This window comes from Cryptomeria japonica, chromosome 2 (genome assembly GCF_030272615.1).
Source record: "Cryptomeria japonica chromosome 2, Sugi_1.0, whole genome shotgun sequence".
Lineage (NCBI taxonomy): Eukaryota > Viridiplantae > Streptophyta > Pinopsida > Cupressales > Cupressaceae > Cryptomeria > Cryptomeria japonica.
The window spans coordinates 504,378,101-504,450,189 of NC_081406.1; the positions used below are offsets into that span (position 1 = coordinate 504,378,101).

General features: G+C 36.7%; 1 protein-coding gene across 3 annotated transcripts; it reads right to left on the reverse strand.

The window, feature by feature from the left end:
* Window positions 1-6,857: 6,857 nt before the first annotated feature.
* On the reverse strand, window positions 6,858-37,720 carry LOC131078925 (uncharacterized). 3 transcript variants are annotated; one of them, XM_058016769.2, is made up of 4 exons: window positions 37,197-37,720; window positions 35,962-37,008; window positions 7,878-8,432; window positions 6,858-7,541 (listed from the first exon to the last, which is right to left on the reverse strand). In XM_058016769.2, the coding sequence occupies exons 2-4, from the start codon at window positions 36,883-36,885 to the stop codon at window positions 7,440-7,442; spliced, it is 1,581 nt and encodes a 526-aa protein (XP_057872752.1). In that variant the 5' UTR covers window positions 36,886-37,008; window positions 37,197-37,720; the 3' UTR covers window positions 6,858-7,439. The 3 variants fall into 3 exon arrangements, with proteins under 3 accessions (XP_057872752.1, XP_057872753.1, XP_057872751.1); XM_058016770.2 differs by having other exon boundaries at window positions 37,162-37,720; XM_058016768.2 differs by having other exon boundaries at window positions 35,962-37,720.
* Between the last annotated feature and the right edge of the window lie 34,369 nt (window positions 37,721-72,089).

Consider the following 72,089-nt stretch of genomic DNA (forward strand, 5'->3'; position numbering starts at 1 on the left):
GGTACTAATGTCAACCGGAAAATATCTCTCATATCCTGGGATAAGATATGCAGACCCAAGGAAGAAGGTGGAGTTGGCATTAAAAATCTCTGAGATCAGGGTAGAGCCTTGGGTGCCAAGTTGATCTGGAGATTGTTCAGATCCCCCCACCTCAAATGGGCTCGTCTGTTGCACCTCAAATACCTCAATGGTGGGGATCCTATCCAAATCTTCAGAGAAAGCAACCCCCCTAGAGGGTCCTGCCTATGGAATTTCATGCTAGACTGTAGGAGGATTATCTCTGACAGACTTACTTGGAACCTGGGATCTGGGGATAAAGCCCTTTTCTGGTCTGATTCATGGGGTGGGTATAAGGCCATTGATAAAATCCATGACTTTGGTGCTACTCGTTTCCTTCTGGAATTTCACAAAGGCCCCCTATTAAACAACTATATTTCCCCTTCAGAGGATGGGGTTGGTTGGCAGTGGATCGAGAAGGTTGAAGAGGTTATCCCGGAAAGAGACAAACATATTCTTATGACCATTCTCAAATCAAGGAACATAGTCTTTAGTCATGAAGAGGATAAGCTCATATGGGACGGTTCCCTAAAGGGGGAATACAACTCCAGGGATGGGTACCCTCACATCTCCAAAGCATTTTTAAGACCTACGACTGAGCTTCCCTTGAAATTGTGTTGGGATAAATATTGTCTGCCAAAGGCAGGCATCTTCTCTTGGCTTGCGATTCAGAATAAGCTCCTAACTGCGAACAAATTCAGGAGGATGGGGTATGAGGGCCCTAGTAGATGTCCTCTCTGCGAGGCAGAGGAGGAAGACACCAATCATATCCTCCTTAACTGCCCCTTTTCTCACAAATGTTGGATCTGGTTCACCAACAAACTTGAATGGTCTGCGGCCTTCCCCCACATCATCTTTGGAATGCTCAAGGCATGGCCTTTCCTCAGGTGTGGCTGTCTCTTTGAAGGTTTATGGACAGCTCTTCCTTCTTCCATTATGTGGGAATTATGGAAGGAGAGAAATAGACGTCTCTTTAAGAATGAAAAACTAGAGGTTCCCATAATCATTAACAGGATAGAGTCAACTATCACTGAGCTCATGAACAACCGACTATCATCAGGCACATTGAAGAATGCCTCTATCACTCATTGGGATGAAAAGATGAAAAAACGCTGAGAAGGCTTATCCTTTCCTCCCTTTGTAGGAGAGGGTCCTTTTGCAAGTCTACGATCAAGGGAAGCATGCAGATGGCAGCCCCCGGGCGAAGGGTGGTTGAAGCTAAACTTTGATGGGGCATCCTGTGGCAACCCAGGGCAAGCAGGGATCGGATGTGTTGTGCATAATTGGGAAGGCAAGGAACTAGCAACCCTTGCCTCTCTGGTTGGCATCAACACCAACAATTGGGCGGAACTTATGGCCCTGGTGGAGGGTCTGCATTTATGCAGGAAACTAGGAGCTAAGAGCTTGGAAATTGAAGGAGATTCAGCTATAATTGTCAATGCTCTGAGGAAAGGTAGTATGTCTAATTGGAGACTAAATACTTTGTTGTCAAAAGCTCTTGACTTGTGCAGAGATTTTGATAGGTTCACAGTCAATCATATCTATAGGGAGGGCAATAAGAGAGCGGATGAGTTGGCCAACTTGGGAGTTGATGGCATCAATCTCCTGTTTGTGCCACCTTAAGGCAACCCTCTCCTTTGTTTTCGTGTCCTAAGTGGTTGTTAGCATGTTACTCCTTTCATCCCCTTATGTTTCTCCTACCCAGACTCTGTTTTAACCCCCTTATTTATTCCTCTTCCTGGCCCCTGTATTTTTGTATAGATACTCAGGCAAGCATTCAGTTTAAATAGTGGCTTTTCAACACATAACCGTTCACTATCACTAGTGTTTCGAATATCACTTCGATCAAGTATTTCCTTCATTCATCAAAATACTGTATTCGGTCGCTAGGGTTGCCTCCTCACCATTACCTATCTGATATCCATTGGGTTTTATGTTGAAGAAACCTTGGGCTTCGGTGACCTCCTTTAGTTTTCCACCGAAATACTTCTTCCATCGATACTACTATGCCCCGTCGATGAATGGATCTATTGTCTCACCGAAGCCTTTCTTTATCCTCTCTTGTCGTCTTCCACCAATAAAGTTGTATCAGCGAAACAACGCATATCAGAGACATGCCCTTTAGCCTCCTCGAATCCTATTTCCTCATCGATATCTTTTGTTGATGTAACTTCTTTTTGTCTGATCGACCTTTTCCTTTCAATGAGAACATTTCTTTCGGTGAAGTCCCTATGCACCGTTGGTATTATCTCCTCGAAGACCTTTTCTCGTCGATGAAAACCTCTCTACTTTCCTCGATATCTTTTGTCGATGGATTTACTATCTTCGATGAGTCCCCTCTGAAGTTCATCAGTGTTTCCTTTCTTCGATGGCCCTTCTATATCGATAAGACATCGTTGGGTCTCATTGATACTATTTGAATCCAGATATCTTTATGTCGAAGAAACCTTGGGCTTCGATGACCTCCTTTACTTTTCCATCGAAATACCTCTTCCATCGATATCACTATGCCGGTCGATGAATGGATCTATTGTCTCACTGAAGCCTTTCCATCCTCTCCTATCGTCTTCCACCAATAAAGTGGTATCGGCGAAACAACGCAAATCGAAGATAGGCCTTTTAGCCTCCTCGAAACCTATCTCCTCATCGATATCTTTGGTCAATGTAACTTCTTTTTTGTCTGATCGAACTTTTTCTTTCAATGAGAACGTTTCTTTCGGTGAGTCCCTTAGTACCGATGGTATTATCTCCTCGATACACCTTTTCCCAACAATGAAAACCATCTCTGCTTTCCTCGATATCTTTTGTCGATGGAATTACCGTCTTCGATAGTCCTGTCTGAAGTTCATCGGCATTTCCTTTCTTCAATGACCCTTCTATATCGATGAGACATCGTTGGGTCTCATCGATACTATTTGAATCCAGATATCTTTATGTCGTAGAAACCTTGGGCTTCAGTGACTTCCTTTATCCTTCCATCGAAACACCTTCTCTATCGACATCACTACACCCCTTCGATGAATGGGTCTATTGTTTCATCGAGGCCATCTTTCTTTTGATGATTTCATTTTCTCATCGATGAGCTCATTAGTAACCCTCCTCGATAAAGTTGCATCGGTAAAACCACACATCGGTAACTTGCCTTTTAGCCTCCTCGAAACTCATATTCTTATTGATATCTTTAATCGATGTAGCCTCCTCCTATTTGATTGATATCATTCTTTCGATAAGAACACTTCTTTCGGTAAGCTTCCTTCATGTTGCGCCGATGGTATTATTTCCTCGGCAGCCTTTTCTCGTCGACGAATATTGTCTCTGCTTTCTTCGATATCCTCTTTCAGGGGAATCATCGATGCTCCCTTTCCCTAGATACCTTTTTCATATTGATGAAAATCTCTTATGTTTTATCGACCCTTTGCCTTTCAATGAAACTGTCACTGTCGGCCAATATCCTTATATCTCTTCGACACCCTTCTTCTCTCGAATTGTCCTATCGATGAAACCTTCCCCAGTTTCTTCGATCTCATCATTTCAGTAGAACTATCTTCTTTGGTGACTGTTACCATAGTTTCTTTGGTAGCCTTGCTTCATCGACGGAACCTCCTTTGGTTTCCTCAATTTCCCTTCTATCGATGAAAATAACGCTCTCGATTAGTCCCTTTTGAAGTTCATCGAGGCCCAAGTCTATTCGATAAATCATCTTATCGATGAATCATCAACAGGTCTCTCTGATTCAACAGGTGTACCATTTCGGTAAAACTAGATATTTCGGGGAGAGGTTAATGTGTACATCCGATGGCTTTGGTTTGGGCAATAACTTTTAGGTTTCTGATGTCGGTGGAAGTTTCAAGGATTTACCAAAATTCTTTAGGCCATGCTTGATATACTTAAAGCTTTCCCGTTACACTCAATAAGGGCCTTGATGGCTCTCGAACCATTTTCTTAGGATGGTAGCTCCCAACGATCCCTCTGCAGAAACATTTATGGAATCTGCCTCGTAAATATTTATTGAGTTTATGCTCTTAGATGGGTAATCATTATCGCATTATGTATCTGGAGTTTGTTCCTTTTGAGACTAATATTTTGAGTTGTGTATCCTAACAGGGTGACCATCCAGGCAGGTATGATATATTGTATAAGTTTCCTGTTCGGTTTTCCTTGTCCTAACATTCTGGAGAAAGTTTTTCTCAAGATTTTGTGCAGCAAAAGGAGCAAAGCGTGCTTAACCATGTGTTTCAGGAATTGTAAGTATTGCCGCCCACAAATTGCAGCATCACCCCAAGAGATGGGCAACCGACTGCTCAACTTCACACAGAGGATTTCTAAACACTATCTTCATTATTCGGGACAAGTTCCTTTTGTGATCTTGCATCTCCATTTTGTATTGCATTCTTAATTTTTCTGATCCTTGAAAGATCTGGGCTAGACCGAAGGTTTTCTTCCCTCCATTCTTTCCTACCGGTGCCCACACCGAATGGAAGTGTAAATGCAAATCTATCTATTTTTAAATTAATAAAATTCTTTGGCCTCGGCCTTTTATCGATCAAAAATAATAATAATAATAATAATTTAAAAATAAGTTTAAGACTATAATCTAAATTAAAAAGAAACTTTCTATTATTATTATTTACTAAATACCAAAAAAAAAAAAAATTAAATCTATATTTAAAAGAAACACATCTAAATTAAAAACAACTTTTTATTATTATTGTTTATTAAATATAAAACAAAATTATATTTTATAATCTAGATTTTAAAAACCTCTAATTTAAAAAATTATATTTTTAAATCTATATTTAAAAGAAACTTCTAATTTAAAAAATCATGTTTTTAAATATAGATTTAAAAGAAACTTCTTTTTTTTTACATGCAAATCATTTCAGATTCTAAAAATTAAATTCTAATAAATATTAATCATATGAAATTTATTAATCTATGTTAAAGACAGATTTTTTATATTTGATATCTATGGACATTGTCTACATAAATTTTATTTATAAAATATAGATATGCTAGTTCATTAAAGAACTAAATATATATCTCAATGATCCTCACAAAATCCTTTCAACCACTCTTATGGAAAGCAGGAAAGCAACTTATCACTCTAATCACTTGACCTTTCTATAGAACTTTGACATAAACCACTTCTTCATATCAAATAAATATTTCTCTTTATTGTCTATCCCACTAAACAAGATGGAGAACACTTCGAACGCCCTCTATCCACTTATCTGCAATACGAAGCTTGCCTCCTCTCTCCACACCTTATACATGATACTTGAGTTGGAAGGTTGAGAACTCCATAGACACCCTTATCCACTCTCTTCTCAACACCTTGTACCTAGTACTTTCTTTTTGGAAGCATACCCACGCTTGCATGATGTGCTTTTGAGGGGATATATTGACACTTAAAAAATCAAAACCTGCTGCTACAATTTAACTAATTACTTCCCATGTAAACTGAGTACACACCCACAAATAAGTTCACATCAACTAAATATGCACCTACTCTAATACCATTTGTGCAGGTGACCTAGACCTTGCAACGAACACCAAATGAGACAACATAAAGGTTTCGATAATTCAAATATGGAAACACACCCCACAGATTTGACCACTGACAAGGAATCATTCAATCATAGATTTGATTCATTCAAAAATGGATAGATATTGTACATGCACTAGAATCTGCAGAAAATTTTGGCAAAGATTCGTCTATGGAACCAACTCCCAAGCCCCTACAAGACAAAAACCTCCCAATCCCCCAGAAAACAAATCTCCAACCCTCATTTTTTTTGCTTATTCTACTCCCATTAAATGTAATGAAGTTACATTTTATAGAAAGGTCAATAGATAGGAAAGCCAACTCAAACACTAAACATAGAAAGACTTTCTCAAAGCCTATGGTGAGAAAATTAGGAAATAAAGGAAGATTGCTTGAAGAGGAGACTCCTAAGATTTTCTCAGTGTCTAGAAAATATCAATAAATAGGGAAATAGTGCTTCCAAATAAGATACCTAGATTCAATTAGATATGTTCCAAAAACAGCCAGGAGGCAGGTGGCATTTGGAGAGCCTAGCCATCCGAAAAGACAGAAAGGATGTTTATGACATCACTTAACTGCCCTAGTGACAACCAAACATCCTCAGAGAGCTAAATCCCCTATTGTGCAAGCTTGAGCATTGAATTATCCTTTGGGGTGATACTTAAGTATTTTTCTTCGGGTAATTTCTAGATATGAAATGAAAGAACTACTATAGTTATCCATAGTAAAGGAAGATTGCTTGAAGAGGAGACTCCTAAGATTTTCTCTGTGTCTAGAAAATATCAATAAATAGGGAAATAGTGCTTCAAAATAAGATCCCTAGATTCAATTAGATATGTTCCAAAAACAGCCAGGAGGCAGGTGGCATTTGGAGAGCCTAGCCATCCGAAAAGACAGAAAGGATGTACTATTCGGCCATATACAAGACAACCATTACTACCTCTTCCAAACTGTTCAAAACAATAAAGGATAGCTATCCATTTCTTTCAGATGTTTGTGAATACATCAGCACCAACCTAATGTAGTAAGTACTATCTACCCTAGAAAATTTGCAAACAACTAAATTTGTGTGTTGACTCTGAATTCTCAATTCAACCGTAAAGTTACGTAATATGGTCCTATAATGAATATGATGTATGTCTTATGAATAAATTAAATTTCCTATATATTTAAATTTTCCCTTTTTAAATTGCCAACCCAGATATAATCTGTTTATACAAATAAATTACCAAGTAAAAATCCGTTGACAGGCTCAGAACTACAAAATTTCAAAATTTTCTTTATTGCACAACAGGATATCCCTAATGATTATGACAGTAAGACCAAAAATGAAATTCTCTCCATATACCAATTTTGACCACAATTATGTTTTCGATGTGATGGCCATCTAAATGTTGGTAATATCATGAGCACTTCCCAAACAAACAAGGGAAGCAAAGAATATGTTACAAACACAAATTAATGATCTCGAGCTTTTTAAAAAAAGCCTTGCAGGGAGTCCGAACAAACTGCCAGCAGCATAAAGAATACACTCATAAGACACTCTTAGTTGTAAAGATTGGAGATTACGATGCTGAAAAATACCCCACAAACTTGTCATTTTACCAAGAGACTGCTTGCCATCAAGCTCTTCTTCTCCTCCAATGAAAGATTCCTAAGAAATCTTCAGGTAGAACAGAAGAAAAAACTCCAATTTACCAGGCATTTTTACTAATTGAAAGTGCAGATGGAATTTGGCAAATAACTTTGAGGTGCATAAAATGCGTTGCCTTCAAAAGACAAGCTGATTCTATCTGGACCTGTTTAAAATTTGAGCCCATGTCATATTGACTCAAACTTACAAAATATATCGACTTTTTCCTTGCGCACAGGGCCCGACTGTTAGTCCCAGCACTTTGTTCTTTGTCTCTTTCAATTTACAGCACTGCCTTCTTGGCAACTGCCACATCAAACACGTAAGTCAGGAAAGTTACAAATTAATATGCAAAACTCACTGATTTGGCTACTTCCAACATCATAAAATGTCAAAACAACTGAAGCATAGTAAGGATTGTTTATTAAGGAAACAATACGCTTTTAGATGTCTGATCTAAAATAGCACATTTCACTAAAACTTATCCAAGGAAGTTCTCCATTCACTGAGAAATTAGACACCTCTAAATTGGTATGCAGTGCCATATTAAACAAACAGGCAGAGTCAATATTAAAGATAAACCATTACACAAGATCTAAGATGGAATTTATCTAAAAACATTACTGATGATAAAGTGTGTACCAGATGCCATTGACTAGGCATGGGCCTGCTCACAACTTCAATTTCCTGAGTTTCATGAACAGGAAGAGCCGAGGACAGACAAAATGCCCTTCTATTCAGATTATTGGATACATTATCTCGCTTGTAGTAGCTTACAATTTTGCTTCCTCCTACATTGTGTACATCTTTCAGGAAAAACAGGAATGGCTTACTGCAAATTGATTTGTACGGAGCTCTTGTATCAATGTCGAAATCATCAGCCCTGTCCCTTCTGTTCCAGGCCTTGAATGTGCGTTCAACACGGTCGAGCTCACGAGGAAGAATTATCTTTGGAAAAACCTGGACAACATAGCCATTTGATACAGAAAAGGATAATCGCCTCTTGTGGTCATAGCAAATTGAACGCTGCAGAAAGCTGGTGGGCTCAGTCTTCATGGCTTTGACAAGAAGTTTAAGTCCATCCAATGAATTATGCTGAGGGAAGACAGGATCAACAGCTTCCAAGTGATGCATAGAAACAAACGGTGCAACAGGGTGACCGGCCAAAAGTCCAAATGCATTGCCTCGAACATCCCACTGCATTGGAAAATTTTAGCAAATCGATGAGATTGAATCTAAAGAATTACCTACCTAATAGCAACATTCTAAAAGGCTCTTTCAGAGAGAAATAGAGTACTCATAGGAACTTGATGTTCAAACCAAATCAATATTGCAGGGAATATGTGTACATTATTAGATTAACTTCGCACATTCCATTAGACTTATATCAAATAGCATATTTATCCTTAGAAAAATATATGTAAAACACATGGAATTATAGTTTTTTTATTATATTTTTATTTATTTATATTGTTCTTTCTTTATTTATTTTATTTTTATTGAAAGAAAGATTTTTATTATTATAATAAAAATACTCTTATATAATTTGATAAATAAAATAGTAAATATTTAAATACTTAAATAAAACTTAAAAATAAAAAAATTTATCACATTATAAATTTTATTCTTTATTGAATAGTTATTTTATTTTTCAAAAATGATAAAAATTATAAAAATGTTACATAAAAAATAAAAATTACTTTAATTTTTACTTCATGAGTTTATTTTCCATATAAATATCATTTTTAGTATTTATTTGTAAAATTTGCATCACAAATTATCAAGTATTGATATTATATTTACATTTTACTTTTATGAGATGTTTATGTTAAGAGTTATTTTATAATTAGTATATTTACTTAAAATTTAGTTTATTTAACTTTATTTATTTGATAACTATTTTATGATTTTAGTTTTAACTTTTATTATTTTTATGTTGGCTTTTTAATATTTTTTGTTAACACTTGTACATCTCCCCCTTGCTGCCACTGTAGTTACGCCTCTCAGCACAATAAAAGCGCAATTCAACAAATGAATTATGAAACAAGTATTGCTCATTTTTTTAAATTTGTAACACTTGTCAAATATTTGACATTTTTAGAGAGATCAATTCACCAAAGCTCACAAAATTCTGTCAACGGGACTGATCGTTGTATTCTAGACAATAGGGTTGCAAGGCGAGTTATGAAATTAGAATTAAAAACACAAACCTGTCCACATGCCAGCAAACATCTTTTAGCGTATGGTTAAAAAGCCTAGTAACAAAGAAACTCCAACTTGAAAAAAAAAGGTTTTTTCCCTAAAGTTGTTGAATTGGGTATAGTTATGTGTGGGTACGAAACATTGTCGAATTGGGTATAGTTATGTGGATACGATACCTCTCCCTTGTCAACATTATGGGGGGGTTTCTACTGTTGGTCCTAATGCTTCCTTGGTTTCGTATTGGATTATGTATTCAGCATTTCTTCCTATGTACTAGGCGGATGCAGCGGCTGGTTACCCATGCATTTCGGTGAGATGGAATACTTACCATATGAACACTCTTGCATCTCTATTTTCTAGAGGCGACCTTCCATTTTTCATTTGATCGGTTCTTCAGACTGTTGGTACTTGTGCCATCTGTATCTTCGGGTTCCAGATGTTTTGCCTGTATCTGCCATCTGATTTGGATTCGAGTAGTGTCATTGAGGGCACTCATGCAGATTCATGTCTTCTTGATCTTGATCATCTTTTGTTTTGGAGGAGGTTCTTATTTCAGCATCATAGCAATCATTCGATGACAGTGTTTGCAGCTTCTTCATGCTTTAGTGATTCTTCATACTCGTCTTTTGTTCCTAATCTTTTGGATCATTCTTGTTTGGAGGCTTCTTAGTCCTTCACTTGAGCTTTCATCTCTTCATGGAGAGGAGTTTTGTTCCCACGGGATTTTCTCCTTTTCTCCACTTTACAGAGATTTCATTGTACTTGGATACCTCATCAGGCTTTATTGTTGAGACCCATTTTGGCTTTCATGCATCTAGTCCTTAGTTGTTTTTTAGCTTCTCCCTAACTTCATCTTAAGGGGGGGTGTTAGAGTAAAGGTATTAGTTTACTTAATTAATTAAATCATATTGATTCGATAATTAAGTCACCTTTTCTCTATTTCACTTAAGCTAAATTTATGAAGCTAAACTTAGGAAATATTATTAATTATTAATTGCTTTTAGGGTTTTCTTTTTAGGTTTGATATCCTTTTTATAAGGATTGGTCCCTTTTGTAATTCATTATCTGATTATATTATTGCATTCTTTTGCTCTAGGTTTTCAAAGCAATCTTTGTGTTTTGTGAATCTTCCATTGTTGTGACGGGTTATTTGCATACAGGTGTTCATTGGGTTCTGTGAGGTTGTATTTCTACAACTTTTACATGCTATCAAAGCTTCAGACCTGAAGCTTTCCTGTTCTTCAAATTGGGAGATTCTACCTATAGCAGGTAATCTATGCAATTTGGGTTGATTTGGACCTCACCATTGAATCCGACACGTGTGAAATAGTCAAGATTGACCTTTTGTTTGTCAATTTTTTATTCACAGGGCCAGATCTGTGAGGGTTTGAAGATTCAACTTTTTTTGTGATCCAGGGGGCACTCGTTTTTCGAAGCAATTTGGGTACAAAAGGACCTCACAGTTGGCTTTAGGAGGCTGATTCCACAAATTTTCATATATAATTCGACCAATTTGGGCATCAAAGACCTCTGAGGCATTTTTTTTGCTTGTACGGGTCAATTTAGTTGAGGGCACACAAATCGAGGCAAAATCTGGGGGTCGCTGAAAAATCTGGGCATTTTGGCACAAAACAAAGGTCACCATCACGCTCAAAAAGCCCAAAAACCCTTAATAACCTGTCAAAATCGTCAAAATCGGAGGTCAAAAAAAAAAATTGGTGATTTTTTATTGGTACACTTTACAAGGCATGAAAATCCGTACAGCCGTACCTGCACCTGCGTCAGAAATATTTTCAAAAAAAAAATCAACTGGCTGGTAAAAAAAAAATTTGATTGCTAGGTTTTTAATTTTTTTTTGTTAAAAAATAAATAAATAAATAAGTTGGTGCATGTTGTTAAAAGATTTTTTTTTATAAAAAAAAAAAAGGTCAACCCTTTGCAACAAAAAAACATTGCATCAGCGCTGACGTCAACGGTATGGATGGCTTGCATGGCCTTCTTTGTGCCCTAAAAGAGGGATTTTTTTTCTTTTGGGCATACGATATCGGTTTTTGGCAAACGAGATATCGTTGGAAAGCTAGTTTTGTCTACTTTCCAGATATGTGGGTTTCACCACCTGGTTTTACTGTTGGTACATTCTACAACCATTTGAAATCAGAGGTGTTGTTTTCAGTCCCGAGCTTGTATCTTATCGCCAGTTTCTCCGTTTTTTGCAATTCCAACGGCGTTGGGACGATGTGACGATGTTTCAGAGCCCTTCACATCCATCCATGCACTTTTTCCAGATTTTACTCTTGGTAAATTTTATTCAATTTTTTGTGTTTTCACACTCTGGTGAATTACTTGGACATATGAGATCGTAGAAACTTCTCGTTTGTGTGGGATGACTTCTTTTTGGCTGTTCTTCATGTATTTCCAGTCTTATGTCTTTTTTTGACATTATGAGCTTTCATTGTAAGCACTTATGCTTTTGTAATCGCACTGAGAAGAAGTGCCTCTGTATTGCACATGTATTATGGGATCTTGCACATCAGTTTTGTGCCTTATTGTACTTGCACTATGATATAAAGTGTCATGGGGGTTTGATGTTTGCCTTTGTTTGCCTTCATACCATTCTCATGCGAATGTGCCTTGGTTTGCACACCCTTTGTATTTGCTTGTACTTTCATGTCTGCACAGTCAGATGTTCTTGGTTCTTCTTCATGCACTACATTATGGCTTTCAGATTTAGTGTACCTATCATACCTCTCCTTTGTCAGCATTATGGGAGGGTTTCTACTGTTGGCACTAATGCTTCCTTGGTTTCGTATTGGAGTGAGCTATGTATTTAGTATTTGTTCCTATGTACTAGGCGGATGCAACGGCTGATTGCCCATGCATTTCGGTGAGATGGAATACTTACCATATGGACACTCTTGCATTCCTATTTTCTGGAGGCGACCTTCCATTTTTCATTTGATCGGTTCTTCAGACTGTTAATACTTGTGCCATCTGTATCTTCGAGTTCCAGATGTTTTGCTTGTATTTGCCATTTGATTCGGATTCGAGTAGTGTCATTGAGGGCACTCATGCAGATTCATGTCTTCTTGATCTTGATCATCTTTTGTTTCGGAGGAGGTTCTTATTTCAGCATCATGGCAGTCATTTGATGACAGTGTTTGCAGCTTCTTCATGCTTCAGTGATTCTTCATACTCGTCTTTTGTTCCTAATCTTTTGGAACATTCTTGTTTGGAGGCTTCTTAGTCCTTCACTTGAGCTTTCATCTCTTCTTGGAGAGGAGTTTTGTTCCCACAGGATTTTCTCCTTTTCTCCACTTTACAGAGATTTCATTGTACTTGGGTACCTCATCAGGCTTATTGTCGGGACCCATTTTGGCTTTCATGCATCTAGTCCTTAGTTGTTTTTTAACTTCTCCCTAACTTCATCTTAAGGGGGGGGTGTTAGAGTAAAGGTATTAGTTTACTTAATTAATTAAATCATATTGATTTAATAATTAAGTCACCTTTTTTCTATTTCACTTAAGCTAAATTTAGGAAGCTAAACTTAGGAAATATTATTAGTTATTAATTGCTTTTAGGGTTTTCCTTTTTAGGTTTGATATCCTTTTTATAAGGATCGATCCCTTTTGTAATTCATTATTTGATTATCATTATTGCATTCATTTGCTCTAGGTTTTCAAAGCAATCTTTGTGTTTTGTGAATCTTCCATTGTTGTGACAGGTTATTTGCATACAAGTGTTCACTGGGTTCTATGAGGTTGTATTTCTACAACTTTTACAATTAGCAATAATAATCTAAAATTGAATTATAAAGCAGTAAGTGTTGCCAGTAGTTGGTATGCCACATATTTGAATCCAATATTTATTATTTTGTGAATTTAGTAAAGAACATATTTATTCATTTAATTAATTTGCCAATCCATCAAGTATCTTATTATTCATTTGATTTTCATAAAGCAATCATATTAGGAATTGGCAAGGAAACATAATAGGGAGATGCATGAGTATGGATTCTCTCAATTAAGTAGACCACCCATTGAGTTGGATTGCTTGTGGGGCAAGGGGTTGGATTGACTTGGTTGGTTGTTCAGCACTCTTGGGCTTAGTTGTGGAGGACAGTCTCCCGATGCCATATTGTGCTTTACCCTCAATTTTCTAATATGGTTGGTTATTGTTGGGAATACAGCATATAAGATGCATAAAATAATAATCTAGTGGGTTTGTTTAGTTTGTTATATAGGTTATTGCATTAGTGGTATGAATGCATTGAATTGTATTCCAAAACACCATGAATATCTCTGGAAAACACACCTGCAAATCAAAGCACTCAATCAACCATGTGAGAGGAACTCGCTTCCCAAAATGGCTCCAATTCATTGAGATTTGTCTGTTAGAGTTGTTCTCTAAGTGCGCAGGGTGTAAGGAGAAATTTACTGTTGTGTAGGAGATGTGCCAACATGCTGACTGTATCTATCTTTGGTTGAAGATATGCAGCTCCTGCTCTGTGTGTAGGTTTTGGATGCCTTCCGAAGAGGGCTCGGTTAAGGCCCAATCTAAGAAGTCCACGTCAAAGGGAAAGAGCAACAATGGAACACCTATTTTTATAAGCAACAAATTGATGATGATATCCAATTGACTAACAGTGTAAATGTGAGTTCTCTCCATGGTCCCCGGCAAAAGTCAAAAAGAGTGATTAATTTCGAATGGTATTCTCATATACATGGTTGGAGGCATGCATTGAACTAGAGGGTCATAATAATTGAATTGAGTCATTAAATTAGTAATTTCAGTAAGATTAGTTTCTAAAGTCTTATGTTTGTAGACTGATTTTCTTTTTGGATTTAAGTTTTAAGAGTTTCATTTGATAAAATCAACTGTCCATACAGAAGTGTATTTGGAGTGTATGATAAGTGGTACCTGACACTCCTTGTAAAAAGTTCACATTATTGGGGGAGATATATTCTTTCCTCGTTATTGACAAAATGATCCTTAAGCCACATTTGTTAAGTATAAAACGTATTGGAGGCAGGAGGCAATGGAAGAAAGAGGACATTCAACCACCTCTCATTAGTCACTAGTGAGGAGACCATGAAACTGCCTTAGTGACAAAACTATTTGTGCCAAAATGAGTAAAGCCAAGATTGGTTTCCAGGTGGCAGTGAAACCATCTCATATCATTTGTGATCTGAGTAGCAATGATCTATAATGCTGGCTGCATACATGACAATGAGGGCTTGGTGATCAAGCTTTTTATGATGTAAGTGAATGGGTGTGTGTGTCCCCATTCACGAGATGATGTAAATGATTGGCTGTGTTTGTCCCCAATCACAAGAGTTGGTGATTATGATTGGAAGTGTGTGTCCTCAATCATAAATGTTGTGAGCAGATGTATGTGTCCTCGTTCATAACTTTGATCTTGGATGGATGTGTTTCTCCCTATCCAAACATGATGTAAGACCTTGGATAGATGTGTTAGTCCCTATCTTTGAATGAAGGTATAGTGAGCATAGTGAGGCTAGTTCCACTATTGCTTGTCAAGAGTAGATGTCTATGTCCCTACTCATATCATACAATGAACTACTGAATGTGGTCATCATGTAATGTTGGTCCACTATCCCCATTTGAAGAATGATGCAATATGGGGGGTGTTAGGAATATTGCATCATAGGATGCATAATAAATAATTTGGTTGGTTTTTTTAGTTTGTTATATAGGTTATTGTATTAGTGGTATGAATGCATTCAGTTGTTACAAGTTACAACAACTCAATATATTTGGGAAAGTTTTTTTGGGAGTTTCCTTTAAAATAGTAGATTAAACTCCTAAATAAGAAGCACAATATTATTTGTGTAATCATTTTGTTTAATGTTAATTGATTATTTTTCCTAAATTCAATTGCTATTATGTAAATTAGTGAAAGAATACTCTTGTAAATAAATTGTATTATTGGATTTGTTATTTTGGGCAAAAATCAGGTACTCCCTCAACAAGGGATATTACAAGTACAGTCTGATCAATTATATCCAGATTGATGGATCATGTGTCCATACTAAAAAATCCCTCTTTCCCTAACCATTTCCTTGTTGATCCAACACAAAATTGTGCTGCTTTTTAGCATATGTGCTAAAACCTTCCCAATTTCTTCAACAAAGTCCCACAAAAGTTTGGGTCAAAATATGGTTGCCAAGCTCCTAAAGACAGGAGTAGAACTGACAGCACAAAATGGCATTGAACCTTCCCTGCCATTGAGATTTTTGCAATGTGCCAGAAAAGTCTAGAAAATGTTGGTTTTCTTACAAACAGAGAGAGAGAGAGAGAGAGAGAGAGAGAGAGAGAGAGACTCACTGTTCCACCAGATTATGCATCCTCTACGTTTCCCTTGTTTTGAATTTGAGAATGTGGAAACAACTCCTGGACAAACCTAAATGAATTGTGATGGGTAGCAAATTTTCAGAGGAAGATTTGTTCCCGCAAATAAATTGAAAAAATGAGGTTTTTCCAAGTAACATACATTGAATTGTGACTAAAGAAAATTATATATACAGTCCCAAACAGACTTGACTTTGACCTGGAATATGTCGATTATCCATCAGCAGCGGGCCTAGGTTTGGTAGGTATAACCAAAGAGTTACATGTCACAGAAGAATACAGCATGAAGTAGACACAAAAATGCGGACCAGCAAAGGAACAGTACGTAATTAGCTGGTAAAACCAATGGCATACACTCTTCATAAGCACAAGTCAAACTGACTGACGATGAGGATTAGTGGTGACTTAATACAGCCAAGCACAAGCAAACTGTGCCAAATTTGGATGGCAAAACTCGTCAGTTACTCTAATTTTATTACATGTAATTAAAGAGGCTCCAGTGAACTGCAATACACCTCAATTAGTCTAGCTGACATGCAAGCAATGTCAGTCTAATTAAATGGGGAATTTTTAGTTACATATATTTACAATGAATACTAAGAGGAAATAGTTACAAGCACAGGAGCAAAAATCTTTTGGGGAAAAATCAGAGAAAAAAATGGATTTTTAAAAAAATGTTATAAAATAGACAAAAACTGCTTGTTTTTCAAATTTAAAGGTAATTCCAAAGCATAGAGATAGAGAGAGCAAATAAATTAGAGAGTTTACACCATGAATTGTAGAAAATAGATTTTTGTTGTTTATATTCATATCACTAGTTACACTGCATTGCACAAAAGCATACTCCATAGTGCATAAATAATAACTAGATGCTGACAGTTGACAAAAATTCAATTACAATAAATTTCAGACTGTTTAAATGAAAAGTTTGTCTAAACAGCACAGTGCAGTGTAGCATGTAAGCTTTGCTAGTAAATGATTCTTTGGTAAGTTTTGAAGTTGACAAAGTTATTGCTAAGTTAACAATAAAAGATTTCACTGAATGATATGCAAGTAAACCTCTAGTCTTGTTGTATGATGTGAGTTGATAAAGTTATTGCTAAATTAACTTTTCAATATTTGAGTTTAGAATTACAAAATTAGAATTAAATTTTTCATCACATGTCAAAATGCATTTAGTTTTCTATGGTAACTTCATAAAGGAAGGGTTAGAAATCACAGTTTCATTTCAATCTACATAAATGCTGAACAAGTTGAACAAGAAATATGTCCTAAAAGAAAAGAAAAGAAAATTAACAGATATTTGAAATAAAAGAAATGTCTCATTGACTGAACCAATAGCCTAATTGAAGAAACTAAATGGAGAACCTGAAATAAATTCTAAGACATGGTGTAATGTCCCCTTTTGGGAAGACAATAAATCTTGCCCACTATACTTGTAGAATTATTGCAGGTTATGTATTTTCAGTCTGTTGTGGTAATTTGAACAGATTCAATTCGACGTTGTTTCCCTCTTTGAAATCTGAACGCTATTCTCTTGGATGAGTGCTATTGCCGAATGGTTCAATCTGTATTTGATTGCTGAAGATTGTTTGCTTTCTTAGAAGAATTGATGTTAATTGTATTGATTTCCTCCATTGATTGGTAAGTCCCCTTCAATGCTTGGAGATAATTCTCCTTTACACTTTATTGGTGGAAGGGTTACCACTTTTCATAAGAATTGAGTCAACCCTTTTCATTGTTGCCCTTGAGAATAACATATTATTCCCCAAATTGATCTCCTTTTTTTATCTCCTCCTCAAATGAAAAATTATCCCCTTTTGTTGAACGTTCCTGCCTCTTGTGGGCCAAGTGATGAGTTGGTTACCCCAAGGGATGGAACTGGTCATAGTTGGACATTCCTGCCTCTTGTGGGCCAAGTGATGAATTGGTTACTCCAAGGGATGGAACTGGTCATGGTTGGATGTTCTTGCCTCTTGTGGGCCAAGTAATGAATTGATTACCCCAAGGGATGGAACTGGTCATAGTTGGACATTCCTGCCTCTTGTGGGCCAAGTGATGAATTGGTTACCCCAAGGGATGGAACTGGTCATAGCTGGACCTTACTACCTCTTGTGGACCAAATGATGAATTGGTTACCCCACGGGATGGAATTGGTCAAAGTTGGATGTTCCTACCTCTTGTGGCCCAAGTGACTACACATTCCTGCCTCTTGTGGACCAAGAGATCAATTGGTTACCCCAAGGGATGGAACTAATCATAGTTGGACATTCCTACCTCTTGTGGGCCAAGTGATGAATTGATTACCCCAAGGGATGGAACTGGTCATAGTTGGTCGTTCTAGCCTCTTGTGTGTCAAGTGATGAATTGGTTACCCCAAGGGATGGTATTGGTCATAGTTGGACGTTCTTGCCTCTTGTGGGCCAAGTGATAAATAGGTAATAGTTGGATGTTCTTGCCTCTTGTGGGGCAAATGATGAATTGATTACCCCAAGGGATGGAACTGGTCATTGTTAAACGCTCCCGCCCCCTGTGGGATGTGAGGCAAATGGCCACGCTTTGGATGTGACACACTCTCGGGCTTAGTTGGGTTGGACAATTTACCGGCGTCCTTTCGAGTTCCTATCGAACTAAGCAATGATTCGTTATAGGCTGATGAGCTAGTCATAATGTTTATTGTAAGGTGCCTCTTCACTATGTCTACATATATTCATGTGTATGCTCTGTATTTTCATGTGTATGCTTTGTTTTTTCATGTGTATGCTCTGTGTTTTTATGTTTATGCTCCATGTTTAGTTCAGGCTTGATGTGTTCCCAACATGTCTATTCCATGAATCTCTATGATTATTGCCTTGGGTTGATCTAGAGTATGAGAATAACAAGAGTAAACCAAAAAGATATAAATTTATTTAGGGCAATATGTGCCATGCTTCTAATCTTCATCATAATATATGTTAAGATTGCCCATGCTTTAAAGCAAAAGATATCCATAGTATGGTGCAAGCGTTGGGTCAACCAAAGAAGAAATACCAATCTCCAAGGGATGATTTATTCAATTCTTAGAAACCTACATTGCTTCAGAACAAGCAATCTTGGGAAGGGTGGAATATAATGTCCCCTTGTTGAAATAGGATTTATTAATAAATAATAATAAAAATTAAAATATAAAAAAATAAAAATAAAATTTCATATAATTAAAATTTAGTTAAGTTTAATGAATGGTCAAAAGGCATAAAATGAAAAGTTGCGACTCCCTCAAACATGTGATATAAAAGGGAGAGAAGAGAACTTCATTTGGGGAGAAAAGGAATGGAGGACGAAAGAAGGGAGCAAAGAAATTAAGGAAGCATTAATGGGAAGCAGATAAGGAAGTGACTATTTCAAAGGAGCAGCAATGATGAAAGGTTGTGACCCTTTCGAAGGGTGGTAATTGTGAAAGGTTGTGACCATTATGAAGAGGTGGGACTCTCCCTCACATTGGAGGATATAAAGGGGAGAAGTTTTCATTTGAGGAAGAGATAAAAAAGGGAGATCAATTTGAAGAATAATATATTATTCTCAAGGGCAACAATAAAAAGGGGTGACTCAATTCTTATGAAAGGTGGTAACCTTTCCACCAATAAAGTATAAAGGAGAATTCATTCCAAGCATTGAAAGGGACTTACCAATCAATGGAGGAAATCAATACAATTAACATCAATTCTCCTAAGAAAGAAAACAATCTTCAGCAATCAAATACAGATCTTACCATTCAGCAATAGCACTCATCCAAGAGAGTAGCGTCCAAATTCTAAAAGCATAGTGGGCAAGATTTAGTATCCTCCCAAAAGGGGACATTACACTGAGTTTGTGCAAAGGGGAAGAGTAAAAGCTGTAATTAATTCTCAGACTCGTCAAAGCTGGTGAGTTCCCACAAAGGGGGTACTTGTCAATATCCACTAGTCGCCAAGAATGGCAAACAGAAATGAAGAAAGCATATAGTCCAAAAACTTTATAACATTAAGAGTGCCTATTACATCTTCAATCACTAAAGACTAGTGCAGGCAGCAGACTTCACCAGCACAAAAATCATATCACCGGCTCCTAGAAGGTTCTGTGTTGACAAACTTTATTGATAGATACCCGTCAAATCACTTTTGATAATACTTGCTCTATGCCAACCAAATATTCCTCCATTTTTTGTGGGAGGTACTGTAGATGTAGACATTAAATATTTATATATTATTAATTAGAGGTAATCAGCAATTTCAAATAAGTATGGCTTCCAATTATACCATTTGATGGTTATATATAGATATGTAAATTGAGTTAAAAATCGTATCTTGTGTCATGGAGACAGACCTGTATTGATCTATTTATGTATTCAAATTCCTATTTCATTAAAGCAAGTGTCTGGTTTCTTCATTTAAGCATTCTTATGGAGTGAACATGTTTGTGATCCCTATTTAGCTTGAAGTTTTCATTGTAAAGAATAAGAATGAATTAGCTTTTGTATTTACTTGCCCTCATCAATCACCAACATGTTGTCCTTTATAATGCAAATACCACTAAATGAGAAGTAGGCACACTCAAACTTTGTAGCGAAAGCAACAGAATATAATTTGAAGGAAATGCCAAGTTATTTCTAAAGTCATCATGCCAAAGCAAACAGGTAGGTGCAAAGACAACTAGATACAGATGTGTTAACTTTTTTATTTTTGTAAACCTTGACATTTGCAACCTATCATTCAAAGTGGAGAATATGAATTGCCTACTTCTGACTCAAATACAATGCCTCACAACTCCTGCAAATTTGTTGAACTGGTCACACCTTCTTTGCATGTCTTGGCAATCTTCCATTTTGCAATTGTGCCATAAAATGTCATACGAATGTGCTCTTTATTCAGAAAATCGTGGATTCAAGGGTCGTGAGTTGATAGGAGAGTGTAGGAGGGTTTCCAACACATTTTATATGCAATTTTTACATGTTTTTTAGGTGATTTGAATGCCAAAAAGTGTTGAAAATTGTACTGAACGAGGTTTTTAAAAATGCTATTTTCTGGGGAAGAAATTGCCCTCAGGAGCAATTCATGATTCTAATCATTCCATCCTTGTTGAAAGAATGTTGTCCCCAACTTCTATGCAAGATGTAGAAACTTCTCCACAAAAATTGACTCAAAGAAAAACTTGTCATGGGTCAGTGTTGACGTGTATTTTGTACACTATCAAACACAGAATAAAATACCTAAAGGTACCTTATCCTCTCTTGAGTAAAGCCTCTGATTGCTGAAGATATCGCGGAAAAGGATCAATCAGGATGACTTCAAGGTTCTTGTATGTAGGGTCTCTACGTGTGGATAAACTCTCTGTGGTATGATGTGATTTGCTGGAATCACAAGGGGACTTACATTCGATGATTGAACGTCTGATCTGCTTTGAATATTGCCGGAACACAGGCTCTTACTAGCTTAGATTTGAAAAAAAGAAAACAAAGATGAGGGCAAGGAAAGGATCTAATTCTAATACTAAGAATGTAGGAGCAATGAATGATCTTTGATGAAAATCTAACTAAGTCTTGTTTTGACATCACAGGACCATCTCCACAAGGTTAGTGCGATCTTCGAAGGAAAGCTTTATGATGTTCAAATCATCACTGCAGGCATAGACACCATCAGGTTGATGCGTATCAATGAAGAAGCGACAATTGAAGTTAAGCTTAAGCTAAATGATTCCAGTAGACTACGCAAGGCAAGTTTGCAATCAACAAACTGCTAGTAGTATGGATATACGAATTTCACCATCAATCAAGCACATTTCTTCCACTCATCTAATAACATGAAATCAAATATGAGAAGTATAAAGACCATGCAAATTGTCGAATCGACCCATAAATTTCACCATTTCTTCAATGAAGTTACAAGTCTTTTACAACAACATCTTGGCAACAATCTTTGCCTTCTCTCTCTACTCTACTCTAATTGCTATTCTATCAACTAGCTAATCACCTTCTAACTACTCTCTATCTGCTAACTGCTTCCAACTATTTCTATTCTAACTCCTTCTAACTACCTTTACAAAATGAAAAGTCGGGGTTTATATAGTGCCCATAATACAATTCGATGGCTGAGATCAATTCGAGATCAATGGCCAAGATTTTACAATGAAAACCCTAATTAGGGTTTGTTACAACCATTACATAACATTTAATGCTCGACCAATGAAATAATTGTATTGCTTGGACACATGTCCTCTCTGAAAAAATCGACCAATGGATAGCCGGGGTAGGTACATCGGAGTTTGTGCCACCTTCCATGAGTTAGGTACATTGAATCTGGAAATGCTGAGGTGGACCACACTGACTGGAGAAGTGATGACTAGGATGCCACCTCGTCTGACACTTGTAACTTGGTAAATATTCAACTTGATGTTGTTGAGAAGCTAGCTTTAATTAATTCATCTGGAACTATCTGCTTCTTCAACGAACCCTTGTTCTAACTTCTTGTGTCCTTGATGTGCAGAATGATTGATGTACCTCGCCTTGGAATACTGGATTGGAGAAGAGGTTGCCCTTGTCGATGCTAGGCTGGATCGAAGAAGGTCGTCCTTGTCCTTGCTTGATCGTCCTTGATCTGGCTTGATTTTCCTTGAGGAGAGTCTTCCGACTTGTAGATCTTTCGAGCTTGGGAGTCGCCATCTTGATACCTACACAACATTTCACAATTAATAATATATCTTGAAATCTAAAAATTAAACTTTAAAAGGAAGATTCAAGATTTTAATTAGGAAACTTCATGATAAATCTTGAGTTATCATTTCCTAATTTAGGATTTTCAAAGCAAAATTTAAATCTTCAAAAATGGTGCCAAGGTGATTACGCCATACCTTCACTTGGGAATTAATTCTAAAAAATGATGCAAAAATAGGAGAATTCGCTAGACAAAATGTAGATCAAGACTCCCTTTAGCAAAATGTGCCCCCTTCAGTCTTCACAAGCATCAACTCCACCACCTTTAGTCTTCAACACTTGAGGAGAATTCGCTCCAAATAAGCCAGCTTTCGCATTTGCCCTCCAAATCGCACTTTGAAATAATGAGTGAATGATTTGGGTAATGAAAAAAACACACCCCAAATATATAGAGCGCTCACCATTTCATTTCCCATAGGCCGACTTGACAAAATAAGCCAAAAAATAAAATATAAAAAACACTAAGAAGAAGGCCGACTTGATAAATAAAGACAAAATAATGCCTTGTGCGCTCAACTTTTAATTTTTTTATTTCACAAAAATTAATTTTAAATGCCTCTATAATAGAAATTCGATTTTTTGAGGCCCAAAATTAATTTATTAAATGCCAATTTAATTAATTTTTTCAAATATTTCGAAGTTTTGATTTTGGCATTTCATGCGATTTGGAGGATATTAACGCCCAAGTAGAAAATAGTGAATGCCAATAACTTCGCTCTGGTCCCTTGGAGAGGGACAGAAGCGCCTTTTCACTTTTGTCCTCAATCCTTCATTTTTTTAATTGCCAATTCACGTTGTGGGGCTAGCAATGATCCCTTTCGTCCCTTCAGTGTATGTTCAACTCGTTTTTTGCAAGGCAAAATTGATGTTCTAGAGATTTTCGCCCTGGTCCTTCAATGAGGGATAGGAGCGCCTTTTGCATTTGGCCTAGGATCATCAAGTTTTTGGAGTCAAACCTTTGTTCATCATGATTTAGAAGACCTTTCCAATCTTGCTCAACTTTGCCTTAGCATAACCTCGGAGGGAAATTGTTGATTTTATAAAAATCGCCCTGGTCCTTTAGTGAGGGACAGGAGCGCCTTTTGCATCCATTGCGCAAATTCTTGATCATATCAACCTTAAGGCATTTTAAACATCATTTCAAATTCGCGCCTTGGCTTAGATTTGTCCAAACTTGGTGAGAAGGACTGGATATTAGGTTTTTCGCCCTGGTCCCTTGGAGAGGGACAGGAGCGATTTTGCAAATCCAAGCTTATCCGTCCTTTGTTAGCCTTCCAAATTATATTCAATGGATAAATCATGTTTTCCTTGGTCTCTTCAAATCATAAAATTGTCTTGATCTTGCAGGAACAATGCAAATTTGAAATTCAAGCTCCGGTCCTTCAGTGAGGGACAGGAGCGAATTTTGTCTTCTAGGCCAAAATGCTTCACTTTTCACCATGAAATGTCTTGGCTAAGGAAGATATCATCTTGTTACACGCCATGAATAAGAGTTCAAGTCTAAGAAAGGTCTAAAAATGTGTATATAAAGAAAATCGCTCTGGTCCCTTGGTGAGGGACAGGAGCGCTTTTACCTTTGTAGACAAAAACTCCATCATTTCATTGTCTTTGATCAAGTCTGGATGCTCTATCATGCTCATTTCGTCCTTCACCATGCCTTTGATGTTTCAATCTGACCAAACAAGGCCAGGAATGGCCCCAATAAGCTTTTTCGCCCTGGACCCTTGGTGAGGGATAGGAGCGAAATTCGCTCTAGATCCTCAGTGAAGGATAGGAGCGAAATTTGACTTCTTGAACTCTCTATCAGGATAACTTTTATGGAATATAACATTTAAGTATAAGTGACTTATACTTTAAGTTATATTCCATATATACTTTCAAGATGTTTGAGAGTGGTTTCAGACCTCCGGGAGTTATATTGCAAAATCTAGTTTTTTGAGGTTTTTCAGTTTCCAGACTTAGTCAAATTTCAGGATCAGGACATTCCAGACTTAGCCAAATTTCAGGATCAGGACTTTCAGACTTAGCCAAATTTCAGGATCAGGAGTTCACTCCAGCAGGACCTGCTATCCTATTGATCTCCCTGACAGCACTCAAAAATGCAAAAGCCAACTGACAAAACCCTAAAAGACCTAAAAAAACAAACCCTAAAAAGCGAAAAGCAGGGGTCCCCATTTGCAATGGGGCGATGTGTGAAAACGTCACAACAGTCAGCAAAGTGCCTTAAAGTCATGGTTTCCTTCTTGATTTTATTAGGAATACAAACATTGTGCAAAGTATCTCCAGCCAATGATTGTTAAAAATTAGTATTATAGCCTTAAGATGTGTGATGGAAAGCATCTCCTCCAAGTCTAAAGGTTCACCTAGCTTGTGATGTTGTGGATGGGAAGCTTTAGCTGCAAGACCTAACAAAGAAAACATATGGCAAAACTACTTGAAGAATAGGGTAGGACCAAACCTAATAAGCCGAAACTTGTGGTGATGATTGTGGAGAAATATTTGCTTTTCCAAGTATCACTAACTTTGAAGAATGAAGCACTCAAAAGTATCCTAATTTTCACCTTTTGGTGCAACACAAAAACAGAATAATGTGAGGATAATATTGAAGTAATTTTTGTAATGTTTCTATAATGGTCATTCAGTTAGGATCTTTCCTTTTCATGGTTAATTCTTATTTAAAATGTTTCTTTTCAGTCTTGCATTTTTGTTTTAGAATCTTTGTTTGCGATCTCTATTCAAGGAGCTTTCGTCTCCTTTGTAAACATCGAATATCAATTATCATTTCATGGTATCAAAGCCAGCTATAATTTTTTGGTTAATTTTTTCTAAATAAAAATTGTGGTTTCATTCCCTGGAATTTATTTCCAAAAGTTTTTTGACATGATTTTTTATGAAAAATCATGATTTTCTCAGACCGAGGGTTTCAAATCTAGCTTTTTCTATAAAATCATGGTGGACTTTTCCTTTTTTTTTCCTAAGAAATCATGGTGGGTTATTCTGATTTTTTCCAAAAAAAATCATGGTGGGCTTTCTGATTTTTTTCCAAAAAAATCATGCCAAGGGCGACTTTTTAAATCATGGGTTTTTACTGTTTTTCCACAAAATGAAGATTTTTTACAGTTTTTCCCACAAAAGAAAAGTTTTTGCCGTGTGTGATTTCAACATCGCATTGAAGATTTGACAATTTTTCCACAAAATCATGGTGCTGCCTTACAGCAACTTTTTTTTGCCAGTTTTTTATCAACAAAAATCGAAGTTTTTTGAGAAGATAATCTTGGTTTCCATGTCTCTAGACATAGAGAGGGATGGATTTGTGACCTAACATCATGTTGGACAACACTCAGAAGTAAACAGATTGTGGTAAACTTGGTCACATGAAGAAGTTCTGCAAAAAGTGGTTCGCTGATCAGAAGTCCACCAACCAGGAGGGTCTCAACAACAAGCTCATGTTGCAGAGAGCGTTTAGAGAAGAAGGGGACAGCTTCCATGCATTCATGGCCAAATGACTTACAGATTATGTCAAGCCTTCTATAGGGTAGTTAGTAGAATGACCATTAAGAGAGAGTATTAAAGTAATTTTGTAATGTTTCTATAGTGGTCATTCAGTTAGGATTTTTCCTTTTCATAGTTAGTTCTTATTTAGAATGTTTCTTTTTGGTCTTGAGTTTCTATTTTAGAATCTTTGTTTGTAATCTCTATTTACGGAACTTTCGTCTCCTTTGTAAACATCAAATATCAATTATCATTTCAAATAAACCTCTCTTCAAATTGGAAGGTGAATCTCCATATAACAAAACATATAGCAAAAACCTTAAATCCTAAGTTTACGATCACTAGCTTTTTACAGAAGTACAATTTAACTCCCAAGGTTTTGAACACACATTTGAAGAGAAATTAAGTAATTGCTTGTATTTAAATTCTCATAACTACCTATATTTTAGTTCTTGAGCAGGGGTTGCGAGGCTTATTAACACTTATGCTCAAGATGGGCAATTTTTTTGTCTTTTCACTTCAAGAAAACAACTTATAGATGTTCACTCTTTCCAACTAATGAAAATAACCAAGTGTGAGTACAGCACAAAGATTAAATTGGTTTGAACTAAGGACATACAATTCAATAAAATTATAAAAGGAATCAAGGAATTACATACAAAGCCACAATCACTGGCTTTACAGACATCTGAAACAAACCCTGCAAATTCAACAACGCAATTTTGTATACCAAAACACACACACACACACAAGATTTCTCACAAGACTTTTGAACAACTTCAGCAGCAAAATAGGCATATCAGATCCCACTAAAAAATCTGAAGTGCAAAGGGAGCTTATTTATAAATATTTGCAATTTTTTGCATATAAATAATTTTAAAAACTAGCTGATACTTCTAAACTATAAATAGTTTGCTTGTGTATAAAACAAGCTTGCTATTTTTGTCCACAAATTCCAAACCTTAAATCAAAAAATCTTCAAATGGATTTCTGATTAGGATAACCATCGACCAAAAATAGGGCTTCTAAAAGGACATCTAGAAATAGTAGATGTATTTCCCAGAAAGCAATTATCTCCTCAAAAACAATGATGGCTACAAAAAGCATGGGCTATGGATAGCTCAGGCGAAAAATAGTTAATATAACACTTGGCACTTGACGATGATTCTGATAAAGCTCTTTTCTTCTGTCCATAACAACTCTGCTAAATAAGTCTTAAAATCTTGAAGATCAATCTTGGTGCTGTGAATCAAAAACGCTTCCTTCTGTTGAGTTTTACAGCAAACAACAGCTGAAATCTGCAACCTTGGATACTAATTTACCCTAGAGCATACAAAAAATGCTGTTTTGTGTATGAAAATGATCGGAAAACTACAGGAATCTGAAATTATGAATACTGTTGCTTTCGCTCTTTGATGGAACTATCTGCACAAACCCTCACTTTATGTCTAAAATATAAATGGTGTTATGTTACATAAGCTCAATATCAAAAAAAAAGTTGTGCAATCTTGAGTGAGCGTTGATTAATTTTGGCAAAAATATCAGCCACATTTGCCACAAATGTGGCATTTTTCCTGTTTTTTTTGTTTTGCTTTCATTCTAGCTGCTAAGGCTTGTCTTTTTCAGTGCTCCCTGGGACATGTCCATTGCTCTGGTACCCCCGTTTCCTACCAAGAACCTTTTGGGGACTCAAAGACACCTAGGAAACGTCCCCTCCCCATCCCCTTTCGGTGACTTTTTTTCAGAAACTTCAAGTGATGTCAGGCCATCCCCTACAGCCCAGCAAAATTTGACATGCTTTTAATAAACAAAAATTTTATTAATTTATTAATATTAGATTATCCAGCAATAGAAGAAAAGATGGTTATTATTATTAAGGGATTCTTGGAATAGTTATTATTTGTACAGTTTCACACACGTCTACATTGCAGTAAAATCTAACCCTAAATGATAAAGGGTTTCAAATTATTTTGTGAATCCTTGTACTATATTCCAGCATTTGTTTTGGGAGTAGTTTGAGAGGAGTTTGAGAGGACACCCACTTATTTGAAAATCTCAAAAGCTCTCCCAACAAACCCATGTTGTGAAAATAACTAAGTTGTTGAATCAGGTACAGGAATGGGAACGAGTATGTGAGTATGAAATGCCAGTACAACAGAAATTGTTTTGGTAGTTGGGTACATTTTGGGTACATTTATTGTACGTAAGTCATTGCACTAGAGTGAACCCAAAATTGAAAAGGTTTATGGTCAGATTGGTAGCTACTATCTCTATGGTGAATTGGTTAGTCCCATTTTACTGTCTTTCAAATACTCTTTCAGTGATCTCAATCATCTTTAGGATGTTAATTTTAGTACTTTCAGATTGAATAAAACTCAGAAAATTAGAATTAGGTTAATTAATTTATTGTTTTCCAGACTTAAGCATAATAAAGGAAATTAAATGCAAAAGACAAAACACAGTTACCCTGGGAAAACCTCCTAGGAGGAAAAACCCAGCCAAAAGATCCTCAGATCTGATTATGATTTTGAATTCAACTGAACATTACACACTTATCTGGAGTATGGAGGTTGCAGTCACAAGGTAGAAGAGATAGAAGACTTCTTAATTAGTTTGCTAAAGAAGATTGCAATTTGTAGTCCTCCTCATCGGATTTTTTGTGTGCAGCAAGGGTAGCAGTACCTTTCAAGTAGGTCACAGTCCTTTAATGGAGTTCGCTGTATTTTGGATATGGTCTGCTGCCTCTTATGAAGTTCGCTACCTTCAATTAGGGATCTGCTGATATCTGATGGAGTTCGCTGTCTCCTATTGAAGATCTGCTGCTACCTAATGGAGTTCGCTGTCTACTGCTGCGATCTAGTGGAGTTCGCTGTTGCCAGATGCCTTAATATAAAGTTCGCTTTCACCGAATATGATTTTCATCTGCTTGGATTGAATGATGATAATGAGAAGCATATGTTACATTTATAGGAGACATATTACCTTTTAAACATGTCGGCCTTCTTTGCATTTAAACATTATTAATTATATTGATTCCTTTTAATTGAATTGGATAGGGTCGGCCCTATCAAGGAGGCATGTTGTGTTTGAGTGTAGCGTGGGAGCCTTTTAGGTGAGAGCCGAGATGTATTGGGCCTGGCCCTATATGATGGAGGCGGATTCCAATGTTGCCCAAGGCAATTGGAATCCGCCAGCCCTAATTACAAACAACACTCCCTCTTAATTAGGGAATAGAATCATAATCATAATCTTCCAGCTTGCACACAAGCATAGACTGGATCCACCTTGCATTGCTCACAGAGGGTGGAGAGGATCCTTTTCTACCATCTTACATTGCCCGCAGAGGATGGTCAAGGTTACAATACCATCTTACATTGCCCGCAGATGATGGTTTAACAATTACACTTCTTTTTACGATACCATCTTACATTGCCCGCAGAGGATGGTTAATAAATACACTTCTCCCTGAGAAGTTTACAATACCACCTTACATTGCCCGCAGAGGGTGGTTAACATTTACAACACCATCTTACATTGCCCGCAGAGGATGGTTAAGAATTATACTTCTCCCTGAGAAGTTTACACTACCACCTTACATTGCCCGCAGAGGGTGGTTTTATACAATACAAAGTATCACTGAACTTGAGACTCCCTCTCAATCGGAGTTTCATTTTCTACAATAACAAGTCTATCCCTGAAGTACACAAACTTCACTTTGGATAGAGGCTTGGTAAGGATATCTGCAACCTGCTCATCAGTGCTGACGTATTTCAGCTGAATGGCACCCCTTTGCACTATATCCCGAATAAAATGATAATGGGTTTCCACATGTTTTGACCTATCGTGAAACACTGGATTGATAGACATTTTAATACAACTCTGGTTATCACAGTGAATAACTGTAGGGTCCCATGGCTGACCAAACAACCCAGCAAGAAGCTTATGAAGCCACACTGCTTCTCTGGATGCTACACTTGCTGCAATATACTCAGCTTCAGCACTACTCAATGCCACTGAGGATTGTTTTCTGCAAGCCCAAGAGATCACTGCAGAACCCAAGCTTAAACAAATACCGGAGGTGCTTTTCCTGTCTTTGACGCTTCCAGCCCAGTCTGCATCAGAATAACCTTCCAAGGTTATTGGAGTGTTACGTGGATACTTCAGCCCAAAGCCAACTGTGCCCCGCAAGTATCTTAGAATATGCTTGGCTGCAACAAGGTGAACATGCTTGGGCAAACTCATAAACTGATTGGGAGCATTCACAGCAAAACATATGTCTGGTCTATTGTTAACTAGATATATCAGTGATCCAATCAACTGTCGGTACTCGGATGGATCTGCAAATTCAGAGTTAGCTTCAGAAACACTTAACTTCTTTAAGTTAGATTCCATAGGAGTAGACATTGGTTTACAATCCATCATTCTAAATCTTTTCAAAATGTCAATAGCATACTTTCCTTGACTTAGAAAGATTTCGTTAGATCTTTGCCATACTTCTAGACCTAGAAAATAATGCATTAGACCTAAATCTTTCATTTCAAATTTTGAAGCTAATTCTTTCTTGCATCTAATAATAAGTTCATCTTTACCAGTCAGAAATAAGTCATCCACATAAAGAACTAGAATTAGCATTTCATCAATGGCTATTTTAAAGTAAATGTTAGGGTCAGCATCATTTTTACAAAAGCCTAGACTTAGCAAATATTTATCAATTCTTTCATACCAAGCACAAGGAGCTTGTTTAAGACCATACAAAGCTTTCTTTAACCTGCACACATGGGTTAATCTATCCTGAATCTCATATCCCTCAGGTTGCTCAATATAGACTTCTTCCTCAATGACACCATTGAGAAAGGCAGTCTTAACATCCATCTGATGTAGTTTCCAACCCTTAGAAGCAGCAATAGCAATTATTGTTCTAATGGAAGTATATCTAGCAACAGGAGCAAATGTTTCTTCATTGTCTATGCCTTCCTTTTGGAAAAAACCACGCGCTACAAATCTAGCCTTATATTTTTCAATACTACCATCAGCATTATGTTTAGTTTTAAATAACCATTTAGAGGAAACAACAGACTTACCTTTGGGTCTGGGCACAAGGTCCCATACATCATTCTTGATGATTGACTGATATTCTTCATCCATAGCAAGCTTCTAGGCATGATGACTTAAGGCTTCTTCAACATTGCAAGGTTCAGTTTCAATGAGATTACACATTAAAGAAACGTAGTTGGAAAATACCTGAGGTCTCTTAGTTTCACGGAAGGTGCCACTTGGAGCAGCAAATCTTTCAACTTCTTGAATGGTGTTTCTTACCCAAAGTGGTCTCTTTTTGGTAACGACAATGTCACTAGGAATATCAGTGGGATTCATGGGTTCTGGAGGATCATCATGATCATCTTGAGGTGGAGGTTCAACTTGCTCCCTTTGAATCTCAGGGTTAGTATCAATAACACAAGAACCTTTCGATTTCTTAAACGCAATGTCTTCTTCAAATTTAACATACCTACTTACCTCAACGTACCTTTGACCTGGGATGTAAATCCTGAATGCTTTGGAGGATTCACTGTATCCGACTAGCATGCCTTTCTTTCCGAAGGGTTCCAACTTTGATCGCTTTTCCTTGGGCACATGAACATAGACGGGACTTCCAAAGATCCTGAGGTGACTAATGTCTGGTTTGAATCCCGTGAAGGCTTCTTCCGGGGTCATGTTCTTTAGAGCACGATGAGGACATCTGTTCTAGATATATACTGCTGTTCTAAAAGCCTCAACCCATAGAAAGGTCTACAAGTCTTGATCGTGGATCATAGCCTTTGCAGCCTCCACAATGGTCCTATTCTTTCTTTCAACAACACCATTTTGTTGAGATTGTATGAAACACAAAACTCCCTCTTAATTCCTGACTCAACACAAAAATCATGAAAGCTACCGGAGGTGTACTCACCTCCATTGTCAGATCTTAAACATTTGATTTTTTAACCAGAGAGGTTTTCAGTTAATGCTTTAAACTCCTTAAATTTACTTAAGACTTCATCAGATTCTTTAGATTTCAAGAAGTAGATCCAAGTTTTCCTAGAGAATCATCTATCAAGATTACATAATAAAGAAATCCACTAGGAGATGCTATAGACATAGGACCACATAAATCAGAGTGAACAAGTTCTAGTTTGTCTTTAGCTCTATTTTCACTTTTATGAAATGGACTTTTAACATTCTTACCAATAGCACAACCTTTACAAGTGTTATCATGAATTTGACTGAGTTTAGGCATACCTTTAACTAACCTTTCAAGGGATGGAAGGGTTTGATAATGTAGATGTCCAAGTATTCTATGCCATAACTCACATGATTCCGGGGCCTCATTAATGAGGGCTTGAATAGGGTTAGTAGAGAGCTTATAAAGACTATCATATCTATGACCAATTATACGAGCAGATTTAAAACTATCTTTCTTAGACCAAGCAAGAACTTTTCCTTCAGAAAATGCAATTTGATAACCTTTATCTTCTAAAGCAGAAATGGAAATTAGGTTTCTTTTAATTCCAAGAACAAACAATATATCACTAAGATGCAAGGAAATACCAGAATCTAATTTTAGAGAAGTAGAGCCCGAACCTCTTACCGAATAACGAGCGTCATCACCAATTACCACGTGAAGGCTGGTATCCTTTTCTACTAGGCCTGAAAGATGATCACAGTAACCTGTGATGTGTCTGGAGGCACCACTGTCAATCAACCATGTATTGCTATCTGAGGGAACACTGTTAGATAGAGCGGAGATGAATAAGAAGTCATCATTTTGTTCTGAGACTTCATTTAGGTTTGTTTCACTTTGGTTAGGGTTAAACTGACATTCCTTAGCATAGTGACCGAATTTGTCACATCTAAAACATCGCACACGTGACGTATCTCTTGGTTTCTTCCAAGGGTGTTGGGAACTAAAAGATCTGGATTCCCTATTTCTTTTAGGATAAGGTTGCTTCCAATTTCCCCTTTTCTTGCATTGAGGGGCAAGCATGTGATGATCATCTACATGGGGGCTCTTGGATTGACTCCTTGTGATGAGGCGAGACTCTTCTTAGATGCAATCATTCTTAAGGCGATCAAGAGTAGGTAACTCAAACCGACCACTTATGGTTTGGATAAATGACTCCCAAGAGAGAGGTAGACCATTAAGGGCAATCATGACAAGGTCTTTGTCTTCCATGTTATGGCCAATTAAACCTAGCTGATTCTTTAGTTCTGAAATTTTTATGAAGTAGAAAATAACAGAATCTTCTTTAGCCATTTTGATATTAAGTAGTTGTTGTCTTAACGTAATTGCCCTACTAAGATTGTTAACTTCATATGTACCTTGTAGGTGGCTTAACATTTCCCTTGCAATGGTGAATGAGGCAATAGAGGTGACGAGGTGGTCTTTGACTGAATCAATGAGAATCTTCCTGGCCTTGATAGCATCCCTTTTGAATTGTTTCAACTCAGCTGCATCCAAAGGCTCAGTTAGCTCTTTCGCTTCAATGAATTGGAGAAGATCTTCTTCCTCAAGAGCCAACTTGATTTGAACTTTCCATGCAATAAAATTGAGATTCCCATCAAGCCTATCTTCAACTTTCAGCCCCATTGACCTGATCAGCAAAAGCTACAGCAATCTGAAAATAAAGGTGTACTGAATTTTAAATCTGAAGATTGATCTAACCAATTAGCTCTGATACCATGTTAATTTTAGTACTTTCAGATTGAATACAACACAGAAAATTAGAATTAGGTTAATTAATTTATTGTTTTCCAGACTTAAGCATAATAAAGGAAATGAAATGCAAAAGACAAAACACAGTTACCCTGGGAAAACCTCCTAGGAGGAAAAACCCAGCCAAAGGATCCTCAGATCTGATTATGATTTTGAATTCAACTGAACATTACACACTTATCTGGAGTATGAAGGTTGTAGTCACAAGGTAGAAGAGATAGAAGACTTCTTAATTAGTTTGCTAAAGAAGATTGCAATTTGTAGTGCTCCTCATCGGATTTTCTGTGTGCAGCAAGGGTAGAAGTACCTTTCAAGTAGGTCACAGTCCTTTAATGGAGTTCGCTGTATTTTGGATATGGTCTGCTGCCTCTTATGAAGTTCGCTACCTTCAATTAGGGATCTGCTGATATCTGATGGAGTTCGCTGTCTCCTATTGAAGATCTGCTGCTACCTAATGGAGTTCGCTGTCTACTGCTGCTATCTAGTGGAGTTCGCTGTTGCCAGATGCCTTAATATAAAGTTCGCTTTCACCGAATATGATTTTCATCTGCTTGGATTGAATGATGATAATGAGAAGCGTATGTTACATTTATAGGAGACATATTACCTTTTAAACATGTCGGCCTTCTTTGCATTTAAACATTATTATTATATTGATTCCTTTTAATTGAATTGGATAGGGTCGGCCCTATCAAGGAGGCGTGTTGTGTTTGAGTGTAGCGTGGGAGCCTCTTAGGTGAGAGCCGAGATGTATTGGGCCTGGCCCTATATGATGGAGGCGGATTCCAATGTTGCCCAAGGCAATTGGAATCCGCCAGCTCTAATTACAAACAACATAGGATTATTGGGAACATTGCAGAAATTTGCAAACATCATTCAAATGGATTTACACGATATATCAAATAGTAAATACATATAAGGGAATCATAATATATTATAGCCATTCTGAAAAGGGACTGCATCCTTAAGAAGCATGAGATGAATTGTCGTAAGTCCAATTGCCTCTCAAAGAAATTACCATATTCCAAAACAGCATTTAAAAACATTAACAGTTGCCAATAACCAATAACTGCATTCTAATCTGTTAAATAAATGTTCATTATTATATTTGACAGCTCAAACATTTTCTTTTTCTAACAAGAAGTTGCAACTAGTGCTGCATATTACCTCGTCCTCTAAACGTGAAGCTATAGTCAGCATGCACATTGAGTCATTGACATTTTTCACTTCAGTGTTGCAGAATAATCTAGCTTCTAGCCTAGGTATTCCTCTAAATGCTCACGGTTAAGTTGAACGTATACAGGTCACAGCCTTCATATGAATGTGTATATAAGATGTGTATTCATTTTCAAGAAAACAGCACCGTTTTTCTATTTTAGTTTGAGACTATTTGCATGGTTATTTCTACTAGCATGGGCCATTACGTACAAGATGTACCTGCTATATGAAGAATTTCTAGGGGCTGGATTTTTTTTATAAATAAGGAGTAGATGGTGAACCTTTCTATTTGTAATAAAAGAAATTTATAATGTAATTTTTGATATTTTAAAAATAAAGGGTTACGGTGCAATAGTAATGGGAACCACTCGTAAAAGTGTGATCCTTATTCAATTCCTCCCAAAACAATAAAGTGCCTCATAAATCCAAAGGACACGTGACAGATTGTTGTGCATCTCCACAGCACTGTGGAGTGTGGATAATATGTGAATGTATCCTATATTCACAAACCTTAAATCTTAGGAATGTGTAACAATTATGGATACATTCAGTTGTAGACCTTGTTTACACATCTTCAGAGTATGTTCCATGTCCGCCCCCATGTTAACAGAGTTATGAATGTGCCTCAAATGTACCCCTCAAAGGAAGGTAGCCCATAACCGAGCCTATGAATTCCAACACATTCCTTTCTCCTTTACACCATTCCCCCTTTTACCTTGTTTCGCATTTTCCACCCGCAAATCCCCCTTTCACTGCTACACGTAAGCCCCTGGACCGCCCTTCCCCAACAACAAAATAACTAAGTTTTTTGTTTCGAATAGAGTTTCAGTTATGTGAATTTGCTTATCGGCAATTCCAGTGTTTTTTACAGCTAACGTCAACTGACTGATAGTCCAGAAGAAATTTCAAGTTGCTAAGTATTAACCAAAAAGAATAATCAATATACAGAAAAAGGAATTCTAATGGTGTACCTGATGGAATCCAGGCTCCCTGGTAAGGGGAATCCCAAGCTCAGAAATACAAGCATGCAGCCTATCATCACTGCCATACAACTCTGCATATCGCTCTAAACAAGCATCCTCCATGTTACTCAAAACCTCAGCCAGCGGATAACTGATGGCAATGCCACCGCCCCCAAACGCCATATTCTGACTGAAATAAGCATTTGCCGAGTGGCTTTCCGAAGGGCTCCCTATATAGTGCATCTCAGAGGGGTCATATTTACTCAAAACCCTAATTAAATTATGCACGTTGAAGACAGTATCATCATCCCCCAAAACAAACCAATGGACATTCTGCAACCCTAGCCTGAAGGTCTCCTGTACAACTCTGGCAATACGAACACCAGAAGGATGGCCCTTGGGGTTTGTATAAGCAAAACGAGATATATCGTCGGACAATTTGACCGGCGGTAAGGCATCCAAGGGATCGGGTTTAACAGGTTCCTCCAGCCAAACAAACCCACGCATTCGCTGAGGTTCGAACCATAGCTTTACGAATTCCTTGCGCTTGTCCCAATACTGGGCCGATCCACCTATGCCAAATACAACTTGGTCTAAGCTCAGGTTCCCGGCCTTAAATGACCTCTTCGATCTATCGGTTGAGTGCATAAATGCCCCGGTCATATTGCCCGTTATAGCCATAGAACCAGAGTCTTGGTCCTGCGCTTCTTCTTCTTCGTCATGTCCGAAGGGCTCCCAAGGAAAGGCCAAGGGGCTACCCTGCCACTCTTGCAAATGAGACCGTGCTGGAGAAAAAACTACAGAAAGCCATGTGAACGTTGCCAAGGCTAGAGCTATTGCCACTATTGCTATGGTACTGCTTCGATTCTGCCGCCATTTCCGGATGCTTCTATTGATCCTTGGTGTTGCTAACAGACGCTCATGGCCCTGCATTTTTAAATGCTCTAAAGTTCATTTTCTCACGAACAAGGCACTAGCAGAGACCAATCGGCACTTCCTCATATATAATTCCACCACTATACTCCGTGTTGACTCTGTGGCGGCCTTCCCAAAGAGCTGAGATTTTCACAAAGACGAAATTTTTTATGTCAAAATTAACGCCAGAAAATCTAACGAACACTAGAAAAGCTACCATCTAAAAAGCGCTGAGATCCTTAAAAACGAAAATTGCTAAATCTATCCTTCACAGAGATACAAGTTTGACTTGACCAATGTTTTATCAAGATTTGCGAGGAAAGTTCCACCTTCCAGAAGCAAGCTCCAAGCCGTAAACAAAAGAAACTCTTCCTGTAGATTTATTTTACCAAAGGTAACTTCAGTTTTCTCTTCTCAAAATCTCCTTTCTATAGTTTCAAGTAAAGTCTGATTCTGGCCGACAAGTTAAAAAAACCCCAGCATGCGTGATGTACTTCGCCGAATCCGGTGAGTGGAGTGACGAGAATCGAACCTGGGTCAACCGGGAATACATGCACTCCTCTGTGGCCTGCCCCTCAACTGTAGGCCTTTAGAGCCCCGCCATAGCATTACTTACAGAACCCCAAATTTGAACACTGGAAAAGCTCAAAGATTTAAATCCAGTCCCATTTCATTTCTTTCCTGCTTTCAGATTTCAGAACATCCGTTCTGCTTCAAAACGTGGGCTGCGTGGGAAAATCCGATTACGCGCGGGATTTGCCTCTGAAAATCCGTCACAAATTCAATAATTAATTTTGTTTTTCGTAGTTTATGCATGTTTTGGCCGGAGATCTGAGAATTAGGTGGTATCCAACGGCTGCTTCGCTGTGCACTTTGGACAAATCAATTTGAGAATAATTTAGAAAAAAATTAAAAATTAAATAGTGAAGCAATTTAATAATTTAGAAAAAAACAATATACAAATATTTTTTTAATTAATTAAATTTACCTAAGGGAGGAAGGTGGACGTCACATGGAAGAGCTTTCAGAAAAGTCGTGCCACCTTTTTATTAGTTTTTATTTTTTCATTATTTAATTTGATCGCAATTTGTTTAAATGATTAAAGATCAGATTCGTTTTTAACGAGGTTGAAATTTGACGTTCCACCTGTCCGTCCTAAGATTTTTTTATTATTAATGTATTTTGACAGTTTTGAAATTTCACCCTTCCCCCACGGGTCCGCCTAAGATTTTTTTAAGATTTTTGTTAGTTTTTTCCGTTTGAAGGTATAGAATTAGAATTAGAATAGGTTCTCCTTTTTATTAGGAGTGTTGAGTATTTACTTATTGTAAGTTTATTTTTCCAACGTTCAAGTCTTTGCATAATATCTTTTATGATGTTGGGTATTTGTGCATGGCAAGTTTATCTTCTTTGTTTTTAATAATGTTGAGTATTTGTCCAAAGTAATAAGCCATTTGGAAGAAGTGAATCTTTAAATATTTATAAAGATAACCCACTTCATAATATAATAAAAATAAAATAAGATTCGTTATTTCTTATATGTGTCTTACTTATATCTAGAATTTCACTTAGGATGTTCGATTTGTATGTGTTAAACACTCCGATAGTGCTCATCTTGAGTCAGAATCAAACTCTTAATGCACATTTCAAGCTTGATTTTTACGAGGTTCAATCTTGTACAAACAACTTTTTTTTATGGTGTTGGGTCTTTGTGTATGGTAATTTTCTTCTTTATAATGTTGAGTGTTTGCACACATCAAGCTTAGTTTTTGTGAGGTCAAATTTTAGACAATGTAAACCTACTTTTTATAGTGTTGGGTTCTTATAGACAACAAGATTCTCCTTTGTATATTATTATTATGAAATTTTGCACCACTCTTCTCAAAATAAAGTATTTCAACTCTTATGAATAGCATTTTTCTATCTATATTATCATGACAAAGGCCAACTTTGTCTTGCACTTAGCACTAGTGGTTGCCCTTCTTTGCATTATTTCAATAAAAACTTTGTCTTGCATTTTGATTGAGTGATCTTGATTTTTTCTTGATTGTTCCTCTCTTGTATGATTGATTGGTTGAGTAGTTTTGTAACATATGATGATAGTGACATTCCATTATCAACTTCAAATTATAATATGATTATGCTCTAAAAGTTTGAGAGTGTAAAAATAAATATAAGAAAAATTGAACAAAGAGTAGCTAATCAAATATGAATTCTTTGCATTGTCTACACATCATGATAGAGTTGATTATGTTTAGAATCATTTAAGCCGTATAACATGTATAACATTTATTGGTTTTATAGGATTTGAAGTCAAAGTGGATGTCTCTTTCTTTAAAGCTCTTCAAAATCATATTGATTACAAAGATATTGTATTTCTAATAGTTGAATACATGTGTACAAAGGGGTTTGTATTTAGAATTATGAAACATATAGTATTTAGCTACAAATGTGATACATTGTTGCCTTCTTGAATTAGAGTAATATTTTATTATTCATTTCAATTAAATTAATCTTGAAAGATGCTTCTTTAAAGGCAATAAAATAATTAACATGAGTATTATAGTTAACAAGTATATGCATTGTCTAGTTGCAACCATCATCATGAAGCTTTTGTTAAGGTATGAAAGTTTATGTGAGCTTGATGAAGAATAGTGTGATCTTGAAAGATCATTTTTTTTGTATTTTCATTATTTCCAAGTTTTGACATCACTAAAGACATTTTAAAATGATTTTTATAAAGCTAAAAATCTAATTTGATAAATCGAGGATATTTTTTTTTTTATAATAATAGAATCTAAAAAGGAAAGGTCTAAAATGTGATTATGATGTAGGAATCCTAGGAGTGTTGTGTCACTAATAAAGTCTCCAAATTTTGATCCTAATGTGTATAAATCTAAGCCCACATTATGTTGAGATATATCCTAGCTTAGCTTTCATTATTGAAGGCTAAGTTACTAGTTTATGGCATTAACGCCTATCAATACCTTACACTCTGAATTTGAATCGTCACTCGTGTATGTAAACCACAAATGGGTTGCATGTGCATTGTTTGTGTTGAATTCGATAGTTGATGTATGACTCTTACTCTTGTGGAAAAAGGAAATGAAGTATCATTAAATATGGGGGACTATTATCTTCGTAAGGAATGAGTTTTGAATAAGTGACAACATATTAAGTTGATTTGTAACAGTGTTATAAGTTGTAATGCCCCCTTTGTTTTCTCTTCTGTATTTCATATTTCCTGATGTGGAATTGGCTTGTGCCTATGGTTGTGCCATTTGTACTTTGGATTTGGATCATTCTTGTGGTACTTTGATCATGTTCTAGATTCTCCATTGCTGCCATATGCGACTCGAGTGTTTATCTTATGCTTGGTTTTGATATATGTTTTGTGATCATATTAGACTAGTGATGTATTGGGCTACTTCATGATGATCGTGATTATGGTGTTGCATTCAGATGTGTGTTTGACCTACTATGCCTTTGATGATTGTAATAGACGAATGTACAATGATTCAGAACTATCATATGAGAGATGTTGATATGGATGTTGATTTGATTAATGATTAAATTGAAACGAGTAAGACTAACTTGATTGGTTGATTTAAAAGTAATAAGTTGTATTTATGTTATTGTATTTTGTTAAAGAGATTAAACACTCATTGATACGATTGATGGTATTCATGTTAGATTCAGTGGATTGTTATGATGTTGACTAGTTTGAGGAATGTTTATATGCTTATCGTTGCAATCAAATATCATGGATGTTGTTATTTAATGTAGTTAATTAGATGAGATTGTTGTTTTCTATATATATGAGTAGGTACACTTGACGTGTGAATGTTTTAGTGACTACAAGTACAGGGCATCGACTCCACTTGGCTCCACAGGTTTGAGCATGCCCATATCCTCGACAGTAGTCACTAGATATAGCACATTGGCCATTTATGTCACCTAGCCTTAGACATCATTCCTAATTTGGATAATTTTCCTAATTGCATGTGTTTACACCTCTAATTATTGATTTGGTAATGTTCAGTTACCCTAATGCATATTTGTGTAAGACCCGTCAAGACTATTTATGCATAGTTGGTCATATGTGAATTGTCATATTTTTAATGTAAATATATTAATGGTATTTTAATATTACTATGTTGATTTAATATTTAATTGTGAATCATACCTTATATGCATTCAATTTTGTTATCACAATTTCAATTGAGTGAAATTTTGGGATAACCCCCCACGATTTTGGTCCAAAATTGTGGTCGATAAGCTCTAAGCTCATTTTGATTCCAAATGATTAATTTCTCTCAAGGGTCATTTTGAGTTAGTTTAATTTTTAGTCTTTGGGGTGTACTATCGGACCTTAAACTCGACACAACACTTAGTTTGACCATGTGTGTGCAAATCAGGTTTATGATCCCAAAAAGCACATTTGGGTACAAATCAGATTCTTAGACCCGATTTGCACCTCTTTAATGCCCAACCCTTTGTGCATTTATGATTTCCAATTCGAGTTTTAATAGCTCATTTTGACTCTTTGAATCCATTTTTATAGCTTTGGATTTCAATTTTACCTTGTTGTTTTGGTATTCAAGGCGAAGCTCATCAACTTCTTGATTTTTCATCTTGATCTAAGCTATCTTTTTCAGGTATGTTGCAGTTTTTCCTTTTCCTTTACATTTCTTTTGTTTTCATTTTTAAGTTTAGGGTTTTTAATGTAATCGGGCTAGTGGCCTTGGGAATCCTCTATTCGTATCCTTTTGTTTCAGTCTTCCTAGTGATTCAAGCTCACAACTCCAAATCACACCACAATACATCGCATTATGGTATGGTTTTGATTCCATGCCCTCCGATTTACCTTTGCTTGGCTTTGGGTTTATTGTTACCATTTGGTGTAGTTGGAGCCTGCAAGCTCAATACTACACCTTTTTCATGCCTTCAATGTAGTATCGAGTTGATAGGCCCAACCTACGTTGTTTACCATTTTGCATTACCAATCACTATTTGGTGTGGATCAAACTAGTGAACCTGAACCACACTTTCTTTGAGTATTGTGGTGTTGTTTGGGTCCATCAACTCAATACACACCAGTCTTATCTTCAAACACATTCAAATGCCATTGTTTGGTGTAGTTCATGTCGATGAACTCAAACTACACATTCAAATGTTACCATTGGGTGTAGTTCGAGTTCGTCAACCCAACCCGATGAGTAGCCTTTTTGGTTATTTTATATGGACTTATGTAATGTTAGATTTCTCATTTTGTGACTTAGACATTCTTGTTGTGATGGGTATAAGCCTTTTTGTGTTTAAAGTTGTGAACTTTGCTATCCATTAAACAACCTTATAAATGATGTGATAAATCTATTTTAATGATATGGAAATGCTTGATTAAATGTTGGTTAGAAGTAATATTGTTCAAATATGTGTTGTGCATGTTAACTTCTATGTATGCAGTTGGAGGAGAGACTAAGTCAACACAGAGACATCAGTTGTTGTTTCAAAGAGTTACAATCCTACTCAAATAGGATTGTTGAACCTGTCAAGCTGGCAGTTGATGACTCTAACAGAGCTCCCAATTGTGGTTGATGTATTTATTGTTTCAAAACATGTGTTGGTCTGTTGAGGAGATCTAGAGGATGACATGGCTTATATTTGTGCATTGGACTAAGTCCTAGAATGTTTCACTCTTGTATGCTTTTATTTCTAATAAAAAGTCATCCTCCTAGTTTGTTGGGAGTGGATCAGCTGTGTAGTTGGTTAGTTGTTAAATCTCTTATAAATACATTAGTTAAGGATGGAGTATGTAATGCAGTTTTTATCTTTTCAAGTATTTAGTGTACTTTGCTTTCACTGTTTAATAATACAAGAGATTTCAGTTTTGCCATCTTTGTTGTCCAGAATTTCAATGTGTGTGTGATGTTGTCGTAATCTTTAGATCTGGTTAAGGTTTTGGAGGCTCAACCAAGGGGGGCCACTTGAGGGAGCATCCACGTTCATTCACTTCCAAGTTTTGCTAAGTAAGTTTATTATCGAGCTTATGTTTATTGTTTAGAATCTTTTTTTGACTGTCCTGCAGCCACAGAAATTCCATTTTGTGACTATTCCTACAACCAAAGGAAAAATAGAGTTTATAGTTACCAGCTGGTTAGTTTATTTCCTGCATAGAGTTACAAGCTTAATGTTAAATAGGTTAAATTGATGTCAATATAATCAATGTTAGAATCTAATGGTTTCCATTAATTCCTAGTTTGGTTGCTTTGAGTTTGAGTTAGTATTCCTCATGAGTCTCTTGGTGCACATATAGTGCAAACCTATTTCAAGTATACGCTACTAGGTTGACAATTGAATGAATTCCTTATTAATGAGTTAGTAGTCCAATGATAACAGAGAATTGAAGCCCTTTGGTCAAGGAGATGAGTATTTACTACTAGGGCATTATAAGGAACCAACATTTTTGGCGTCGTTGGCGGGGATGGTGTCAAACTAAGAACTTATTGGGAATATAGAATTTAGATTCTTTAAGCCTCTGTTTCATGTCATTAGAGTTAGAAAAACCTTTGAATCACTTGACAAACACGACACAAACCCATTACCTAACATTTTGTGTAGGCATATTGGTAATTAAGACAAAATCTACATGCATAGGGGAAGAAGAAGGGATGCATTAGGAAGATTTCTTCTCTCTCAATCTAACCTCGAAATAAGTCCTTATCAAGCTCCAAATATAAATCCTTTTGGTGAAGCTTTTGTGGAAGCTAGAAACCGAGGTATTTTTAATTTATTAGAGGGAAACCTTGATTTCTTAAACGAACCCCTGAAGATAATATTTTACCCCTGGTTCTTTATCAACCACAAAGGGTGGCTCCTAGTGGAGGAGGTCCTCCACCTCCTAATCCCACTTTTGAATTCCCTATTCCTGAATAACATGATAATGCAAATTTGAAGAATATACTAGCCTCCTCTCTTCCAAAGTTATATGGCTTGGTCACAGAAGACCCAGACAACTTTTTGTTTGAGTTTGATATTCTCTACAGAAGCTATGATTATACTACTGATGCCCATAAGCTCAATCTATTCCCTGCTACCTTGAAAGAAGTTTCTCTTAGGTGGTTTATGAGTTTAGGCAGGGATGCAATAACTACCTAGGATGAAATGAAAGAAAAGTTCTTGGAGAATTATAAAGACTATTGCAGAGGAATTGATCGACGTGGTGATGATATCTTCTGAATGACACAAAAAGAAGATGAAAGCCTGAAAGATTATCTTGAGAGGTTTATGTTTAGTGTCAAGAAGTCCAAGCATAAAACCTTGAGTGAAGAACCCCCTAAATTATTTTTTTTAAGGGGAATCAATGAGGATTGTATTGAAGAACTTGACCTTATGGGAGGAGGAGACATTACTCAAGCTCAGTGGGATGAGATTAGGAAGATTTGTCAGAAATAATCAAGAGCTTCTACCAAGAAGGGTAGATACTATAGGCCTAGATATATAGTAGCAAAAGCATCTTCAATAGTCTCCAAGATGGAGATAACTCACAGGTTAAAGGATTTCAAGGAAGACATTATCAGCAATATGGCAACACAATTGAACACACTTCAGGCCAACGAGAAACACATTGAAGCAGAACTCATGTTGTCTGAATACTACCCCCATTGCAGAAACAAAAAGAGGGATTCCAGATGCAAAAACATTGAGAGCATTGAGAGCAAGTGAGAGTATCCAGAATTCAATCCACTTGAGGATGAGGAAGGAAAAGTCTTCTTTGTTGCACAAAGGAGATCATGGGCACCAAGACAAGGTATTCCTCAAGACCCTCTTTCTTTCAATCATCCTTATGCAAATCCCAATGCTAATAATAATTAGCAGTTCCAAAATCCTGCTAATTGGTCAAATTATGGGCAAATCTATCGGGGAAACCAACATCCTTCATGGCCAAATAACCCTAATATGAACATGCAACAACCACAAGGTAATTGGCAACTTCCTCAAGGGAACTGGCAATCAGCACCTCGATGAAGAGGAGGACGACAATGGCAAAATCAATCTGTTGGCTATATGCAACCACCTATTCCTCCTCCTCAACAAGCCCTGTCACCTCAAGCAAGCCCAAATGCCAATGCAACTAGGCCCACTCAATTGCCAGCATAGCTTGCACCAAACCCTAACAATAAACCACAACAACGAGCATTTGTTACTGACCCTATCCAATACCCTGCCTATGTTGTGAATATCAGTAACATGCAACTCCGCTTAGGGAAGGACTTAAGGGTTCCTCATTCACCAACTATCACTGAACTTCCTCCAGAACAGGAGGAACAGTTAGAAAATGATCACCCTCAAACCACACAATTTAATTATAGAGGACAAACTGAGCAAGCGCAAACAGGTGAGCGAGACCCTTCATTTCCTCATAGGATATCAGTCAAAGAACTAGAATTTGAACTTACCTTTGACTTCCTAGACCAACTCAAGCATGTTTGTGTTAAAATACCCTTATTCCAAGCCATTAAAGATGTTCCCATCTACAGTAAAGCAATAAGGGAAATGTGTCTCAAGAAACCAGGCAGGAAAATAAAAGATCCAAAAACTATCCACCTTCTAGGCCAATTGGCAAATATTATGTTGGGAAAGGTTATCATTCCTAAATATTTTGATCTTGGTAGTCCAGTGGTAGAAATAACCATTAATGGGGTTTTGGTTAAAAACGCTCTTATAGATTTGGGAGCTGCTATAAATGTAATGACCAAAAGCCTGATGCAAAATTTGAATATTACAACCCTAAGACACACCCCTACTGTGTTGCAACTAGCTAACAGTTCCACAGTCACACCAAATGGGGTTGTTGAAGACCTTATTGTCACCCTAGATTCCTAGGAATATCCAACAGACTTTATGATTCTATCTCCTAAAGCCACTTTGGGGGGATATCCTATTATATTGGGAAGACCATGGTTGGCTACTGCAAATGCTTACATAGGATGTAGGTCTAGAGATATGACCATTTCAAATGTTAATACCACAAAGAAGCTTGTTCTTTTTCCACCAACTAAGCCTAATGAAGAAAACGATATTGCAGTATGGCCTAACTTGGGTGATGATATCGAAGAGGTTAATTCACTTCAATCATTAATGATGGTAGGGAGGAGTTCTATCTTGAAATTGTAAGATAAGGATGATATTTAATCTCAACTTATTGAGAAAAAATTCATGAAATAGATAATCATCCTTCATGCCCTTTACAAATGTTGTTACCATCATCTTCTACCCCAAAATTCCAAGATCAATCACACCTGCTCCATGCACTTCTCCCACATGAAGTTAAGACCCCCACGGTTAGTCCAACATCAATGATAGAACTAATTGAACAACTAGAGGTCTCTCCATGAAGATTACTTAATATCAACAATAAGTGACCACAACCCGACATGAATCTTTGGCAACACTTCTAAAAATCCACCAGCATGCATTTGCTCGGGACTATCGTGACATCAAGGGATTAGATCCTATGCTCTGTACACACAAAATTTATATCAATAAAGAATGCAAACCAATCCAACAACCACAGAGGAGAGTGAATCCTATAGTGAGAGAAATCGTTAAGCAAGAATTACAAAAGTTGTTAGATGCAGGATTCATTTATCCCATCTCTGATAGTCAGTGGGTATCTCCTTTGGTCATTGTACCTAAGGAAGGAGGTAAGTGGAGAGTGTGTTTTGACTACAGAGAGTTGAATGCAGCCACTAAGAAAGATCACTTTCCATTACCTTTTATTGATCAAGTATTGGACAATTTAGCGGGGAAGCAGTATTTCTCCTTCTTGCATGGGTTCAGTCGATATAACCAAATCAGAATTGCTCCTGAAGATTAGGAGAAGACTATCTTTACATGCCCTTGGGATACGTAGGCTTATTCAGTCCTTCATTTTGGCTTATGCAATGCCCCTGCAACATTCCAAAGGGAAATTATCAATATCTTCTCTGACATCTCTCTTAACATAATGAAAATTTATATGGATGATTTTACAACCTATGGAGAAATATTTGATGAAGCCCTATCTAATCTGGAATTTTTTTTGCAAAGGTGTGAAGATGAGTTATCCCTATATAGTGATAGAAGTGTGTCTTGATGATGACAGAAGGTATAGTTTTAGGCCATCATATATCTCAATCAGGCATTAAGGTGGACCCTGCCAAGATAGAAGTGATAAAAAAATCTAGCAATACCCACAAAGAAAAAAGATGTAAGGAGATTCTTAGGTCATGTAGGATATTACAAGAGATTTATCCAAGACTTCAACAAAAAAGCAGGACCACTGTATGGGCTCTTAACAAAGGATGCTAAATTCAATTGGATAAATTCTTGTGATCATGCATTGTCTACACTTAAAGATGCTCTGACTAGAACGATTATTATCTGACGGCCTAACTAGGAACTTCCATTTCATGTTCATATAGATGCCTCTGACTATGTAGTTGGCACTATCTTGGGTTAAAAGGAAGGGTCAATGAGCATTCCATCTATTTCATCAATAAGAACCTGCATGGAGTTGAATTGAACTACGCAGTGATAGAAAAGGAAATGCTAGCAGTGGTTTATGCCTTAAATAAATTTAGGCATTATATCACTGGGTATCCAGTGTTTGTCCATACTGATCATGCAACCATCAAATACTTATTGAACAAACCTTTGGTAGCGGGCAGGTTAGCTAGGTGGTTGTTATTACTGCAAGATTTTGATATTACAATAGTAGATAAACCAGGGAAAGCTAATGTAGTAGCCGATTTTCTTTCAAGGCTTACCACACATGGCTGTAATGCTGTTATTGATGATTCATTCTCGGATGAGCACCTATTTTCCATCAGTACTTTTACACCATGGTATGCTGACATAGCAAACTATTTGGCTTCAAGCAAAGTTCCTCCTTATTTCTCCCCAAGGAGAAGAGGTTGTTAGTTGAGAATATGTTTCCCTATTCTTGGGTTGCGGGATGTTTATACTATACTGGGCCAAACCATGTGATGCATAGATGTGTTAGAGAAGATGAAACCTATGATATTCTACATGCCTGCCATGATGAACCATGTGGAGGACATTTTGCTGCCAAAAGAACTTCCATGAAGATTCTCAACACTGAGTATTATTGGCTGACCCTTCATAAGGATGTCATTAAATGTAATAGGAAGTGTGATCGCTGCCAACGGATGGGTAGACCAACTAAATATGATAAGATGCCCCTACAAACACAGGTAGTTGTTACTCCATTTGATAAGTGTGGAATGGACTTTATTGGTCCTATTGATCCTCCTTCTAATGGTAAGTCTTATATACTTGTTTGCATTGATTATATTACTACATGGGTGGAAGCTAGAGCTATGACACATGCTCGGGACAACTAAGTTGCAAAATTTCTTTACGAGGAAATCTTTACTAGATATGGAGTCCCTAGGGAGTCGGTAACTGAATATAGCACTCTTCATAAAAAGTCTACTCCCTATCATCCCCAGAACAATGGACAAGCAAAGGTCACAAATAGGGAAATTGAAGCCATTCTCACAAAAACTGAGTCTCCACAAGAAGGACTGGGCCTCTAGATTACCTGAGGCAATATGGGCTTACAGGATCTCATGGAAAACAACCACTAGCTTCACCCCATTTGAGTTTCTCTATGGCAAAACAACTATCCTTCCCATAGAATTTGATTACAAAATGTTGTGAACATTACTAGACCTGGATATGGATATTTTTAAAGCACAACAGGACCGCACCATGTAACTGAATACTCCAGATGAATACATGAAGCAATCCCTCCATCATACATAACTCTACAACAAAAATGTGTTATATGGCATGATAAATATATCAAAAACAAGAAATTTGCCCCTAGAGATTGGGCATTGCTATATGAATCTAGATATCAAGATAACTCTGGGGAAAGCTACAGACACGTTGGATGGGACCATATGAGGTGGCCGAAGTCTTTGACAACGGGGTTGTTCATCTCACAATAATTGATCCAGTTAGTTTCAAGTTGTTGGTAAATGGCCATCGACTTAGCCTTTATCACATGCCCAATTCTAAACAGGAGTTCTTGCAGCAATTTGCAAGTAGTCCAAATTTCAAATCTACAACAGGAACATTTGGCGAGCTTCCAAATTCACCACGTGTTGAGTAAGGTTTACTTATCCACCTCCTTAATAAAGTTTCCATGTCCACATGGAAACGATTTCTTCTTATCTTCCGTTGTCATTCAACCTCATCTCTCTCTTTGACGCCTCTCCATGCGTACTCATTTTCTTTCATTATTTAACTTTGTTGTTACATTGCACATATCTCGACCATCACATCAAAACCGATAATTATTGCTTATTATGCATCAACCTTTAGGTACACATTCACATATTTTGTACTTACTGCTCTTAATTGCATTGTATTCGAGTTACTTATCATTGCATCATATCATTTCTTTCTCTACCTGTTTATATTCCTATCCCTTCCCATGTGTGGACGCATGTGACATTTTGGTTGGGGGGAGAGTTGGATGTGTTTTTTTTTTGCAAATACGAAGTTGAATTATGGAATTCACATATTGGTCACCTTCTACAAAGCTTGATTTTAAACTCTCCTAAGCCTTGAGTCATGATTTTCCCTTCGAACTATCTTTCTTGTCACCCCATCTTCGTCAGTTTGAACGTGTGCAAATAAAGGTGCTATAATTATCTCCAAAGTATGTGACTATAATTAGCTCCGAAGTATGTGAAGGTTGTGGATAACAAGTTAGGAAATTGTTAGAACTTTAAAAGAAAGGGAATTGCTATGTGTAGAAAGAGTGGTAGAGTATACAAAAAATGGAAGGACCACCAACGAGGCATGAACCAGTAGACCACGAGCTTATTCTTTCTATTGCAGACTATGCACCAGTATTTCAAGCTTATGGATGGTTGGATTATTTTTTGAGGCTCAACAGTCTTGATTATGATGTAGCTCATGAGTTTGCGTCCACATTTCAAGAAGGGGAATCCATGGTAAGAGGGGTCAAGATAATAGCCACGAAAGAACATATTGCTGAGGTAACTAAAAACTAGAATGGGAGAGGTCATGGAGATAGTCCCTCAAATTGTGCAATGTTGGTCTCCACCAAGAGTATATTCTTTATATTTAAAAGAACTATGTCTTTCTTATCGGTTATCAAGAGAGTTTTATGGTTTATGTTGTTCTCTACTAACCCCAAGAGAGTTTATATGTGCATATGAGACTTCACATTGTGATTTCAAAAATTTGCTTTGTGAGTTATATCTGCATAATTATGCAGTTCCAATTGACACTCATCGGAACCCTTTGTTATACATTGATGATGTTTAGCTCAGGGAATTCATGTCTGACATCCAGAATCATAATAGTTGGGGGCAATAATTTAGGCAATATAGGTATTTGGAATTAACTTTTCCATTAGAATTAAGAGCTGAGACATCTTTCTCAGACAATGTATTGTACTAATGGAATCAAATTTTAAGTGACAACAAGTGCAGAGACCTTGTTTTGATGAAAAGGGAACATGTGTACAAAGAGTATGAAGCAGTGGCTAAGACTTCAACGTGCCTGGTGTTTGGATACCTTGCTTAGTGATGGAATGGGTTGCCAGATGAGTTAAGTAGCAGGAACCACACTCTCTGCAGAACTACCATGCAATGTTAAAAAGGGCAATTAGGTACATCTAATTGGGAAGATCATTGCAGGAAAGGTGGATTTTCCTCTCACATTTCACCCTCCACATTTACTATATCCTATTCTAGATTGGAAGAACCTCCAAGCACGTGACAAAGAAGTTGAGGATTCCCATTGGAAAGAAATAGAAGGAAGTTAGGGTTTTTATTGAGATCTATATGTTCGAGCATAAGGGGAGACATGAGTGACTGATTTTAGAAATAAAGTATTTGAGGAACATGCAAATTCTCGAGGACAAACATTTTTTAGGTTGGGGGAAAATGATGAGTAGCCTTTTTATTTATTTTATATGGACTTACGTTATGTTAGATTTCTCATTTTGTGACTTAGACATTCCGGTTGTGATGGGTATAAAGCATTTTTGTGTCTAAAGTTGTGAACTTTGACATCCATTAAACAACCTTATAAATGATATGATAAATCTCTTTTAATGTTATGGAAATACTTGATTAAATGTCTGTTAGAATTAATATTGTTCAAATATGTGTTGTGCATGTTAACTTCTATGTATGCAGCTGGAGGAGAGACTAAGTCAACACTGAGACATCAGTTGTTGTTTCAAAGTGTTACAGTCCTACTCAAATAGGACTGCTAAATCTGTCAAGCTGGCAATCGATGACTCTAACAGAGCTCCCAGTTATGGTTCATGTAGTTATTGTTTCAGAACATGTGTCAGTCTATTGAGGAGATCTAGAGGATGCCATGGCCTATATTTGTGCATTGGACTAAGTCCTAGAATGATTCACCCTTGTATGCTTTTATTTATAATAAAAGTCATCCTCCTAGTTTGTTAGGAGTGGATCGGCTGTGTAGTTAGTTAGTTGTTAAATATCTTATAAATCCATCAGTTAAGGATGGAGTATGTAATATGGTTTTTATCTTTTCAAGTATTCAGTGTACTTTCCTTTAACATTTTAATAATTCAAGAGATTTTAGTTCTGCCATCTTTGTTGTCTGGAATTTCAATGTGTATGTTATGTTGTCATAATCTTTAGATCTAGTTAAGGTTTTGGGGGCTCAACCAAGGGGGGCCACTTGGGGGAGCATCCACGTTCATTCACTTCCATGTTTTGCTAAGTAAGTTTACTATAGAGCTTATGTTTATTGTTTAGAATCCTTTTATTGATTGTCCTGCAACCACACAAATTCCATTTTGTGACTGTTCCTGCAGCCAAAGGAAAAACAAAGTTTATAGTTACCAGTTGGTTAGTTTATTTCCTGCATAGAGTTACAAGCTCCATGTTAAATAGGTTAAATTGATGTCAGTAGAATCAATGTTAGAATCTAATGCTTTCCATTAATTCCTAGTTTAGTTGCTTTAAGTTTGAGTTAGTATTCCTTATGAGTCTCTTGGTGCACATATAGTGCAGACCTGTTTCAAGTATACGTTCCTGGGTTGAAAATTGAATGAATTCCCTATTTATGAGTAGATTGTCCAATGATATTAGAGAATTGAACTCCTTTTGTCAAGGAAATGAGTCTTTAATACTAGGACATTATAAGGAACCAACATACCCTACATCACATCTCCATGCTCTTAACTTTTGTTGATGTTGTTAGGGCCTATGGACCCTAACTTCACCAAATTTCACTTTCATTGGTGTTGTTCAGGTTCGTAGACTTTAACTATATTAATTAGTTTTTGATCTTCCCATTTCAATGTTAATTGAGTCCATAGACCTGACCTACATCATAAGTCGTTTGACCTTCCAAGATGCAAATCAAGCCTATGGACTTAATTTACATGTTTTTCATCCCTTTTCACTTTGAAGTGCAAATTGGGTCTATAGACCCGATTCGCATCTAAACTAGTGAATATGCCTTATTTCGCCAATGTGTAGATCAGGCCTATAGACTCGATTTACACTCAAAACTTAGAAATTTGTCTAAGTTAAATTTGTTCCAATATTGAAGATTTCTTAGTACTAAACATGTTTTTCACTAATCTTGGAGGACCTTTTTGAACCGTGATGTAGTTCGAGCTATTTTCATATGTCAAAACCATCTTTGGGAAAGAAATGAATGAAATTCAAAAAATAAGATCCTCATCTGGTCTTTCCACCATCTGCAATAGCATCAACTATCACAAATATTAGAGACACAAAGAGGCCATGTGGATATTTATGAGTTACTGAGGCAAGTTGGGAATCTTCTACGCTGCTATCTAGTGGAACCCACCATTAATAGTAGCATTCATTTAATTGCGGCTTTCCCTATGTCAGCTCATAATCCAGAGTTTGTGCTTGTAGTGGTAAATCACTTTGAACCCGAGAGTCAAAGTGTGAAGGATGCAAATGGTATGCAGCGATAATGTTGGATGAGGATTTCTTTGATTCTTTGTTCAATTGTCTCAATATAGGGTAATATGCAGATGTAGATATAAAGTCTATCGAGGCCTATTATGAGAAGCATTCAAATAAATGTAGAAGGAATATCAATAATAATTGGTTGAAGACTCTCAGGCCTACAATTTTCAGATGGCCCAAGACCTTTCCTCGAAGGGGCTTTAAGGAGGAAGTGAATGATTTGATTACTTTTCTCAGTAGAGTAAAAGGGCTTCCCACTTCCAATACATACTATGAGTATATGTATCAGTATATTCATATCATCAGACAAAACAACAAGAAGATCTTATTGGGTAAGCAGATCAGTGACACCTTGTGAGAACAACTCACTAAGGTACCTACCACCTTGAAGTTCTATATGACTTCCTACTTGGTGTATGTTGTTGTCGTTATGAGGAATTTTGTAGGTTTATCTTCAGAAGGTGATAGAAGACAAGTCCTAGTTTGGAAACACTATTCTCGATTAACTCTTAAATAAATTTTACATCATTTTAGAAGAGTTAATGATGCCTTATTTGGTTCATATATGTGTATGTTTAATAATAAACTTGAGAAGAATAGGGTTTCTGATAAGGCTTGGGAAGTTGTCAACCAATATGGATGTATGTTTTTACAATTTTCTACCTTCACCTATCTAAGGATAGGGTGTTATAATGATCAACCTTTCATGCTCCCAAGGTACCTATTTGATAAAAAAAATTTGATGGAGTTGACAAGGCAAATGGTGTAAGTTCATAAGAAACAAATCAGTTCTCATAAAATAGGTTTTAAGTTTTGTTTGACTATTGGGAGATACTCTATTAAATTAGTTTTCAAAGCAAGAGCTATGGAGGATGAGATGAGAAGAGTTACTATGAGGCAATTCAAATCCAATAATGATTTTGATTACGGGGGTATGAATAACAAATTGAAGGAGAACTACACTCATGTTCGTAAAGTTGAAGATATCTGGGCTAATTGCAGAATTGATGAAGATATCAAGGGACTAGACTACAGTCACCTCACGAAAGATCAAATAATCAATCTCAACCTAGTAGATATTCTTGATGACTTGGTTGATGAAGGTAATGTCTTAGATCCGGTCTATTAAAATATGAAGGTTGCCAATACCCATCTCCCTTAAATTCAATGGTCCCAAAAGGAGGTGGTCTCTATTAGGACCATATTTTAGAGAATTCTTGCAAATACCAATATTTGGCTAGCACACAAGGGAATCCAATTGAATCCATTTGCCACTGGATCAAAGTGTTGGGTGAAAAAATTGTAAAGTGGGGAAGTTCACAAATTTGTGGTTTCAGCCACAATGTGTGAGATTCAATCTCTCCTAATTATAAGGGAAGGCTCCCCCTCTGACTTAGTACTCGAGCTCTACTTGAAACACAAATTTAACTACATGAATCCTATTCTGAATTTGGGTTGTACATCATCTTATTCTCTCTTTAGAATAGATGTTATTCTTTCCTCATTTTTCAAGAAATAATTTACAATTTGGAGTAGTAATGATTAATATAACCTCAAAGTTACAAAAAAATAACTTGGAGCATGTAAATGAAAAATACAAATAAAGAAGCAAAGTTTTTGTAAAGGCACAAAGTCCTCTGTTGCTTCTCTGAGATGAGAAAATAGTGTTCAAGCTCAAAGTCTTTTAATTACTATAATCCTATCAACCTTTTACAAATAACTTATGTATCCCACATTATCTAATAAGGTAACAAATTAAAGTACAAATTCTATATCTCGATATCCTATTACAATTTTGATAATCTTTTCACAAAATAACAAAAAGGAGGTCAAAGTCTTCAAATCGTTACCTCTTGTACTAATTACTAATTCTATTTAACAATAGCTGAAATGTAACAAAAAGTTTACAAACCAAAACTTGTTCTACTATTTAATAATGCTTTCCATAATGCTTACTCGATCAAAACAAGATTCAATAATAATTATATAGGAACACTCTCACCATAAACCACAATGAAGCCAACACACATTTTGAATGCCAAAGATGTCTTCTTATTTGATCAAGTTTGCAAAATAACAATATGAACTCAAAGTTTCACTTTGCTCTTCACTTCGGCAGAGTTTCATTGCATGAGATTAAAGATAAAAATTACAATAAGCAACCTTGCATATACAGGTGAAGTGCCATGAGCTAATCTAGAAAAACTATGAATAAATCAAACAAGAGTCTTATTTGACTTAGAACTCGTGCATGCTCTATATGTAAAAACATAAATACAAAACAACACTTTAGGTGTCGAAGTCTTGTTACAAAAATGCACCTGCAACTTTAGAAGATATGAAAAATACTAAGTGTCACTAGACACTCCACTATGATCTTGCTTCGTGAACACCTCAAATTTCTACAGAGCTATCATCATTTGTTCTTCATCAGGTCCCTTGGTATGGCTCACAATAACTTTGACTTGGGTGATGGAATCTTTGAGACCCATGTAACATTTCTTGTGATTCTTTAGAAGAGAAAACAAATCGTCCAAATTGAATTGAATTTCTATCAACTTATCAATGGAAAATAATGAGAAAACTTCTTTGTCCACCTCTTCTCCAATAAGCAAACCGAATTCTCTGACAATAACATCTTCATGAAGAGGTCTTTGATTTTCATCAAGGAATGTATAAGGAAGTGTTGATATCTTTTCAATGTTGTCCTTTCCTCTATCATTATATTCCCTTTGGGCTTTTTCTCATATCTTTGATAAGCATTTCCAAGGTGTTCATTTGATGTTCTAGTACCTCTCTTTGTTCAATATACACATATCTTGAAGGAAGTACTCCATTATCAACTAGAACATTTAATTGAAAATCTTCTAACTTCAACCATAAGTCAAAGTTCTTCTCTTGTGTCTCTAACTCTTTCAAGAATAGATCCAATGTTTTATCTATCTCAAACTTTACATCTTCTAGATTATTTACTAGGTTAAGTGTAGAACATATGAGATGTGTACCTTGACTCAGTATGTTGTCCATCCACTCGCCAACTGATCTTCCTCGTGGATTGACTTGTTTAGCTTGCTTGATGATTTGTTCGTCGACTGATGAGGTGACTGGTGTAGACACCTAAAAATGTCTCATTGATCATGTACTAATTATTCGTCTAATTAGTTAAATAATTCTTTAATTAAGTTAATTAATCTTATTCTTCTAATTTCATATTTCCTCATCATCTTACTAATTATTCTATTTCTTATTCTATCATTATTTAATCATTTAAACCATTTTTTAATATTAATTAAATATGTATTATTTAATTAATTCTGATTAATTCCCCAATTTAAATAATCTTTATTATTTAAATAAATTCTATTTTAAATTTCTATCTCTAGTCAATTAATCATTAACCATTTTCTAAATATTAATTAAATATTTATTATTTAATTAATTATGATTTAATCCTTTAATTTAAATAATTTTTATTATTTAATTAAATTTCATTTCTAAAATTATTTAATTAGCTAATTAGTTCTTCTAATTCCATTTCTAAATCCCCAAATTCTAATTTTATGTAATTTTAAATTCTTCTAATTTCTTCTAAATTCAATCACATGTGCATGATTTCAAAAATCAAAGTCAAGTTCTAAATATATCCAAATACTAAATTGAACTTAAAATAAATTCAATTATTTGAATAAATCTCATGCAAAGATTAAATTGAAAATCTAAGTCAAAGTGCAAGCACATGCTAAATTAATTAATTCAATCAATTAATTAATTAAATCATTTATCTCTCCAATCTCTATTTTCATCTTCTAGTTAGCTTTTTCTAAATAAAGTTTTCTTTGTCATCAATCAATTATCCTCCAATCATTCTTTTTCTTCCTTCAGTTAGCTTTTTCTTAATTAGTTAACTCATTTAATCTATTCAATCTATTTTGTTTCACCTCCAAATCAACAGTTCAACTATCAATCAACATGTGAGCTCACCTGAGTTCCACCTCTTGATCAATTTGTTCTACTTTTCAATCAATCCTCTCCAATTATCTATAAATCGAGCATTCAATCTCCATTTTCAACAATCGCAAACTTTGAATCTTTGTGTCATTTGCAAGTTGCCAGCATGATATCTGAGAGCAACCATACCGCAAAGAGGAGAAGAACAATGGAAGCCATGATGCACAATAGGGAGTTTTACATTGTTTAATTTTAGTCTATTTTGCATCTATTTCATTGGTTTGTGTTTGAATTGCTTAGATAGTTAAGGGATTCGTGAATTTCCTTATTTCCTATTTAGCAATGATGAATTTGAGCATAGCACACTTTGGTGAACCCGACGTGAACAACAACTAATTAACCTTCTCTGTTTTATGTGTTATTTTTGCAGATCGTATGGATTTTCCCCCTTTTTTGCAGGTTTTACACGGATTTCAAAGCAGATCTATTTGTCACGCAATCGCGTTTGCATCATCACGCAATTGCATAGATAGGGCTATGCAATTGAGTAGACAGGGTTACGCATTCGTGCAGAACCCATCACGCAAATGCCCTTACAGGATTACGCAATCGCCTACACAGGATCACGCAATCACTCTGACATTATTACACATTCGTTAGGAATATTATTGTTCTGTTATTTTTGTTCTTATTTATTTTATGTTCTCTGATCTGTGTATTCTGCATGAAATTGGGTAAATCTGGAAACATATTATTTTTATTGCATGTTTTTGTTATGACAGTTTAAGGCACGTAAGGTACAATTCAAAATTTCAAGTGCTAGGAGGACAAAGGAGCAAAGAAGACAAGCCAGACGCCATCAACAAATTCTCAAAGCGGAAAAGAAGATACAAGATCTAGAAGACCAACCAGCCATCGACATATACAATAGCTTAGTTATCTCATATGGGGTGAAATATGATTTGATTAACATTGAATGGATGATGAGAGACCTTGCTAGAGCCTCGCAATCTGTTTTGCGGGTTTCTAATAAAAATTAGCTTCAATTTTTATTTTTTGTGTTGTCTGCCTGTGGATCACGCAATCGCCTACACAGGATCACGCAATCGCTCTGACAGAATCATGCAATCGCCTATGCAGGGTCACGCAATCGCATAGGTATCATCATGCATTCATTTCTGTCATAATTGAGTTCTCTGTTTTCTGTGGATTTTATTTGGTTACTAATCATTTGTTTGCAGCCTATGGTGAATTTATAGAGAGGATCGGATTAGCACGAGATCATAAACACTCGTGCTCTCACACTTCATTTTTTGGGGCTTAAAATTAACAATGGTTTAAAATGGACATGCATGCGTAACACTTTAGTTTGGGCTTAAAATTAACAATGGTTTAAAATGGACATGCATGTGTAACACTTCAGTTTGGGCTTAAAATTAACAATGGTTAAAATTGACATGCATGCCTTCACATTTCAGTTTGGTGTTTAAAATTGACATGCGCATGTGTATTCAACACCTCAATTTAGGCTTTAAAATGAATGTGAATCAGGTTGCACATAGATTAACTCACATTTGATTTTCTTAAAGGAAAGAACTTTTATCGTGTTTGGGGTGGACCTACTGTTGCATTAATTGCCTTTCCACCTGCTTTGGGGTCTTGGGAGAAAGGGAGAAGGTGACAACGACGCTCAATTTTATTTTATTTCAAGCAGAGAGGGGTATCTTTGATTGGGGATTTCATCACCCCACAGACATACTTCGAATTGGGATGCGTTGGGGATATCATCTCTCCCAGCGTACTCTCGAGCGGGTTTTTCGAGCTGCTATATAAACATACTGGTCGGGCGGCCAGAGTGTTGAGTGAATTCGACGTATGTGGGGTCCTTCCCTGCAACGATAAGCTCAAATAAAGTCTTAAGTGGCTTGCTCTGAGAATCTGTCGTTGGATCGGGACCCCTTGAAAGTTTGCAATAAGAACCAACTTAGATTTGGGTTCTCTGTTTTCTGTTGATTTGATTTTACTACTAATCATTTGTTTGCATCTTGTGACAAATTTATAGAAAGGATCAGATTAATTGCACTCATGCTCTCACACTTCATTTTTTGGGCTTAAAATTAACCATTGGCTAAAATTGACATGCATGTGTAACACTTCAGTTTGGGCTTAAAATTAACATTGGTTAAAATTGCCATGCATGTATAACACTTCAATTTGGGCTTAAAATCAACATTGGTTAAAATTGACATGCATGTATAACACTTCAGTTTGGGCTTAAAATTAACATTGGTTAAAATTGACATGCACGTATAACACTTCAGTTTGGGCTTAAAATCAACAATGGTTAAAATTGACACGCATGCCTTCACATTTCAGTTTGGTGTTTAAAATTGACATGCACGTGTGTCTTCAACACCTCAATTTGGGCTTTAAAATGAATGTGAATCAGGTTGCACATAGATTAAATAACATTTGATTTTCTTAAAGGAAAGAATCTTTTATCGTGTTTGGGGTGGACCTACTGTTGCATTAACTACCTTTCCACCCACCTTCGAGGTCTTGGGAGAAAGGAAGGAGGTGAAAATGACACTCAATTTTATTTTATTTCAAGTAGAGAGGGGTATCTTTGACTGGGGATTTCATCACCCCACAGACCTACTTTGAATTGGGATGCGTTGGGGATATCATCTCTCCCAGCGTACTCTCGAGCGGGTTTTTCAAGCCGCTATATAAATATACTGGTCAGGCGGCTAGAGTGTTGAGTGAATTTGACATATGTAGGGTCCTTCCCTCCAGCGATAAGCTCAAATAAAGTCTTAAGTGGCTTGCTCTGAGAATCCATCATTGGATCGGGACCCCTCAAAAGTTTGCAATAAGAACCAACTTAGTACCCTAAAACCCTACATTTAGTGATTCCGAGAGTGTGGATCATACCCCATAGATACCCTTCATGTACCTTGCATTATGATACAAAAATCCCTCGATGATAAGATCTTCGGATCTTCGGGGTAAGAGAGACTGGCATGCCTGAGAAGTGTGTACCGTGGAGTGGAGTCAGTGCTGTCAAACTCTCTATCTGTTTGTTGTGTTTTGGTATTTTATTGTAAGGGCCTCATTTGAATGGTTTCCAATTTCTAGCCTAAGATTGTCTTCTGTGTCTTTTTATGTATCGTTGTATCAGACCAGTATTGAGTCAATTGTTTGGGCTATTTTAGGCCCTATCCTGCGTATCTTTGAATTTTCTGAGATTGTTTGAAAACCAGTTTAGTCAGCTACATCTACCTCCAAACAATTGTTCTCGAGCTTGTAAAACCACAAAACTTGTCCTGCACACGAAATTACTGAAAACAAAGTCCATTTTTGAAACATCAAAACCCAAAAGTTTACACACTTGTGACCATAGGTAGTCCTTGCATAAGTCCTTTCATAGTCCTCTTTTACATCATCCTAAGTCCTTGCATAGTCCTCATTTACATCATCCTAATTCCTTGCATAGTCCTCATTTACGTCCTTATTATCATCCTAAGTCCTTGCATAGTCCTCATTTATGTCCTTATCATCATCCATAGTCCTTGCATAGTCCTCATTTACATCCTTAATATCACCCTTAGAAGTTGCATAATCTCTATTTACGTCCTCATTTAAGTCCTTGTCTAGACGTCATATATGTCTGTCTTAGCACACCATCATTTACATAATCATCCTAGAAAGTATTAGCATGCATCTTAATAGGTCTCCCAGGTGATGGTTTGCTCCTCTTTGAGCAACCTAATCTAGTGCCAAATGGCGGTCAATGAGAAATTATTGACAGTCTAGCTAAGTTAGCCTGGGAATCAAGGAGAAACACACCCTATTATATAGGAGTCGAGTATGAGATAAATATCGAGTATAAAATTGCTCATAGGATTGATAGAGAAATTGGTGCAGAACGTTTAAGAGAAGAACTTGGAAAACTTGCGTTGTAGAAATCTTGAAATACTCAACAAGTCTCACATCCAAATCCTCAATAGAGAGTCTAGTATGGTCTTGCATACCCCATACTTAGGTCTAGAGTCTAGCATTAGTTGTCATCTTGCATAAAGTTCTAAAAGCACCCTCATATAGAAGTCTTAAATGCCCGTCACAAGGTCACAAAAGGCAAAAGGTACAATGGATCCAAACAACGACCAGTCTGTAAACCCAACTTGGAATATGGACATATCAACTAGTCAATAGTCAAATTCTCAGGCAATGCCCACAATACATGAACTAACAATATTTAACACGTGAAGAGATTGAATCAGCTCAACAAGACCCACATATCCTTATGATCTTAGATGCACTTATACATAGTGATAGGGACAAGTATCTCTCGTTGTTATTACAAAATGGGGCAAAATTACCTGAAGATTTTGATGTCACAAAAATCTTACCACTAGGAAATATTCTAGGTCAAGATAGCAGTCAAATACCGCATATGACACAAACACAAGAAATGACCTCAAGTTTTCCTCATAATGCACCAACATCTATACAAATAAATGTCAGTTCAAACGCGAACTCTCAATCAAGTGCATCATCTTCAACAATAAATGTTAGCGCACCAACACAGACCATACCAATAATATCAAGTGTCTTAGCACCTATTCAAACACAAGTTCCTCATACAACAAGTGCAACCCAACCTCCAGTTTCCTATTCTATAGGATCAACATATAGTCATCAAAATGCAAATCTAGGTCTTGCCAATACAACGAGTACAACTTAGCCAAACATGGGTTCACATATCACTTATTTCACAGTACCTAGTGGAACATACAACACGTGAAATTATAATCATGGTACCTTCCAACAACCTCCTAGTTATGCTACCACGAGCCCTTTTGTGGGAAATATACATGCACAAAGTGTACCTTTGACTCAAACAGATATTAATAGTCACAACAATTATAGAATTTGCGACAATAGGTAACGACTATGCAAACCGGTAACGATAAAAAGAGATACACAATGCAGGACTTACGTCCTTATCCTTTTGATCATACATTATACATGTCGCCTTTCCCACCACATTCTGAAACATCGAAATTCGACAGATATCGAGGGAAAGGTGATCCTAGAGACCACATTAGATAGTTTTTTACGGCATGCATAGAGGTTCCAACTGAAGACACTTACCTAATGAGATAGTTTCCTAAAAGTCTAGGAGGCCCAGCCTTAGAGTGGTTTTCACATTTACCACCAACTATCACATCATGGGAAGAATTAGTTGAACACTTCATTGCAATTTTTTCACATAACATTGAAACCCCAATCACTTTGATGGACTTGTGCACCGCGAAACAATATGAGAATGAAACATTCACATCCTTCATACAATGATTGAGATCTCTCTATAGGAGGTGCAAGACTATTATTCTAGAAACAGAGCAAGTGGATATGTTCACTAGAAAAACTTAATCCCTAAGATCAAATACCCGATACAAATGCAATGTTTGACCATATTTAAACAATTCACTGAAAAAGCCCTCAAGTGTGAGAAAAGACTAGTGGAACAAGGTCTCATTAAGTATGGCAACAACAACAACAATGATAATTCCAAAATTTGGTCTAAAAACAAAAATGTGACCAACGATGGTTTTGTAGACGCCCAGATGGTGAATAGAACTCAACCGGTTTTATCTTTACAAGGCACAAGTCAATCATTAAATCCACATATGGAGAATAACACCATCTCAACAAACGTGAACGCTATGCAAAATATGAACACAAAATATCCAAGAAGAAATTACACACCTCTAGGGGAACCTATTGAATCGACGCTAAAAAATTTAATACAAACAAACATGATCACTTTGCCGGAAATAAGAGTATATGAATCGGGTCCTTTCAAACCTGCATGGTGGAATGATAATGATTTATGTGATTGCCATCGTACTAAATGTCACAAAACGATGAGTTGCTATAAGTTGAAAAACTTGGTCCAAGATATGATCGATCAAGGTGACATCACGATTGATACCGATAAAACTTCAGCAAACACGAATCACACAAATTTTAAGGATCCATTTGTTAAACATGACAAAGGGAGGTCTACTACATCAGGAAAGCAAGATAATAGAGCTAATTACACAAAAGTCTCATACGACTATACTATTCATGCCATTAGCTCAAGAGATGTAGTAAAAGATGATTCACAAGAAACACTTGATAAAGATGTGCAATATCCAGAGATTCACAAAGATGATAACCAAATTTGCATGTTGTCAGAGGCACCGAAATATGATGAAGACAAAAATCTCTGTCTCATGGACTGGGGGCATGACGAACCATTTCATTCAGGATGGTTTGAAGATGAACTTATAGCACATATCATGGATGTCAAACTTATGCATGAAGACTATAAGGAGGGATATAACATAAACCTTGACAACACAACATATGGTACAAACGGTTGTTGCACAAGAGATGATACAGTAGCTACAATCACAATAACTCCCAGAGACAGAGATTGTGTAGTAGGTACTCGCAGATCAAAGTTAACTTTACAAGGAGTACCACCAAACCTACCACCAGCAGTAGAGACTTATAATGTTGCCGGGCAACTCAAGAAAACCCCGACGCAGATATCACTTTTTGAACTCTTGCGTATTTCACCCACTCATAAAGCCATTCTGGACAAATCGCTTCAAGATTCAGTAGTGGACAAAGATATAGATGAAAATGCCTTCCAATCCATGATAGGGAATTTGGCATAGGGTACCCGCATTGCATTCACAGAACAAGATGTTCCTAGTGATAGACTTCTCCATAATGACCCGCTACATCTAGAAACTTACATACATAAGAGAAGAATCAGAAGAGTACTCATAGATGGAGGAGTCGGTCTCAACATTTGTACTTTAAAGTTGGTTAAGGCATTGGGATATTCTGAGCTTCATATTGATCCATCAAAGAGAATAAATATCAAAGCATATGATGATGAAGAATGTTCCTCAAAAGGTATAGTAACGTTACCGGTGCAAATAGGACCTATAACAACAAAGGTCACTTTTCAAGTGTTGGACAGAGAACTAGGATACAACATGTTATCGGGTCGCCCATGGATTCACACCATGTAAGCCATACCATCGACATTTCATCAATGTGTCAAATTCCTGTATAACGGCATTGAAATCACCATAAAAGGTGATCCAAATCCATTCCAACACTGTAATTACTTAAAAGAAAGTATGGATAATCAGGTACCAATTAATCAAGCAACACCTCTCACTACACAAATGGAATCACTAACAATCACATAAACACAAAAGAATGTGCCTACAACATCTTCTTTACAGATAAAAGATATTGGTTATGGAGAGTATTCTATTTCAAGTGCCTCAAATGGAAAACAGTTGTGTCTCTCTCCCAGGTCTTTTGGGAAACCTCAAAATGCATAATGAAAAAAGACAAAGGAAAGGAAATTGTCAGATACTTAGACTCATGCTCTTTCATTAGATGGGGTGATTTACAAGAAGAATCTTTGAATGAAGATGTCAATCATTGGATATACAAAGAAGAAGATGACATTATAATACCCAAATTACCTCTAGATTGGTATGACAATGGGTTCAAAATGCTCCAAAAACATGGGTATGATGGTACCACGGGCTTGGGATTACAGAAACAAGGAAGATTAGAACCCATTGTACCTAATGACAATCCAAGGAATCAAGGGTTAGGATATAAACATGTACCACATCCAACGAAAGCAAGACAACGCACACTAGATATACTGAACAAACCAAGGATACCATCAAACTACATATCTCAAAGGCAGTTGTCTACATGAGTGTTTCCCTCTTCATCTCAAACAAACAACCAAGTGCCAACATCTCCTAGTGCGGAATTAGACGGTGAAGATATGAGACAACTCCTGCAAGAACCTAGTAGTGAGTCACACAACAATATAGTTCCTGAAACAACCGCACAAGCAAATGAAATAATAGACATAGGCTTAGCACCAGCAAATGAGTGTAATCCTAGGTTATTGTTAATACTTTTTCCATGGGAAATAACTCAAGCTCCACCCAATGAATCAGACGAAGAGAGACTACAATGACTAATACCAGGCTTAAGAAGGGTAACTACTATACAAAGGAGACCAACCAATCTACAACAAAATAAGAGGTAGGAACAAGAGGAGATAAGTGATACAACCTCAGAAGCTGAAATATACATTGAAAGTGAGACAAACTCTCACGACTATGAATTCCTATCACTCCATGATTCCAGCCCACGAACAAATGACATGATAAGGTATCAAAGATCGCCTATAAAAGATGAAAATACACCAAGTCACTCAAACAATCAAGTCTTCATGTTATCAAAATCTGTTATGATAGAAGGGAGTAATGAATTACCCCTTGTGCACTCACACTTGATTGATTGGGGGCCATCAATCAAGTGTGAGTGATTTGAAAATGATGAAGCCATTGCAAAATTCCTTGGTATCAGAGAGGGATTTTGACAAGGTGATCACAAGGTAGGATTTGTTGTAGACCTGGATAGAACGACATACTTTAGAGAGGCAAGTACCTCTAAATAGAAGATATGGATCAAAACAACCATAATGGAAAGAGTGAGTTAGGCAACCTCTCTATCGAAATAGAAAATTCAGCATTGCTCATGGAAGAAACTGAAGGAGAAGTTGTACATATATCCACCTTGCAAAATCATTAAACTAGGAAGGAAAGGACAAATTCATACATTTTTTCAAACGAGGTCCTATCAACTTCACTTGGTCCTATGCAGATATGCCAGGCTTAGATCCTGAGTTTGTGTTACATCATTTACCTTTGCTACCAGGAGTTAAACCATACAAACAAAAATTAAGAAAAATGCATCCATAGATTGCATTACTGGTCAAAATAGAACTCCAAAAGTTGTTGGATGTAGGTTTCATTCAACCTATCGACTATGTGGAATGGATATCCATCCTGGTACCTGTGACTAATCCCACAAGAGGCATAATAATCTGTATTGACTTCTGAGATCTAAACAAAACTTGTCCTAAGGATGATTTTCCATAACCCAACATCGATACGATAGTTGAATTAATTGTTGGGAATGAAATGCTTTTATTAATGGATGGTTTCCTGGGATACAACCAGATTAGAATTGCACTGGAAGATCAACATAAAATGGCATTTACCTGTCCATGGGGGACATACTGTTGGAATGTGATGTTGTTTGGTCTTAAGAACGCAAGAGCAACATACCAAAGGGCCATGACAACGCTATTTCATGACATGATCCACAACATAATGGAAGATTATGTGGATGATCTACTGGCTAAATCACAGATAAGAGAAGGTCACCTTGCAATCCTTGCAAAGATATTCGATCGGTTAGAGCAGTACAATGTCAGGCTAAACCCCCAAAAGTGTGTGTTTGGTGTAACAACATGCAAACTGTTAGGGTTTATCATGTCTAACAGAGGAATTGAAGTAGACCCTACGAAGGTCAAAGCGATCATAGATATGCAACCTCCATCAACACTTAAGCAATTAAGAGGGTTACAAGGAAGACTACAATCCATAAGGAGATTCATAGAACAACTGGCAGATAAATGTCATTCGTTCCAACATTTACTCGGGAAAGGAGTTACTTTTAAATGGACGGAACAATGCCAAGAAGCTTTCCAAGCTCTAAATTATTATCTTTTGAACACTCTAGTGTTAGTTCCACCTACTCCAAGAAAACCTCTATTACTATATATATCAATGACAAACTCAGCTTTGGGAGCTTTGTTGTCACAACACGATGAACAAGGAAAAGAAAGAGAAAGAGCCATCTACTATATAAGTAGAACCTTGATCAGATATGAGCTTAATTACACTCCTGTAGAATGCACATGCTTAGCAATAATCTTCACATCTCAAAAACTTAGACATTACATGCTGAGTCACAAGGTACAACTCATAGCGCGCTTTGATCCACTCAAATATCTGTTAAGCGGAGCAACGTTGATTGGGAGAGTGGCTAAGTGGGTCATGATTTTGAGTGAGTTTGATATAGAGTATGTGGACATAAAGGCCATCAAAGGACAAATTATAGTAGATCAGCTAGCAGAGGCTCCTTTACAAGATAGTCACCCATTGCTCATAGACTTTCCAGACGAATCAGTATTTACATTGACAACATCTATAATATGGAAATTGTACTTTGATGGGTCATATACAAATCATGGATCTGGAGCTGGGATTCTTTTCATCACCCGTCAGGGTGATTTTTATCCCTAAGTCATTTAGGATAATTTTTCCCTATACGAACAATATAGCCGAATATGAAGCTCTCCTCATAGGACTTCGTACAACTGTGCAGTGGAGAATAAAAGAATTACAGGTCTATGGTGACTCACAACTGATTGTAAACCAAGTCAATGATGACTACAATGCAAAAGATGATAAACTGTTGCCTTATAAACAAATGGTAGAAGATTACAAAGAACATTTCAGTAAAATCACTTTTCAACAAAATCCAAGGATATAGAACAAGGCAGCTGATGCCATGGCTACAGTAGGGTCTCTTCTAAATATGCCTAATAATGAAACTCAGTTTGAGTTTATTATAGAACAATTGATGATACCAACATATGAGATTCCCTCAACAAAATATGTATGTGCAATTGTGGGTCCAGAATCCCCGTGGTACAATGAGATATATGCATATTTGCATACTCAGTACATGTCTCCGGATTTGTCTAGAAATCAAAAGAAAACTCTTATTCGATAGGCATCTAGACACACTATTATTGCGGATACATTGTATAGAAAGGGCTTTAATGGAACACTTCTCCGATGTCTTGATGAAAATGAAGCACAACTTGATCTAAAGGAAGTCAGTGATGGAATTTGTGGAGCACATCAAATTGGTCTGCCATTGTCAAATAAATTGCTAAGAACTGGATATTATTGGCCAACTATGGAAAAGGATGCCTATAAATATGTACAAAAATGTTAAATGCATGGAGACCTCATTCATGCACCAACACAAGACCTTCAACCTATTACATCACCATGGCCATTTTCACAATGAATATTAGATCTAGTTGGTAAAATCAATCCTACTTCTTCGTACGAGCACAAATTCATCTTAACAGCTACTGAGTATTTTACTAAATGGGTTGAGGTTATTCCCCTTACATACACCATTGGAAAGCAAATAGCAAAGTTCATGCTTAATTACATCATCTGTCGATACGGGATTCCAATGTGCATAGTGACAGACAATGGATGTCCATTCAAAAATCAAGAAATGAAAGAATTGTGTGACAAATTTCAAATAAAATAGAGATTTGCAACACCATATTATCCGCAAAGCAATGGACAAGTAGAGGAAACAAACAAGACAATATTGAAGATCCTTAAAAAAGTTATCACTGACACAGGACGGGACTGGCATCTCTAGTTAAATCCCGCTCTTTGGGCTTACAGAATAGGAGTACGCACCCCTACATGAGCAACACCATATTCCTTGATCTATGGTACAAAAGCAATATTACCTATTGAAATAGAACTACTATCTTTAAGAGTCTCCTTAAAAAATATCATATCAGAGGAAGACTATCGGGTTGCAAGGTTACAAGAGCTAGAAACGCTCGATGAAAAGAGACAAACTGCTTTCAATCATTTGCAAGGTTATAAGAATAGACTGAGACAGAGTTACAATAAATGAGTCTGCCAAATAAATTTTGAAGTGGGAAATCTAATTCTCAAAGAGAACCAAAGAGACCTAGCGGAACGAGAAAAACCAGGGAAGTTTGAACCTAATTGGCTAGGTCCTTTTTATCATAACAAGGGTTGTAGGCAATGGAGCTTACAATTTGGCTACCATGGAGGGAGATCCACTCTCTGACCTTATAAAAAACATGCACCTTAAACAATATTATACCTAAGGGCTGGGTTAGTTTAGGTTTTTCCTTATGCATTACATACCATTTTATTCAAAGCACTGCATCGCATATAGTTTCTTTCCAAGCACCATCGTATTCAGAAATCACATTCGCAAAGTTTTTGCATTTGCATATAGCAACATCAATAAAACAAGGCAACCATCTAAGTTGGTCATCTGTTTGCATTTAAGAGAAGCAAGGGTCATCTCCTTTCTTAGATATTCAGACATGAAGTCTTTGAGGTCCTAAGGTCATTCATTTTCAACATTAGCCTGTGATAATGCTTTACTTATAGTTGGGTAGTGATTTCACTATTTTGAGACTTGTTAACCCAAAATCTATCAATTGCTATATCTTAAACATATTAAGAAAATCTCTAATTCATTCTAGACACTTAGTTGATCATATGAATAGTAAAAAATCTAAAATTCTACTTCAGCGCCGCTGTAATTGTCACACCCAAGTAGGTTTTGTAGACACCCAAAATTGTCATGTCTAATTAAATAAATATTTTATTTATTTAATTATCTAAGCCTAATTCTTCTATTAATTAAATAAATCTTTATTTATTTAATTAATTCATTTATCCTCTTCTAGCCTCATTTCTCATTTAAATAAATACATTTATTTATTTAAATTATCCTTTTCCTAAATTAAATAAATATCTTATTTATTTAATTGATCCCACTTCTTCTATTAATTAAATAAATCTTTATTTATTTAATTAATTCATTAGCCTTTTCTACCCATGACACATGTCATTCATCTCTTAATTTCTACACTACCTACCTCTTTCATTATTTTGGTATTTCTTATACCTACCCTCTAATCCTAGCCGACCTCTCTTTTTACACCTCTCAATCTTAACCCTCCATCTCTTATTGTGTCTTCTATTTAAGGAGATGCTTTCTTCATTATCAAACCCTAATCACTCATGCTAATGACCTAACTACTTGATCAATTGGCTACACTACGATCCTACTTGCAACCACATTCCGTTCTTTGTTGAGCTCTTGTGCATATAAAAATCTGAGAGCAAATATATATCAAGCAAGATCAATGGAGATAGGAAGAATGGAGATCCAAACCCTATTGGACATGTGATGGTATAATCTTTGTGATTTCATTTGATTTGCATTGTCTTAGGTAATCTTCATATGTTATGGTGGATCTTTGTTGATTGTTAGGCTAGGGTTTTGTGGTTGGATTCATTTTAGCCTTTCAATATTGTTGTTATTGTTATCCATTTTCACCATATACATTTTGGCACGCCCAGTGGGACTCTTGTCCCTTTGCATTTAACAATTTTGTTGCAGATTTCGCATTTTTGAAGTTGCAGATCGGACAATTTTCGACGGCATTTTAGGTTTTTCCGCATCTGCGAGCGTTCGGATTGTGTTTTTGTGTTTCAGGAGCGTCTACAATATCTTGAATCGCGTCTGTGTTTTTTTTGCCAGATTTTATTTTTGTAGGTTTCTGGAACCGCGTCTGTGATTTCAAACCGCGTCTGTGATTGATCTTATCGCGTCTGCGTCATTTAACAACGTCTGTGATCTCTGAGCGCGTCTGTGCATAACAGAACCGCGTCTGTGTCATACAGACGCGTCTGTGTCTGGTATAGAGGCGTCTGTGATTTCTGTTTTGCAATTTCAATTTTTCTGAGATTCAGGTTTTCGGATTTTGTACTTAGGGTTTCAGATCTGGTTTATTTTCAGCTAACCCTTGCAGATCTAGCTAACCTGGTTTGTGCAGCTTGCTTTGGAGGCAAAAAAACGTTTTTGTTGAAGGCCCCTTTTCACAAAGTCTTTTGGGTTTTCTAAAATTTACCTAACTTGTGTGCTTGCAGGAAGGGGTTATCATTTGAAACAACCCAAACTACTAACAATTTTGTTGCAGGGCCTTGGCTAGGGTTTTGTAGTTTTGTTGTGTGCCTTGTTTTCATAGCTTAGCAAACACTTCCATTGGTGCACTAAAATTGAATCATTGTCTTTTGTGTCTTGAGCAATAGGCTCTTTTTGTTTAATCTTTAGAGGGCCTGTCTTCCCGTGTGGTCATTAGGACTACTAGTGAGAAGAGAACGACCCAAGTGGTAGCGAGGAAAACCCACCTCATCCAAACCACTATAATCAAATGTATTCATGGTGAAAACTATGAATAACGTGTGCTGATTAGTTCATACCGACACTATGTCTCCCCATAAACCCGTTTGATCAAATTTATTTGATCATTTGTAGGGCGTAACCCCTACCGGCTGGGAGCCTTCTGTATTTACAGAGCTGAAAGTGCCGCATGTATGGCCACACGAGCGGATGCCCTTACTAGCACCTTTTTGTTTTAGAAGCCCAAATCCTTCTAGTTGTTGAGGCAGGAGGTCGGACCTCTGGTAGCGGCCCACACACATATGGTTCTTAGTAGAGATACAAAGTTCGCCATGGGGAGTTTTCATGGGGACTGATGCTTGGCTGACCCGAGAAGTGAGTGCCGAGGGTGGAGCCAGTGAGGTCAAGCATCTAAGTATCCGCTCTGAATAGCGTAGCCTCGGGGGTAAAACCCTATGTGGGATCAACAACTATTGTCTTGGCCAGCCCTAAGATTTGTGCTTGTCTTATGCTAAACACTCAAACATTCAAGACAAAACAGCAAAACATTGTGTCTTTTGTGTCTTCAAGTGTATGCAAAAACTTTTTACATCAAACAACACACTTTTGGAGTCTAAACAGTTTGCAAACATTGAGTCATCAACATTGTGTCCTCTTGTCACAAAAAACAGTCGAAAAATCAGATTTGGTCACAATAAAACAACTTCACAGATAGGAAAAATTGCACTAAAGTTACAGAAACGCGGCTGTGTCTGTTAAAACCGCGTCTGCGTCGGATAAGCGCGTCTGTGAAGTACAGAATAGCGTCTGTGTTTTTATCAGCATCTGTGTCAAACAGAGAGGCGTCTGTGTCTCGGAATCGCGTCTGTGAAGTATACAGAGGCGTCTGTGTCAGGATTTGAAAACTTTAACAGTCAAGCAAACAAAGAAAATCAGTTTCGGCATACTTGAGCTTCTTAGGTTGTCTCTTCAGGTTTCATCTAGCATTCAGCCTGTTCAAAGGTTTCACACAGTCCATCATTGCTTCACATCTCATTTTACATTCATACTTGTCTAAACTTGAGTCAAAAGGTCACTTGCTTGTCCTCATCATACTTTGTCAACACACTACATACAACTACACTTTGCTAAGTGGTCCCTCATCAAGGTTTCTTACCTTTGGGTCTCATTTGGTCTTACTTAGAGTCAAGGTCAGCTTACCTCATCAAGAGAAACTAT

Coding starts and splice junctions, on each gene's coding strand:
- LOC131078925 (XM_058016769.2), bottom strand. CDS start 36,885: ATGCAGGGCCATGAGCGTCTGTTAGCAACACCAAGGATCAATAGAAGC. Junction 8,433..35,961: donor GGGAGCCTGGATTCCATCAG/GTACACCATTAG, acceptor TTTCCAATGCAG/TGGGATGTTCGAGGCAATGC. Junction 7,542..7,877: donor TGCCTAGTCAATGGCATCTG/GTACACACTTTA, acceptor TTGATGTGGCAG/TTGCCAAGAAGGCAGTGCTG.